Source organism: Lagenorhynchus albirostris, chromosome 5 (assembly GCF_949774975.1).
Source record: "Lagenorhynchus albirostris chromosome 5, mLagAlb1.1, whole genome shotgun sequence".
NCBI classification, from domain to species: domain Eukaryota; kingdom Metazoa; phylum Chordata; class Mammalia; order Artiodactyla; family Delphinidae; genus Lagenorhynchus; species Lagenorhynchus albirostris.
Genome location: NC_083099.1, coordinates 27,843,413 through 27,902,123, shown reverse-complemented (window position 1 = coordinate 27,902,123; position 58,711 = coordinate 27,843,413). Strand labels below are relative to the sequence as shown.

General features: G+C 48.5%; 1 protein-coding gene and 1 pseudogene across 6 annotated transcripts; both read left to right on the top strand.

Moving 5' to 3' along the window:
* The first annotated feature begins 322 nt into the window (after positions 1 to 322).
* On the top strand, positions 323 to 57,134 carry ESYT3 (extended synaptotagmin 3). Of its 6 annotated transcripts, none has more exons than XR_009540654.1 (23): positions 323 to 844; positions 20,196 to 20,237; positions 21,595 to 21,729; positions 31,148 to 31,224; positions 32,820 to 32,886; positions 33,508 to 33,597; positions 34,087 to 34,142; positions 35,561 to 35,681; positions 37,614 to 37,784; positions 38,476 to 38,558; positions 40,340 to 40,388; positions 40,635 to 40,724; positions 41,167 to 41,229; positions 41,330 to 41,392; positions 41,944 to 42,012; positions 42,554 to 42,640; positions 43,349 to 43,498; positions 45,263 to 45,753; positions 46,447 to 46,545; positions 47,062 to 47,193; positions 53,322 to 53,393; positions 54,229 to 54,278; positions 54,618 to 57,134. XR_009540654.1 is itself a non-coding variant. In XM_060149760.1 (23 exons), exons 1-23 carry the CDS (start codon positions 518 to 520, stop codon positions 54,652 to 54,654), a joined length of 2,655 nt encoding a protein of 884 aa, XP_060005743.1. In that variant the 5' UTR covers positions 323 to 517; the 3' UTR covers positions 54,655 to 57,134. The 6 variants fall into 6 exon arrangements, 4 of the variants coding, with proteins under 4 accessions (XP_060005743.1, XP_060005744.1, XP_060005746.1 ...); XR_009540653.1 differs by having other exon boundaries at positions 53,317 to 53,393; XM_060149760.1 differs by having other exon boundaries at positions 53,288 to 53,393.
* On the top strand, positions 8,357 to 10,452 carry LOC132520907 (elongation factor 1-alpha 1-like; annotated as a pseudogene).
* Positions 57,135 to 58,711: the final 1,577 nt, after the last annotated feature.

Sequence of the window (58,711 nt, the reverse complement as noted above, 5' to 3'; positions counted from 1 at the left end):
CCCACCCTGGGGCTGGGAATGCCCAGCCTACTACACTCGCCTGCACATTGCAGACTGGGTGTAGGAAACAGGTTTTAGGTGATGTTTATCCATGACAACCCATTTGTCCACATGCCTCGGTGAGTCATCAACTGCCTGGGGTACGATCTGGGTGTGGCAACTGCAACCTCTTCGGATGCCTGCGCGGGACATTGCGTCTGAAGGCTGCCTCAACACAAGGTTGCTTTTTTACACCTCCTTGGCGCCCGCTGAGCAGCCTGACCCCGCCCCCTTCCTCCTGGGCCCGCCCCCGGGGGCGGAGTCATCCGGAGCTGCGGGCTGGGCGAGGAAGGGAGCGCGGCGGCGGCTCAGCGCATTCCCAGTTTAGAACTCGGAGTTTGGGGCGCGGAAACTGCGCGGGCGAGTCAGCCAGGGAGTCAGCCAGCCTCCCCCTTGGAGGACAGATGTGACCGGGCGTCGCGGCTCGCGGACCTGACCTCAGGTGAAGCTCTCGGAAAGGGCAGACGGAGACGAAGAGATGCCAGCGGAGGAGCCCTGCGCCCCCGGCGCCCCTGGTGCCCGGGGGACCGAGCGCGCGCCGAGCCCCGAGCCGCGCCTGTCCAGCCAGCTGCTGCCCGAGCTCTGCACCTTCGCGGCGCGCCTGCTGTTCTACCTGGTGCCCGTCTATCTCGCCGGCTACCTGGGGATCAGCTTCACCTGGCTGCTGCTCGGCACCCTGGGGTGGATGTGGTGGCGCAGGAACCGCCTCGGGAAGCTCGGGCGCCTGGCGGCCGCCTTCGAATTCCTAAACAACGAACGCCAGTTCATCAGCCGCGAGCTGCGGGGCCAGCACCTACCCGCCTGGGTGAGCCGGGCCGAGCCGGGCGGGGGTCGGAGGTGGGGCGGATGCCCTTGAAGGTTCGGAAAGGAACCTGCGGTCTTCCGGGGAGCTGGGGCGCGCAGACCCAAGGGAGGGAGGGAGCCTGGAGACCCGCACACCTGGTCCCCCACGGATCGCGGCGCAGAGACCCTGGGGGCGGTGGCCGTGTCCCTCGCCGCGGCGCCCCTCGGCCTCATTGCCACTTCTGGTCCGGCTGTGCTGGCAGCAGGAACCTGGGTTTCACCTGAGGGCTCAGAACCTGGAAGAAAAATTACGGGCGGGCCACACCCAGGAGAAAAACAAGGGCGTCTGGGACTCTGCAAAGTTAACTCGTGAGGGAAGCAGTAGACACTTCTTCCACCCGCCTGTTGAGTGAAAGAAGAAACGCAGGACACAGCACTGACAAATACAGCTGTGACAGAAGCTGGCAGACTGGTTGGTTGCCTTTGGCAGAGGCCCGGTCAGAGGGAGGGGCTAGAGATGGGAGTGCCGGGATGGGGTTGCCAGGGGGGAGGGGAGAGGCCGGCGGCCGCCGCGCTGGCTCGCGGGCTTCTCTCGCTCCCTCGCCTGGTAGAGATGCTCAGACGCACCGAGACACACCCACACACACACTCACACTCTACAGCTACAAAACCATCTCCTGGTGTGGAATGGCCTGGACTATGGCTTCTCAAAGGCTTCTGGGTCCTGAGAATCACTTGGCCCACTTAATAAAAACAAGTTTTAGGCCTCACCTCACAACCCCCAGGTGGGACTGAGGAACCTCAGTGAGTCTTATGATCAGGTGAGTTTGGGCCACCAACTGCAAGAGGGGCATTCAGTCTAAGACTTGGTCTGCAGCAAACCCCCTTCTCTGGATGATGAACTGGTGTTGGTTGTCTCTGATTTCTTCCAGAAACATTCAGGCACACAGGGAGAGGTGTCCAGAGGCCACCAGACCCCTCATTTCCCCTGGCTTGAGGCCTGTACTCTAAAATCCAGCCAGGCTATAGGTTCCTCACACTTGCCCATGACAGTAACATCTGAAGTGGGTTGAGAAGATATTAGAAAGGCCTATGTATACTTATTTTATGTTAAAAGAGAAATTAAGCCTTATTGCATTAGTTTTCCAGGGTTGCCATAAAGTACTACGGAGTGGGTGGCTTAAACAACAGAAATGTATCAAGATCAAGGCGTCAGCAGGGTTGGTTTCTTCTGAGGCCTCTCGTTGGCTTGTAGTTGGCTATCTTCCCCTGTGTCTTCACATGGTCTTCCCTCTCTACTTACCTGTGTCTGAATTTCCTCTTCTTATAAGGTCATCAGTCAGGTTAGATTAGGGCCCACCCTAATGGCCTCATTTTAACTTAATCACCTCTATAAAGACCCTATTTCTAAATACAGTCACATTCTAAGGGACTGGGGGTTAGGACTTCAACATATAAATTTTGGGAAACAGAATTTAGCCCATAATACTAATATATGGATTGACAGTAAAGCTTTGTAAATAGGTTTACATATATATTGGGTAGCAGCCATGGAGACAGTGTTTGGGGCCTGTCTCACCCAGACCTTGGTTTTCTTGCATGAAAGGGGATTGATGGCTTGTGATCGTGGAAAATGTGGACACAGAGAGCAGGCTTGGACCTGTTCACACTCCTTGTTCACTGTTGAGGGAGCCCAGGCTGCCTGTCAGACCTCTGTCATGACCCCCATGGCAGCCTCAGCCCACGAGGGTGGGCCCGTGATACCTCACCAAATGACATCCCTTTCTTTCTGACCCTCCTGGTGTTAGGGAGGCCTCCAGACACTTAGCTGTATGCAAAGGCAACGGTTCTGAAATTGGGGTAAGAATCAGAATCTGTAGGGGCCTTGACATCCCCAATCCCCCAACACCCCCCACCCACAAATGCCATAGAAACTGTTCTGGCTCCTCTTGGGGGAGGGGTCCCCGGAACTACGTGGACATAGCCAACAGGGAGCTCAGCCTGATGGATGAGACAGAGCACAAGACAGTATCTCCTGGTTCTCACCCCATAAACCACACCCCAGGCCTGACCCAGCTGGGTGCAGGGACACACAGAGGAAGGCGATGGTGTCTCACCTCCCAAGAGGGCAGTCTGGGGCGGGAGGCAGATGCGTAACAGGTAGTTCCATAGAGGTCTCAGGGAAGCCAGAAACAGGAGTCTGAACAGGGTCCAGTCCAGGGTCAAAGGCCTGGAGGGAAGGGCACCCTACCTGGTTTCCACATCAGATTGTCCCCAGACCACAACCTCCTGCCTCCTTGGCAGGGTCCTGGGAAGGGCCTGGCCTCCGCCTATGTTCTCCAGACCCTTCTGGCAGGCTTGGCTGGCCAGTTTGCTGGGCCAGGGCCTGGATAACCTTTGAGATTGAGGCAGTGGTACCCCAAAGGGCAGTCCAAGCAGAAGGGGGCTTGCGGGCACAGCATGGAGGCGCCGTGCAGCTGGTATCTGAGGGCTACCGTGTGGTTCGGCCTGGCTGGCGTGTGCGGTGTAGGCTGAGGGACAGGGGCCAAACTGAGGCAGGTCTGATGGAGGTTGGGGCTGATTCTGAAGGCTGAAAGGAGTCTGGGCAAGGTTTAGGAAAGGCCTGGAACAAGCAGCATGCAGGGAGGAGTGAAGCTGGAGGAAAGAGACCAGTTGAGAAAGTGATTTGAGCCAAGATGGCCGTAGTGGAGACTAAGAGCTGAGGGTGAGAGCTGTGCAGAGGCGGACTCCAGGCGCTTGGCGGCCTCTAGAGTGCAGTGAGGGAGGGATCAGGGCCTTCTGCTTTCTGATTTGGGGAGCTGGGTGCCCATTACTGGGACTGGGAATCCAGAATGTGACGCAGGTCTGGGGAAGTTGGCTGTCTGTGTGAACACCTGTGAAGAGCACGCACATAGACGTAAATGTGGGCTTTTGGACCCGCCTCAGGAAGGTTTCCAAGCCCAAGGATGATGTGGAAAATCTGGAACCTACTTGGCTGAATATCCTTCTTCTGGCCTCTCCCTGCCTCCTGAGGATACACACTGTTTATGAAGACGGAGGGACGTGGCTCCCGTGTGGTAGGGACAGAGTGACCCTTGTCCACAATTTCAGAGCACGGTGTCTCTATCTTACACGTGGACCCTTCAGCACACCTTCTTCCTGTTTTAAGAACTGGTGTTCTTGCATGAATGGGGATTGATGGCTTCTGACCTCCTTTGAGAAGTATTTTTACTAATTAACCAGTAGTCAGGGGGTTGAAGAAAAGGTCTTGAGGGCCTCGCAGCCATGCAAGTCATCACCCAGCACCCAGCGCGTGAGGGTGGATCCCAGCCCCCCTGCTGCTCGCCCGGCTGTGTGTGCACCTTGCTCTAATTTGCACCAAGTCCCTGTGAGGGGATGGAGGCCAAGGCCAGGCTGAGCCAGAGCCCAGAGGCCATCGCTCTCCCCTGCCAGGCCACAGCGGTCCGCTGTCAATGGAGCTGTTCTTTCCAGCCCCATTAGACTCCTTCTCAACACTTCGCTCCAAGCTGCTGCCTCCGGGTGGTCAGAGAAGTTGCTTTCCCTCACTGGGTCTCATTGTCCCCACCTGTAAAAACCTGTTAAAGGGGGTTGTTTCTGGTCCAGCTTGAGAGACCTGCTCCTCCTCTGGTTCCCTTCCATGGAACATACAGCTCAAGGAAAGGATTCTTCTGCTTTAGAAGGGGTCACGAGTGAAGATGCTGGGGAGCCCCTTGGCTTGTGGACGTGGCCCGGCCACATGGAGAGAAGGCAGTTCGTCTTCTGAACAGGGGAGCGGCTGCTGCCTGCTGTTTACATGCGAATGTTCCTCTCACTCAGTTTTTAGACATATTTTTCAAGAAATAAGGAGCCTCGGGCTTCCTTGGTAGCGCAGTGGTTGAGAGTCCGCCTGCTGATGCAGGGGACGCGGGTTCGTGCCCCGGTCTGGGAAGATCCCACATGCCGCGGAGCGGCTGGGCCCGTGAGCCATGTCCGCTGAGCCTGCGCGTCCGGAGCCTGTGCTCCGCAACAGGAGAGGCCACAACAGTGAGAGGCCCGCGTACTGCAAAAAAAAAAAAAAAAGAAAGAAAGAAGGAGGCTCTTCGATCAGCCCACCTTGCCAGGGCTGGGGGCCGTGGACAGCATAGTGACCAAACTGGAGCCCTTGATCCCACAGAGCTAGTGACACCCCAGCTCCACCACTCACCTAGCTGTCGGCCTCGAAGGCTCAGTTTCTACACGCATTTGCGATGAGTTGAGTCTGAAAAGCTGCTTGTTCGAAGCCTGGCACGAGTACGTGCTCAGGGGGGCTGTCACTGTATCCTCCTCAATTTCCCAGCCCTCCTAACTCTCCCTTTTTCTAATACGAAACTCATTACCAAGTGGCCCAGCAGCAAACGTGGCTCCAGGGATGGACGGCTGCCGGGGGCAGCGCCTGTCGGAGACTCCAGCCTGGCCCTCAACCCTTCCTGGGGTTCCGTTCATGGAATTCCAGCTCTAGTGCTCCAGAAACTTCCCGTCTGGTCTTCAGAGTCAGTGCTTCATGCTCTGGGCTCTTCAAGACCCTTCCTGGGGTAACTTTTGCCGCTTGATGCCTCCCTGCCCCCGAGGCCTGGGCCCTGGCCGGAGTTCCAAGGCTGCCTCCCAGATCTGTGGACGATCTGCCCTTCCCTGCCCCATGTTTATGGGTTGCTCATTGAGCCCGAGACAGCAGGCAGAGCCGGCCCCTCTGTGGGAATGTCCCCAGTGACTTTGGGGGAGCCACTGGGAGGTGTGAGCTGCACCCCGATGACCCGTGAAGGCCGCCACCCAGCCACACAGAGGAGCAGGGGACTGGGGCCTTGCCTGCCCTTCTGCCTGCTCCCCCCACCCCGCCATTCAGAGTTACTTCTCCTGGCGGAGTCCCAAGGATTTTTAAATCTCAGGAAACCTAGAGCTCATAGCCCAGAAGTGTCCCCACGTGCTGGAGGAAAGTGCTTCCCCACTCCCCTTCCTCTATGGCAAATAGAGAAGAGACAGTTAAGATGTTTTTCTGCCCCAGTGGGAACTATTAAAGGGACAAAGCCCCGTTCTCTTTACACACCCTGTCACTTCAAGTCAAGGGGATGAGACTTGCGTCCCTTGGGCCACACTGGGAGTCAGGGCTCAACTCCGGTGTACCCTCTTTCTGTAGGATGCCAGCTGGGACTGAGAAGTCCCATCCCAGTGTGCCCGGGGTCACTGGTCCTTGAAATGCTCACAGTGAAAAACCAAGGAGCTCCTCCAGGACATGGGGTGTTTCAAGACCCCAGATTCACCCACTCCATTCTTTTGCCCATACTGTGTTTACTTTCTAAAGTAACTGGTTAAAAATCTCATTTTTCCGGTTATAAAAGTGCAAATATCCCCATGTTAGAAAATCTGGAAATGGTCTACAAGTAAATATTAGAGTAAGCATTTACATTCCTGCCACCCGGAGATACGCCCTATGTTTGGGTGCACTTCCTTTGTATAAAAGGTCTATGAAAAGTCTTTTGAAAACTTGTACCTTTGAAAAATTTTTTGCTTTTATGTCCTTAACATTGTCTTACAAACATTCTTCAAAAACATTCTTAAGGATTATGATATCCTTAATACGAATAGACCAGAAGTTACCTGACCATTTCTGTAACATCACTATTTTGGTTATGTCCCAGTTTGCCCTGTTTCTGTGGCAGGCCGAGGTGGGTGGTGTTTCCTCTATCTGTCTGGAATTTCTCCCTTGATCTGTCAGTCTGACTCCCTTGACTCCTCCTTCAAGTCCAAGCTCAGGCACGCGTACTGGAACCCTTCTCTCACACCCACTCCACTTCCCGTGTTGATTTGCACTTACCTATTTTTATGTCCAACTTTTCCTCCAGATCGAATGTTCTTTACAGGTGTGTTTCTTGTTCCTGTCTGTACACTCAGCTCCTCGCTCAGTGCCCAGTTCATATAGGCATTCAATAAAAATCTGTGGGGCTTCCCTGGTGGCGCAGTAGTTAAGCATCCGCCTGCCAATGCGAGGGACACGGGTTCGAGCCCTGGTCCGGGAAGATCCCACATGCCGCAGAGCAACTAAGCCCGTGCGCCACAACTACTGAGCCTGTGCTCTGGAGCCCACGAGCCACAACTACTGAGCCCACGTGCCACATCTACTGAAGCCCGTGTGCCTAGAGCCTGTGCTCTGCAACAAGGGAAGCCACTGCAATGAGAAGCCCATGCAGCGCAACGAAGAGTAGCCCCCGCTCGCCGCAACTAGAGGAAGCTCGCGCGCAGCAACGAAGACCCAACGCAGCCAAAAATAATAAATACAAATAAAATAAATTTATTTAAAAAAAAAACTGTGGCATGAATGCCACAGTGAACGTCTGCAATGTAAATCTCAGTCCCTGTCTCTCCAGTTCTTTACACAGATTACACATTAAACTGACCTATCAAAACTTAAGGACTTTAAAGATCCTCATTCCCACCTCACCTTGGCCTTATCAGCACAGAGGAGGAGGATGAAGCAGATGATGATGTTTGGCCTTTTACTAGTTTTATAAGTAAGAGGATAATTTTTTTTTTTTTTTTTTTTGCGGTACACGGGCCTCTCACTGTTGTGGCCTCTCCCGTTGCGGAGCACAGGCTCCAGACGCACAGGCTCAGCGGCCATGGCTCACGGGCCCAGCCACTCCACGGCATGTAGGATCCTCCCAGACCGGGGCACGAACCCGTATCCCCTGCATCGGCAGGTGGACTCCCAACCACGGCGCCACCAGGGAAGCCCAGAGGATAAATTTTTTACCCTCCAGGCTGTACCAGACCTAACTGGATCACTGAACTCTCTGACGACTTAGGATTCCACTCGGGTCTCCTCAAAACGACTCTGCAGCTAGCTCAGGGCAGTCCGTCTCTGCTCCGAGCCCTTATTCCTCAGCAAGGGTGACAGGCTCCTGGCACCCGCATTCTCCTCACTGATGACTCTCTTTGGAGTTTTATCTGCTCTGTCGTCCTGCTGGGTCCAGCCGACTTAGGCCAGTTCTCAGGCTGGGTGTGCTGTTAAGGAATCTATGGATTCTAGAACAGTGCTAGACAGAATTCCAAGCTGGCAAAGCAATTGTTTCCCTTAAGGCACTTTTAGCAGGGTGATGTTAAGCAGAAGAGTTGGGCAGATTTAAAAGCAGTTTTCATGGTTAAATGTTTACCTCGCAAGAACAGAGAAAAAAAGGGATGAAAGTCAGTGCTTCATCCGGAGAAAAGCGAGTGAAATGAGGGGCCATTTTCTGGTAGAGGAGAAACCACTGCAGAGGCAGCCACAGAGCAGGGCCTGTCTCAGGAGGACGACAGCCCAGCGCGGCCTCCTTGTGTCCCATCCCTGCAGGACACCGGAAAAGGGTCTTCTCTCTTCTTTGCGGGTGGGGAGGGGGTCGGCAACATCAGTTGAATCGGCAGGAGTGCGTGTATAAGAATGCCCTTTGGGCTTTTTTGCAACGGGTTTGCCGCCAGGACACAGGTGTCATGAAAGCCACCGCTAAACCAAAGCAAAAATGGGAAAGGAGAAGACCACATCCACATCGTTGTCATTGGACACGTAGGTTCAGAGAAGTCCACCACTACTGGCCATCTGATCTACAACTGTGGTGACATCGACAAGAGAACCACTGAAAAGTTCGAGAAGGAGGCTGCCGAGATGGGGAAGGGCTCCTTCAAGTATGCCTGGGTCTTGGACAAACTGAAAGCTGAACGCGAGCGTGGTATCACCATTGAAATCTCCCTGTGGAAATTCGAGACCAGCAAGTACTATGTGACCATGACGGATGCCCCAGGACACAGAGGCTTCATCAAAAACATGATTACAGGGCTTCCCTGGTGGCGCAGTGGTTGAGAGTCCGCCTGCCGATGCAGGGGACATGGGTTTGTGCCCCGGTCCGGGAGGATCCCACATGCCGCGGAGCGGCTGGGCCCGTGAGCCGTGGTCGCTGATCCTGCGCGTCCAGAGCCTGTGCTCCGCAACAGGAGAGGCCCGCGAACCGCTAAAAACAAACAAACAAACAAACAAAAAAAACCATGATTACAGGCACACCCCAGGCTGACTGTGCTGTCCTGATTGTTGCTGCTGGCGTTGGTGAATTTGAAGCAGGTATTTCCAAGAATGGGCAGACCTGTGAGCATGCCCTTGTGGCCTACACTCTGGGTGTGAAACAGCTAATTGTTGGAGCTAACAAAATGGATTCCACTGGTCCACCCTACAGCCAGAAGAGATACGAGGAAATTGTAAAGGAAGTCAGCACCTACATTAAGAAAGTTGGCTACAACCCCGACACAGAAGCATTTGTGCCAATTTCTGACTGGAACGGTGAAAACACACTGGAGCCAAGTGCTAACATGCTGTGGTTCAAGGGGTGGAGAGTCACCCGTAAGGATGGCAATGCCAGTGGAAGCACACTGCTTGAAGCTCTGGATTGCATCCTGCCACCAACTCGCCCAACTGACAAGCCCTTGCGTCTGCCCCTCCAGGACGTCTACAAAATTGGTGGTATTGGCACTGTCCCTGTGGGCCGAGTGGAGACTGGTGTTCTCAAACCTGGCCTGGTGGTCACCTTTGCTCCAGTCAACGGGACAACTGAAGTGCAGTCTGTTGAAATGCACCATGAAGCTTTGAGTGAAGCCCTTCCTGGGGACAGTGTGGGCTTCAATGTCAAGAACGTGTCTGTCAAAGATGTTCATCATGGCAGTGTGGCTGGTGAGAGCAAAAATGACCCACCGACGGAAGCAGCTGGCTTCACGGCTCAGGTGATTATCTTGAACCATCCAGGCCAAAGCAGTGCTGGCTATGCACCTGTCTGGATTGTCACACAGTTCACATTGCCTGCAAGTTTGCTGAGCTGAAAGAGAAGATTGATCGTCATTCTGGGAAAGAGCTGGAAGATGGCCCCAAATTCTTGAAATCTGGTGATGCTGCCATCGTTGATATGGTTCCTGGCAAACCCATGTGTGTTGAGAGCTTCTCTGACTCTCCTCCTCTGGGCCTTTTTGCTGTTCATGACATGAGACAGACGGCTGCAGTGGGTGTCATCAAAGCAGTGGACAAGAAGGTCGCTGGAGCTGGCAAGGTCACCAAGTCTGCCCAGAAAGCTCAGAAGGCTAAATGAATGTTATCCCCAATACCTGCCACCCCAGTCTTAATCAGTGGTGGAAGAACGGCCCCAGAACTGTTTGTCCAATTGGCCATTTAAGTTTAATAGCAAAAGACTGGTTAATGATAACAGTGCATCCTAAAACCTTCAGAAGGAAAGGAGAATGTTTTATGGACCGTTTGTTTTGTGTGTGGCAGTTTAAGTTATTAGTTTTTAAAATCAGTACTTTTTAATGGAAACAACTTGATCAAAAATCTGTCACAGAATTTGAGACCCATTAAAAAAGTTTAATGAGAAAAAAGAGCCCTTTGCGGGACTTCCCTGGTGGTCCAGTGGTTAAGACTCCGCGCTTCCAGTGCAGGAGGTGCAGGTTCGATCCCAGGTCTGGGAGCTAAGATCCCACATGCCTCATGATCATAAAACCAAAACATAAAACAGAAGCAATATTGTAACAAATTCAATAAATGGTCCACATCAAAAAAAAATCTTGAAAAAAAAAAAAAAAGCCAGGCTTCCCTGGTGGCGCAGTGGTTGAGGGTCCGCCTGCCGGTGCAGGGGACACGGGTTCGTGCCCCGGTCTGGGAGGATCCCACATGCCACGGAGCGGCTGGGCCCGTGAGCCATGGCGGCTGGGCCTGCGCGTCCGGAGCCTGTGCTCCGCAACGGGAGAGGCCACAACAGTGAGAGGCCCGCGTACCGCAAAAAAAAAAAAAAAGCCCTTTGGAACAGAGGTGTGAGGCTTTCTTTCTTTTTTTTTTTCCTAGCAAAAAGGGTGTGTACCTGGGTCTTTGTACATGTGTACATGTGATTCTGTGGATGGGTCTCTAGTTCTGCGTGTGTGTGCGTCTGTGTGTGTACATGTGTCTTTGTGTGTCTGTGTATATCTTGGTATGTATGTCTGCATGTGTGTGTCCACCCACCTCTGTCTGTCTGTGTGTCTCTCTGTGTCCATATACACCTGCTTCCACGGGAGGAGCCACCGTCCCTGTGTGAGGGAGCAAGCAGGGGTCACCTAGTGACAGGCAAGCTCTGTAAGTGAAGCTCTCCAATCCCCCTGCCTCCTGAGAGGGTCTGGTGGCCAGAAGCTCCTGTCCAGGCTTCTCAAACCCCAGCCCATCTGTGGACCCCACCCCCCAACGGGATGCAGCCATCACTCTGGCTCCATTTCCTCAACTGCTATGGAATCATTTTTCCTAAAGAGTTTAAGAAATAAAGCACGTGACCACCCAAAGGGAAGCACCAATGTGGGCCATGTTGGTGGCCTCTGCTAGTCTGGAATTCTTAGACTCAGTTTGATTTCCAATCTTTCTCTCCTCTCGAAGCTGTCATTACCACCACTCTCTTGACAATGTCTAAAAACGCCATCATTAAATTATTAGCCCACTTTGCCTGGAAGGCTTTGGCCCAAGTGCACTAAAGAAGCATGACTGTGTGAGTTTAGGGAGGCCTTCCATGCAGGCTGAGGCCCCTTCTTGCTGAAACTTCCCCGAGGGCTCCTGCAGGCGGAATAGCAAGCATCTGAGATCCTGGTGATTTGACCATGGCCCGACAACTTTCGAATTTTCCAGGCCTGCTGTGGGGAAATGCTCATACCTGTACTACGTCAGTCAGAAGAGTGTTCATGTTTCTATGGAGACGAACCTTCCAGAGCTCTGTCTCCATTTAGAAGTAGATTTTTGTCCATTATCTCCTTGATTGTAGATCCTATGGGCAGCACAGGAAGGAGAAGCTTCACTCCTCTCGGTCAGGAGAAACCTGAGGCTGCAGGAAGGGAGTGAGGACACCTTCTAGGGGCAAGGGCAGTGCCTCAGGCTAGGCAGAATTGTGATATTGTGTTTTTCACCTGTTAGCTTTTGCCTCCCTTTGCTCTTTGTGGTCCAAAAGATTTGTAAAAGAATTGAGGGCCATAGGCTGCTGGTAGGAATTTGATGTTCTCCTAGGAGTGACAGCTGGAAACACAGGCTGTGACTCTCTAGCCTTGGTCAGGAACCCCAGGGAGCAGAAAAGCCACCTAGTTCCAGGGCTGGAACAGGTCCTCTAGCCTGGGGGGCCCTGTGTGCTCATGCTTCCACATCCTCCACCGCCAGGATCAGGGCAAGCTGGCGAACTTGTTAAAGATGCAAGTTTCCAGGCCCCGACCAAGAATCCACATTTTTTTTTTTTTTTTTTTTTTTTGCGGTACACGGGCCTCTCACTGTTGTGGCCTCTCCCGTTGCGGAGCACAGGCTCCGGACGCGCAGGCTCAGCGGCCATGGCTCACGGGCCCAGCCGCTCCGCGGCATGTGGGATCTTCCCGGACCGGGGCACGAACCCGCGTCCCCCGCACAGGCAGGCGGACTCTCAACCACTGCACCACCAGGGAAGCCCAAGAATCCACATTTTCACCAGCTCTCCAGGTGGTGTTTTTATACAGAAAAGTTTGAGAATCGCTCAAACTCAAGAGTCTAGCCCTTTGCGTTGCCTGGTGGTTTGAGTGTCTCTCTTCCTAGCTGGTCCCAAGGACTCCCGGCTACCCCCAGCCTCATGGGAATTGGTACAAAAGTGACTTTAGGACTCAGTCTGACAGTGAGCCATGTGGCATCTTTTTCTGCCTTCCCTTTGTTTACCTGGCGAGGGAAAGTCACACAGAGGCTCTGACCGGGCTGCTTTGCCCCACCTCACTGTGGAGCTCCTGCATTGGGCAGAGTTTCCCGTGGAGCCTCGCAGGCATTGGGCCCAGGCTATCTGTGACTCATGATCTGGGGGCACAGATCTCTCAGCCAATCAGCGGAGGCCAGAGAAACAAGAATCTACGTGGTCCTTCCCCCTCCACCTCAACCACTTGCGCTGTGTTGTCCTCTTCTCATCTTCTGTTCCGCCTTCTCAGTGGTCTCCCAAAGTGCAGAGCAGCAGGCACTAGGAGACCCAGGGAATTTGCCAGGCTTTGGGTCAGACAGAACTGGACACACAGCCCATGTGATCTTGTTCTTGGCATGTACCTGAGGTCAGAAGTGTCAGTGTTCGTACCTCTGAGGTCTGTACGACTTCCATCAAGAATCACCATTTCTGGAGCATTTACTCTGAGTCAGGAAGGGTACTGAGCTCCTTACATGCATTGTTTTATTTAGTTTTCTCAGGAACTTTGTGAAGTTGGTAGTATTGTACCCATCTTGTGGTTGAGAAAACTGAGGTTTAAAGCGATGGAATTTTAAATGCAAAAGGGATAGGTTAGAAAAACACTGAGAAATGGACTTCAAATGTTGATATTTCAGATGGCTTAAGGGGAGGGGAAACAGATGAGAGAAAGATTTGAAGGCTGGGCTCAGGTGAGAAAATCTGAGTTCTGGTCACCTGACTGATCTTGGCAAGTACTAGTCTCTGAGCCTCTCCTCATATGTAAAACAGGGATAATTGCATCTTTGCTGTTCACTTTATACAGCATGAGGAGGATCAAATGAAAGTGTCTGTGGAACCCTTAGCTAGAAAGCATGGCCTACCGGTGAAGGCTCAGGTCCCATGAGGGCAGTCCTCTGTCCAATTAGACTTTCTGTAAGAGAGGAGAACAGTGGTATGTAATGTTTTCTTAAGAGGAGTGAGTGGTGGAGTGGAAAAGCACAGACAGACGTAGATCTGGGTCACAGCTGTAGCACTCCACAGCTGGTGATTCTAAGTAACCTCTCAGCCTCAGTTTCCTTATCTGGAAAATGGGTCTAATAAAGGATTAAGATGAGTATTAAATAACATGAACTCAAAAAGGCTGAAAATAGGATGAAAAAAATACAACTGGGTAACTTTGAAGCAAAAGAAAGCTGTAGTAGCAATTTTCATCTTAGACAAGATAGACTGTAACTCGGATATATCTTTAAGACAAAGAAAGATGTTATATGCTCATAAAGGGAGCCATAATTAAGATATAATCATCATAGCCATATATGTACTGCATAATATAAACCTGAAATATAAACCAACAGCTAACAGAACTGCATAGAGAAGTAGATAAATCAGCATTTTGGCTTGAAAATTTTCATATATTCCTCTTTGAACATGGAAAATCAAGTAGACAAAAAGTAAGCAAGGAGAAAGACTATTAAAAGGAAATGATTAATAACTTGATCATACATGGAACAACCCTAGAAATTAATCATGTACCAGGCCACCAAGGAATTATCACTATATTCCAGTGAATTGCCACCCTACAGACTGTTCAGATCATAAAGAAGTTAACTTAGGAAACAAAAATAGGTATAGATATCTCGTGCATCTAGATATTTTAAAATATTACTATTTTAAAAAATTATTGTTTAAGAGGAAGTCATAATGGAAATTACAAAAACTGAGAGCTGAATAATGATGAATAATGATGAAAAAACTGTTAAAAATTGTAAGGGAAATGATAAATATAGGGATGAAAATGAACAAAAATTTTTTAAAATAAAGGTAAAGGGGAAAGAAAATTATTAACAACTGAAGTTCATTCTCTCAAAAGATTAATATAATAGACAAAACTTTGTCAAGCTTGATCATGAAAAAAATAGAAAATAAAATATAGAATGAAAAAAGGCAGAAATAACTACAGATATAACAGATTAAAAGAGTAAAATATTGTAAATGACTATATATCAAGACACATGAAAACCTGGATGAACTAGACACATTTCTAGAAAAATATAAATGCCAAGATTACCAGACTAAGATCAGTAGACCTTGAATACACCGTTAACCTCTACAGAGAGACATGGTAATTTACCACCCACAAAAGTCTCAGGCTAAGATGGTTTCAGAGGTAAGATATGCTAAATTCCATCGATCAGATAATTCCTATATTTACAAGTTGTTTCAGAAAATAGGAGGATAAGGACAGCTGTCCCACAATTTATCATAAAATCTTTATACCAAAACCAGATAGGAATTGTACAAGAGCAAAAGCTGTAGGTATCACTCTGGATCATTAGTGTATAAAGCCTAAATGAAATATCAGGCCAGCTAAATATTTCAAGTAGGGTTTATCCCAGGAACTAGTGATGGTCCTGTTTTAGAAAGAAATATCAGTTAAGTTGACCACATTAATGGATGAAAGGAAAAAAAATAACATGATTATCTCAATAGATATGAGAAACTATTGAATATAGTTCAATACCCATTTATAATGAGAGCTCTTGGAAATTTAGGAATTGAAAAGAACTTCCTCAGTCTGATAGAGGCTGTCCTCCAAAATCTATAGCAAAAATTGTGCTTAATGGAGAAACTTTTTTTTTTTTTTTTTTTTTGCGGTACGCGGGCCTCTCACTGTTGTGGCCTCTCCCGTTGCGGAGCACAGGCTCCGGACACGCAGACTCAGCGGCCACGGCTCACGGGCCCAGCCACTCCGCAGCATGTGGGATCTTCCAGACCGGGGCATGAACCCGTGTCCCCTGCATTGGCAGGCGGACTCTCAACCACTGCGCCACCAGGGAAGCCCTGGAGAAACTTTCTTTTGTGATCAGGAACCAGACAGAGCTGCTTGCTATCACCAGTGTGCCTGTGTAGTACCAGAGGACTGGCCAAGAGAAGCAAGTAAGGATAAGGATGGGGAGCGGAAAGAAAAAAATTGTTATTATTTGGAGATTATAAATGTTTGTAAGTTACCTATGAGAATTAACAAACAATTAGAACTAGTAACAACTTTCAACAAAAGTTGCCCAGAAAATGAAATACCATTTTTAATAACTATAAAACCCACAAAGTAACAAAAAATGTACAGGACTTTGGTAGAAAAAAAGTTATGATCCTAAATGTGAATACAATCAAATGTGAATAAATAAAGGGAAATATTCTGTTCATGGATGCAAAATGTAGTAAAGAGATCAGTCCTCCCACAAATTAATCTATATATTCAGGAATACAACAATCAAAATCTCAGGAGGATTTTGGCAGGGAGACTGACAAGATGATTCTAAAATTCACATGGAAGTATAAATACCTACTATTATCTAAATCAGTTTGAAAAAGAAAAGCAAAAGGAGGGGAATCACCCTACCCAGATCATATTGTGAAGCCATAGAGATTAAAAGAGTGTGGTACTGATGCAGAAACAGGCAAACAGACCATGGAGGTCAATGCCAAGTCCTGAAACACACCAAAGTACACATGGGAAGCTGATGTGTGAGGGAAGTAGCTTCACTAGTTCGGAGGAAACATGGGCTTCTTTCTTTTCCTCCCTCCCTCCCTCCCTTCCTTCCTTTTTTGTATGTTATTATAAAATTGTCTTAGTGAAAATAAAACTACCATACGACCCAGAATCCCACTACTGGGCATATACCCTGAGAAAACCATAATTCAAAAAGAGTCATGTACCACAATGTTCATTGCAGCTCTATTTACAATAGCCAGGACATGGAAGCAACCTAAGTGTCCATCAACAGATGAATGGATAAAGAAGATGTGGCACATATATACAGTGGAATATTACTCAGCCATAAAAAGAAACGAAATTGAGTTATTTGTAGTGAGGTAGATGGACCTGGAGTCTGTCATACAAAGTGAAGTAAGTCAGAAAGAGAAAAACAAATACTGTATGCTAACACATATATATGGAATCTAAAAAAAAAAAAAAAAAGGTTCTGAAGAACCTAGGGGCAGGACAGGAATAAAGACGCAGACATAGAGAATGGACTTGAGGACACAGGGAGGGGGAAGGGTAAGCTGGGACGAAGTGAGAGAGTGGCATGGACATATATACACTACCAAATGTAAAATAGAGAGCTTGTGGGAAGCAGCCACATAGCACAGGGAGATCAGCTCGGTGCTTTGTGACCACGTAGAGGGGTGGGATAGGGTGGGTGGGAGGGAGATGCAACAGGGAGGAGATATGGGGATATATGTATATATATAGCTGATTCACTTTGTTATACAGCAGAAACTAACACAAAATTGTAAAGCAATTATACTCAAATAAAGATGTTAAAAAAATTGCCTTAGTGAGAGTGTGGCGAGAAATTATACGCCTATCTCATCTGCTATAAAAAAAATTCCAGACAGATTTTAAATGCGAAAGCTAAAACACAAAACCAGTAGATAAAAACATAGAATACGGGCTTCCCTGGTGGCGCAGTGGTTGAGAGTCCGCCTGCCGATGCAGGGGACACGGGTTCGTGGCCGGGTCTGGGAAGATCCCACATGCCGCGGAGCGGCTGGTCCCGTGAGCCATGGCCGCTGAGCCTGCGCGTCCGGAGCCTGTGCTCCGCAGCGGGAGAGGCCACAACAGTGAGAGGCCCGTGTACCACAAAAAAAAAAAAAAAAAAAGTAGAATAACTTTGAGAATTTGGAGTAGGGAAAGGTCCAGATTATAATGGGAGAACAGACTCATTTGTCTTCATGGAACTGAGGAAGCATGGTGTAAGCAGCTGCCCCATGTCAGCCTGTCTCATTTCCATCCCTGGTCCAGAACTTACTCAGGGGCAGCCACGAAGAAGGTGGCCCGGCCCTTGTGTTGGCTCCCTGGGGAGGGATGACATGGCTGAGATTCGGACCTAGGGAGGCCCTACAGGTGCCTAAGGCAGAATAAGCTGTCTTGATGGTCTCTTATTTTCTTTGTCTGAATCGCTGGTCTGGTCAGGGGTTCAGACTCACTCTCTGGGGGAATCTTTTAGACAGGAGCCTCAAATACAGGCATGGGTGGCCAGGAGAGACCATGACAACGTCCTCGGAGTGGGCCCTGGGCTTTCCATTGCTGTCCTCAGTGTCAGGGTGAGTGTGGGTCACTCTGATGCAGGGTTGGGCAGGTCATCGGTGCCTCCCATCAACCCTGACTGAACTTCTGGATCACGCCAGGAACTTGTTAAAAATAAATTGGAAGGCCCACGCCTACTGATTCAGTAGGCGTGAGGCAGTGCAGGAATCTTCGTCTGACTAGATCCCAAGTGTGGGCAAAAGCTGGATCACCTTTCCAGGGTTCAGCAGATCAGAGCTTCTCAGCTTCCCGGGGTGAGAATCACATGCACAGGGGTGCAGGATGTTGGAAGGGGTACGCACATAGGGTGTATGGGGACGGGATGGGAAGTGCAGTGTTGGGACAGCAGGAAGGGTGTGAGGGGTCCAGCCAGTAGGCTTGGGCACAAGAGGAGCAGAGGCACCAGTGACAGCCCCACTGTAGGCAAACTCTCCCCTTTGTGGCGGTGCCCCTCCCCCTGCCTTGGTGCTGATCCTGTACTGGAATAGCCTGTTAATTGCATGCTTCCTTCACCAACCTGAGCACTCCTTGAGGACAAGACCTTGCATTCATTCATTCATACATTCATTCATTCCACAAATAGTTATTAAGACATTCATACACCAGGGACAGGTGCTAACAGGAAGCACGGCTGAGTCAGCCCACCAGAGCCTGTGGTCTGGTAAGGAGGCAGGCGGAAGATCAAGCGGCTCTCATAAGGTGTGTTGAAAGCTGTGATGAAGAAGCAGCAACACATACTAGGGACACCTAGCCCCAGCTTGAGCGACCTGGAAAGGCTGCCTGGAAGAAGGGAAGTCTAAGAGGGTGGTGAATGGAGCAATCACCATGGAGAAAGAGGTCTGTTTCAGACCCACGTGCAGGAGTTTTTACTTCAGTGCTGGGCAGTGAGTGTAATAGGGAGAAATGGAAGGGTCTCACCCTACACTTGGCTGGAACCCAGCTTGGGACCTGACCCAGGGCAGCTGCAGTGCATGTGTGGTGAACTGGCCCCCTGCTCCCCCGATGCTTCCCTTCTGTTCCTGGGCTGGGCTGGCTCCCCTTCTGGGAACCAGGCAGTATTTTTCTGGCAGCACCTGGGAATATTAGACACTTCTCCAAGTTGGTATGGGCCACACTGCCCAGAGGTGGGGAAACTGAGGCTGGGCGAATGGCGTGATGTCCCAGGAGTCTCAGAAGCACTGAGCTCCCCTGAACTGTCAAGGCTGTTAAAAACTGCTCCTGAGAGAATGAAATCTCTCTCCGTCTCCTCCTGGGCGAGTGGCCTAGGCCTAGGTCTGCGTTTGGGCCCTCGGGGCATCGCCGGAACTAGCTCAGGGCCTGGCACTTGGCAGGACTGCACCAGGTGTGTGAACTGCATGGACGCATTTACTCAGTCCCTGGACAGTGCGCGTTCCGAGCCCCCAGGTGGGAAGGGCAGGCCCTTTCTCCACCTTCGGAGGTCCCAGGCCCACCGTGGATCTGATCCGGAGTTGGCCTCGTCCTCCGGGGACTTGCGGCACGGTGATAGTGATGGCCGTCCCTTCCGTTTTACTGATCCGTGTTCTGTGCCAGGCACCCATACACTCTTACGCTGTCCATCCCAGAAAACCCTGGTGGTGGTGCAGGGGCGGCCCTCGTGAGGGGTGGGTAGTGCATTCAGCAGACATATTCCGAGACTGAGACTTGTGGGGAGGGGGTTCAGCACCCTCAGAATCAGGTTACGCGATGGTTAGGCGACAGGATTGTCAATTCCCCTCAGAGACCCCCCCCCCCACCCAAGGGATGTGGCGGGACTCACCCAGCAGGCCCTGGAGGGAGCTGTGCTGTGACCATAGGATCTGGCCCAGGGGCCTCCCTGCCGGGGACAGGGGGGCTTGGGGGGGGCCGAGAGCCAAGGAGGGGCACGTCCACTCCCCAGTTGCCCCTGGAAACAACACGGTGCCCTTTTTGGCCTTTTATATTGGCACCAGTTACCTCTGGAGTCAGCACAATCACAATATATTAAGTGAAAAAAGCAGCCTGCAAAAAAGCACTGTGACCTCAATTTCTGTGAAAACTGCACATACTTGTTTCTGGAAAAGACTGGAAGGAAACGCATCAACCTGGTAATGACAGCTATCACCGGGCGGCGTTCTCTCATAAAAGCTTTTCCCTTTCGTTTAGCTGTATTTGCTAATTTTTTCTACAGGGGCTATGATTACTTGTGTCATTAAAGGGAATAAGGGGGACAGAATCTGCAAGAAGCAAACTCGGGTGTCACCCTGGGGAAGGCCCGGGTTGGGGTTCTGCGCTTCCACTGGGAAGGTGGGCTAGGGACGAGGGGAGGGCGGAGGGTCGCGGCAGAACTGCCCCTCTGTGCCTCCTGAGCCAGGAGCTGGCGGCCAAGGTCAGGTCAGTGTCAGGCTGCACGTGGGCGCCTTCGGGCTGGTTGTCCCCCCGCCTGGCCGCCTGCTGCACTCCTTGAGGGCAGGCCAGCTTCCAGTTTCCAGGGTAGGTCAGTGCAGCTCTGTGCTTGGGAGTGGGAACCCGCCTGGTTCCGCAGGGCGGGCAGGTCTCAAGTCTAACTTCCCCTCGGGGCTTCTGTTCCCTAGATCCACTTCCCGGACGTGGAGCGGGTCGAGTGGGCCAACAAGGTAAGGCCAGGGTGGGCCTGGGGGCACCAGCCTCACTCCAGGCTTCGTCCTCCCTTGCAGCCCTGGCTGAGTCACCCGAAGCCTGGACGGGGCGGCAGTGCGTGGACAAGGCGGTCCTGGTGGGAGCCCTGCCCGGGGAGGAGTAGAGATGGCCCTTAGTCGCTGGGGTGGGAGCCTTCTGCCTGTCGCTTGCTCTTCCCACCCTCCGGGTTCTTCTCATCACCAATGACTTTCTTTTCTAAAAAGAAACTATTTTTTATTGTGAAATTAATGCATGGCCACAGCAGAAAACTTAAAAGTACAGAGAAGCACAGAGCAAAATGCAGGCCCACCAGGCCGAGATCAGCGCATCCTGGGGAGAGGAAGGCAGTGATTCGGGAGTTGACAGCAGCTCCTGATCACTGAAGCATCCTGGTGATCAGGGAACCAGGGTTTCGCCTGGTTCCCAGCCCGGATCTGGCGGCACTGGCTGTGCAACCTCGAGCATGTTGCCTAACGTCTCAGAGTTGGTCCCCTCCTTTGTGCGATGGGAATAATGATGGTCCCTGCCTCGTGGGGTTGTTGTGAGTATTAATGAGGTAATTAAAACACCACAATGCCTGGCTCATCGAGGCCTGAGAGGGATAGGGGTGTTAAACCCAGAAACCGCACTTCCTTTAGGCTCCTCTGATTAGGGTTTGTAAAGGAGGAGCTGCATCTTTAAACTAAGGCCCAAGTCCCAGAGATGGAAGAGGCCTTTGCCCCAAACAGAACATATGGGCTGCTCTCCCCCGCCACCAACTCCCTGTCCCCGCTCCTTACCCCTCTCTGCTCACCATCTTCTGCCACCAGGTTCCATCTCTCCACCACCTTCCCTCTCCCCAGGTCCTACACTTGGTTCCCAGCACCATGAGTCGTCCTGCTGCAGAACTCAGCTACAGGCAGCCTTCCCCAATTGCTAGAAAAAAATTTAAATCCACAGGAAACAACTTAAATTTCTCTTCTGTGGCTTTTTTTTTCTTTTCTTTTCTTCTTAAACCTCTGGCACGTGCTACTTCTTGTTTACACCACAGTGTTGTTCAGGTAGCTTATGTTTTAGCACAGAACTAAAGGGCCTCATCATATTAAGTTTAGTGGGTGACTATTTCATGGTGGGCTGCGAAATGACAGCAAATCTTGGGATCTAACTGTAAGAGTGAGAACCACAGCTGTAGTTATCCGATGTCTGATGGACAGATGGACGGATAGGTGGGTAGATGGGATAGGGGGGTCAGGCAGGCAGATGGGTGCTGCAGCATAAGGGCCACCCCTGAGCAGCCATGGGTCTGGGGCAGGGGGCACAGACCTGACCACCAAAGGCCCCTTCCTGTCCTCCCAGGTCATCTCCCACATCTGGCCCTACCTAAGCATGATCATAGAAAACAAGTTCCGGGAGAAACTCGAGCCCAAGATCCGGGAGAAGAACGTGCACCTGAGGACCTTCACCTTCTCCAAGCTCTACTTTGGACAGAAGGTCAGTGCTGTCTCGGGCAGGGCAGCCGGACCTACGGTGCAGGCTTTTCTCCAGCCCCTGCCAGGGGTCACTCACAGGGGGCCCATTCCCCACCTGCACTTCCCAGCCTCTCGGCCTCAGGCTAAACCCCTCAGTCCCTAGTCCCATCACCACCATCTCTACAGGTTCCGGGGAAGCCTGGCTCAGAGAAAAGGTACAGGAGAGGTGGGAAATAATTCCACCCTTCTTAAGCAAAATTTAGAGAACATGCCATGTGGTGGTGGAAGCCAGCCTGACACAAAGACGTACAAGTCACGCTTCCTAGCCTCAGCATCAGCTGGGGAGAACTCACCACGGTGGAGTGGGGTAGTCAGTGCCTCAAAGCAGTGACTAATTCTCTACCTATTTGTTGATGCTGGCTATCCGTGTTATAAGCCTAGGCTAGTTCTGTGAAGATACTTGGTGACCCAGGATAAAAGTGTGTGTGTTGAACACACCTAATGTCATGTCCCTATTCTAGGCTGCATTTCCTATTCCAGCCTCTTGCCCCACTCTTTCTGCCCCTCAGTGCCCCACTGATGTAAAAGTGTTATTTTGATCATCAGAAAATGCATACCCCGGGCAGAGCCGCTGTGAGCTCCATCACCCCGCAAATCAGAGGCACTGGTATCTGGTCAGCTCCAGAAGAAGCAGATGCAGAGGGCAGGCCAGCCTGATGAGAGCTGTTGGCCAGCCCCGGGGTGTGTGCCCCGCTGGCCTCCCGAGTGGCGGCAGATCAGGCTTACCTGAGCCCTGAAGGTTCTGGCTGAAGCCACTCAGGCTCTGCCAGGACTCGCTCGTCCCAGCATCTGTTGGCTCATTTGTTCTTTCCCTGTTTCACTCACGTATGGCTTCCTGAGCACGGCCGTGTGCAAGGCACTGTAGACAGAGATGGTGTGGCTGTGCCCCTGCCTTCAGGAAGGTCCCTGTCCTGTCGTGGAGACAGACGTACAAATTGGTGGGTGACGGACACCCCCATGGCAGTGCATGCACGACATGGAGGAACCCGTGGCTTCAGCAGTGGCGGGGTGTGGGAGTGTGGTAGTCAGGGAGGATTTCTGGGAGGGGTGATGTCTGAGTTGGCGTTTGAAGAACTCAGCAGGCAAAGAGGTAGGAAGCTTGCGGACCGCTGTGTTCATAGCAGAGCCTGCCCGGCCAGGCTGCTTGTTGGGTGGTGATGCCGGTGGGACAGCGGGCCCTTGCTGGTGGCGGAAGCAGGCAGGCCTAGTGATGTCAGAGAGACCGCAGTGAGCGGTCCTGAAGCGAGATCTTAGTTCCCTACCCAGGAATTGGACCTGGGGAGCCTGGATGAAAACCAGGAATCCTAACCGCTAGACCACCGGGGGCTATAGGCTAGAAGCAAAGTGGCCCTGACACTTGCCCCCATTTGAAAGCAAGAATGTTTCAAGGAGGCAAAAGCTGTAAAAACAGGTACAAAGTTTATTATCAGAGACACAGCATAACATGTGAGAGAACACGCAGAGAAATTGTTTAAGGCAGAATCGAGGCAGAAATACACACCCAGAGAGAAAGGCGGTGGGCATCCTCCCTAATGAGGAGGAGGGCCGTAGAGGCCGTTAAATCGTCTTATGTAGGGCAGTTCTTCCGGGTCTTCGTTTACATTTGGCCAATGGTCTCATTTCTTTTCCCACATCTGACTGGTCCTAGGACCCTCCCCAAGATGCGTGCGCAACTTTTTGCTAAGATGGATCCCACTGCAGAGGACTGTGGGTGCATGTCCACACTTATTATAGGGGGGCGCCCCCTCCCTTTTTGACCCCCAAGGACCCTTCCTGCGCATGTGAAGACAGAGACGTTTTCCTTGACCTCAGGACTGGTCATCTTATCTCTTTACTTCAGCAGAGCTCAGCTCTTGCCACCAACTTTGTCCTTGGAGCATCTGGGGAAAAACAAAGCTTCAAATTGACTCCTCTTGACAAACACCAGCTGTCCAGCCAGGGACCCATCCATCTCCCATCTCACTAGGAGTGGCTAATCCTGAGAGATGATTTTCACCCTGTCACGAAAACCTGGCGGGGGTGGGGGGGCGGTGGGGGGGGGGGCACCTGCAAGTTGACCAGATGCCCCAGCCCCACAGGAGAAATAGCTGGCTTCTGGCCCTGCATTCAAAGCCCTTCGTGTTCTGGCTCCTCCCACACCTCTTAGCTCTCCCATCCCTCTCCTCTCCACTGCGGGGGAAGGCGGGGGCATCACAGAGGCCTTCCTCACGTGAGCTTCCTGGGCTTGGCCAGGCTCAGTGCGCTCACTACACCCACTCCCTTCACGCCCATGAGTGTTTCCTGCTTCCTCTGATTCCCACGTCCATGCCCAGCTCTGCTCACTGCTGTGATGACCTTGGGCCAGTGACTTAACCTCTCTGAGCTCCAGTTTCCTCATCTGTAAAAAGAAAGGAATCACTTCTAAGGGTGGTTGTGAAGCATGACTAACAGGCCTGGCGTCAGGGCCACTCTGCGTGGGTGGGTGAGCAGTGCTCCACGTGGGGCACCTGACCAGCCTGACGCCCCACGCTCACTGTGAGCCCTGAGCCAGGGCCGCCCTGCCTGGCACAGAGGAAACGCTCACAGTGGTAACTCCTCCTCTCTGTGGCGAGGCCTCCAGGTAGGCAGCCTTCTCCAGGGCTGGTCTCTGCAGATGGGGGTCTTGGGGCTGGCTGAGCTTCCACAGGTGCCTGCAAACCAGCCCCCAGCCCAGGAGCAGACTTCAGGCTGGGGCAGGTCGGTGACAGGCCCCTTCCTCCTCCCGAGGCTTCTGCTGGTTTTTCTGGGTCTTCTACATCAAGCCAGGTGCTGTGTGGCCTAAAGCTTCTACAATTCTGGGGGCCCTCTTAAAGGAAAAGAATTTTTTTTACATCTTTATTGGAGTATAATTGCTTTACAATGGTGTGTTAGTTTCTGCTTTATAACGAAGTGAATCAGTTATACATATACATATGTTCTCATATCTCTTCCCTCTTGTGTCTCCCTCCCTCCCACCCGCCCTATCCCAACCCTCTAGGCGGTCACAAAGCACCGAGCTGATCTCCCTGTGCTATGCGGCTGCTTCCCACTAGCTATCTATTTAACGTTTGGTAGTGTATATGTGTCCATGCCTCTCTCTAGCTTTGTCACAGCTTACCCTTGCCCCTCCCCATATCCTCAAGTCCATTCTCAAGTAGGTCTGTGTCTTTATTCCCGTCTTACCCCTAGGTACTTCATGACATTTTTTTTTCTTAGATTCCATATATATGTGTTAGCATACGGTATTTGTCTTTCTCTTTCTGACTTACTTCACTCTGTATGACAGACTCTAGGTCCATCCACCTCATTGCAAATAGCTCAATTTCGTTTCTTTTTATGGCTGAGTAATATTCCATTGTATATATGTGCCACATCTTTATCCATTCATCTGATGATGGACACTTAGGTTGTTTCCATCTCCTGGCTATTGTAAATAGAGCTGCAATGAACATTTTGGTACATGACTCTTTTTGAATTATGGTTTTCTCAGGGTATATGCCCAGTAGTGGGATTGCTGGGTCATATGGTAGTTCTATTTGTAGTTTTCTAAGGAACCTCCATACTGTTCTCCATAGTGGCTGTACCAATTCACATTCCCATCAGCAGTGCAAGAGTGTTCCCTTTTCTCCACACCCTCTCCAGCATTTATTGTTTGTAGATTTTTTGATGATGGCCATTCTGACTGGTGTGAGATGATATCTCAGTGTAGTTTTGATTTGCATTTCTCTAATGATTAATGATGTTGAGCATTCTTTCATGTGTTTGCTGGCAATCTGTATATCTTCTTTGGAGAAATGTCTATTTAGGTCTTCTGCCCATTTTTGGATTGGGTTGTTTGTTTTTTTGTTATTGAGCTGCATGAGCTGCTTGTAAATTTTGGAGATTAATCCTTTGTCAGTTGCTTCATTTGCAAATATTTTCTCCCATTCTGAGGGTTGTCTTTTCGTCTTGTTTATGGTTTCCTTTGCTGTGCAAAAGCTTTGAAGTTTCATTAGGTCCCATTTGTTTATTTTTGTTTTTATTTCCATTTCTCTAGGAGGTGGGTCAAAAAGGATCTTGCTGTGATTTATGTCATAGAGTGTTCTGCCTATGTTTTCCTCTAAGAGTTTGATAGTTTCTGGCCTTACATTTAGGTCTTTAATCCATTTTGATCTTATTTTTGTGTATGGTGTTAGGGAGTGATCTAATCTCATACTTTTACATGTACCTGTCCAGTTTTCCCAGCACCATTTATTGAAGAGGCTGTCCTTTCTCCACTGTACATTCCTGCCTCCTTTATCAAAGATAAGGTGACCATATGTACGTGGGTTTATCTCTGGGCTTTCTATCCTGTTCCATTGATCTATATGTCTGTTTTTGTGCCAGTACCATACTGTCTTGATTACTGTAGCTTTGTAGTATAATCTGAAGTCAGGGAGCCTGATTCCTCCAGCTCCGTTTTTCGTTCTCAAGATTGCTTTGGCTATTCGGTGTCTTTTGTGTTTCCATACAAATTATGAAATTTTTTGTTCTAGTTCTGTGAAAAATGCCAGTGGTAGTTTGATAGGGATTGCATTGAATCTGTAGATTGCTTTGGGTAGTAGAGTCATTTTCACAATGTCGATTCTTCCAATCCAAGAACATGGTATATCTCTCCATCTGTTTGTATCATCTTTAATTTCTTTCATCAGTGTCTTATAATTTTCTGTATACAGGTCTTTTGTCTCCTTAGGTAGGTTTATTCCTAGATATTTTATTCTTTTTGTTGCAATGGTAAATGGGAGTGTTTTCTTGATTTCACTTTCAGATTTTTCATCATTAGTGTATAGGAATGCCAGAGATTTCTGTGCATTAATTTTGTATCCTGCTACTTTACCAGATTCATTGATTAGCTCCAGTAATTTTCTGGTAGCATCTTTAGGATTCTCTATGTATAGTATCATGTCATCTGCAAACAGTGACAGCTTTACTTCTTCTTTTCCAATTTGGATTCCTTTTATTTCCTCTTCTTCTCTGATTGCTGTGGCTAAAACTTCCAAAACTATGTTGAATAACAGTGGTGAGAGCGGGCAACCTTGTCTTGTTCCTGATCTTAGTGGAAATGCTTTGTTTTTCACCATTGAGGACGATGTTGGCAGTGGGTTTTTCATATATGGCCTTTATTATATTGTCGAAAATTCCCTCTATGCCTACTTCCTGGAGGATTTTTATCATAAATGGGTGTTGAATTTTGTCGAAAGCTTTCTCTGCATTTATTGAGATGACCATATGGTTTTTCTCCTTCGGTTTGTTAATATGGTGTATCACTTTGATTGATTTGCATATATTGAAGAATCCTTGCATTCCTGGAATAAACCCCACTTGATCATGGTGTATGATCTTTTTAATGTGCTGTTGGATTCTGTTTGCTAGTATTTTGTTGAGGATTTTTGCATCTATGTTCATCAGTGATATTGGCCTATAGTTTTCTTTCTTTGTGACATCCTTGTCTGGTTTTGGTATCAGGGTGATGGTGGTCTTGTAGAATGAGTTTGGGAGTGTTCCTCCCTCTGCTATATTTTGGAAGAGTTTGAGAAAGATAGGTGTTAGCTCTTCTCTAAATTTTTGAAAGAATTCGCCTGTGAAGCCATCTGGTCCTGGGCTTTTGTTTGTTGGAAGATTTTTTTTTTCTAAAGTTACTTTTTTTTTTTTTTTAATTTATTTTTGGCTGTGTTGGGTCTTCGTTTCTGTGCGAGGGCTTTCTCTAGTTGTGGCAAGCAGGGGCCACTCTTCATTGCGGTGCATGGGCCTCTCACTATCGCGGCCTCTCTTGTTGCAGAGCACAGGCTCCAGACGCGCAGTCTCAGTAATTGTGGCTCACGGGGCTAGTTGCTCTGTGGCATGTGGGATCTTCCCAGGCCAGGGCTCAAACCCATGTCCCCTGCATTAGCAGGCAGATTCTCAACCACTGCACCACCAGAGAAGCCCTGTTGGAAGATTTTTAATCATAGTTTCAATTTCAGTGCTTGTGATTGGTCTGTTCATATTTTCTGTTTCTTCCTGATTCAGTCTTGGCAGGTTGTTCATTTCTATGATTTTGTCCATTTCTTCCAGGTTGTCCATTTTATTGGCATAGAGTTGCTTGTAGTAATCTCTCATGATCCTTTGTATTTCTGCAGTGTCAGTTGTTAATTTTCCTTTTTCATTTCTAATTCTATTGATTTGAGCCCTCTCCCTTTATTTCTTGATGAGTCTGGCAAATGGTTTATCAATTTTGTTTATCTTCTCAAAGAACCAGCTTTTAGTTTTATTGATCTTTGCTATTGTTTCCTTCATTTCTTTTTCATTTATTTCTGATCTGATCTTTATGATTTCTTTCCTTCAGCTAACTTTGGGGTTTTTTTGTTCTTCTTTCTCTAATTGCTTGAGGTGCAAGGTTAGGTTGTTTATTCGAGATGTTTCCTGTTTCTTAAGGTAGGATTATATTGATATAAACTTCCCTCTTAGAACTGCTTTTGCTGAATCCCATAGGTTTTGGGTAATAGTGTCTCCATTGTCATTTGTTTCTAGGTTTTGTTTTTTACTTCCTCTTTGATTTCTTCAGTGATCACTTCGTTATTAAGTAGTGTATTGTTTAGCCTCCATGTGTTTGTATTTTTTACAGATTTCTTCCTGTAATTGATACCTAGCCTCATAGTGTTGTGGTCGGAAAAGATACTTGATACAATTTCAATATTCTTAAATTTACCAAGGCTTGATTTGTGACCCAAGATATGATCTATGCTGGAGAATGTTCCATGAGCACTTGAGAAGAATGTGTATTCTGTTGTTTTTGGATGGAATGTCCTATAAATATCAATTAAGTGCATCTTGTTTAATGTATCATTTAAAGCTTGTGTTTCCTTATTTATTTTCATTTTGGATGATCTGTCCATTGGTGAAAGTGGGGTGTTAAAGTCCCCTACTATGATTGTGTTACTGTCGATTTCCCCTTTTATGGCTGTTAGTATTTGCCTTATGTATTGTGGTACTCCTATGTTGGGTCATAGATATTTACAATTGTGATATCTTCTTCTTGGATTGATCCCTTGATCATTATGTAGTGTCCTTCTTTGTCTCTTCTAATAGTCTTTATTTTAAAGTCTATTTTATCTGATATGAGAATAGCTATTCCAGCTTTCTTTTGGTTTCCATTTGCATGGAATATCTTTTTCCATCCCCTCACTTTCAGTCTGTATGTGTCCCTAGGTCTGAAGTGGGTCTCTTGTAGACAGCATATATATGGGTCTTGTTTTTGTATCCATTCAGCCAGTCTGTGTCTTTTGGTGGGAGCATTTAATCCATTTACATTTAAGGTAATTATCGATATGTATGTTCCTATTCCCATTTTCTTAATTGTTTTTGGTTTGTTATTATAGGTCTTTTCCTTCTCTTGTGTTTCTTGCCTAGAGAAGATCCTTTAGCATTTGTTGTAAAGGTGGTTTGGTGGTGCTGAACTCTCTCAGCTTTTGCTTGTCTGTAAAGGTTTTAATTTCTCCATCAAATCTGAATGAGATCCTTGCTGGGTAGGGTAATCTTGGTTATAGGTTCTTCTCCTTCATCACTTTCAGTATGTCCTGCCAGTCCCTTCTGGCTTGCAGAGTTTCTGCTGAAAGATCAGCTGTTAACCTTATGGGGATTCCCTTGTGTGTTATTTGTTGTTTTTCCCTTGCTGCTTTTAATATGTTTTCTCTGTATTTAATTTTTGACAGTTTGATTATTATGTGTCTTGGCGTGTTTCTCCTTGGATTTATCCTGTATGGGATTCTCTGTGCTTCCTGGACTTGATTAACTATTTGCTTTCCCATATTAGGGAAGTTTTCAACTATAATCTCTTCAAATATTTTCTCAGTCCCTTTCTTTTTCTCTTCTTCTTCTGGAACCCCTATAATCCGAATGTTGGTGCGTTTAATGTTGTCCCAGAGGTCTCTGAGACTGTCCTCAGTTCTTTTCATTCTTTTTTCTTTATTCTGCTCTGCAGTAGTTATTTCCACTGTTTTATCTTCCAGGTCACTTATCCGTTCTTCTGCCTCTCTTATTCTGCTATTGATCCCTTCTAGAGTATTTTTAATTTCATTTATTGTGTTGTTCATCATTGCTTGTTTCATCTTTAGTTCTTCTAGGTCCTTGTTAAATGTTTCTTGCATTTTCTCTATTCTATTTCCAAGATTTTGGATCATCTTTACTATCATTATTCTGAATTCTCTTTCAGGTAGACTGCCTATTTCCTCTTCATTTGTTAGGTCTGGTGGGTTTTTATCTTGCTCCTTCATCTGCTGTGTGTTTTTCTGTCTTCTCATTTTGCTTATCTTACTGTGTTTGGGGTCTCCTTTTTGCAGGCTGCAGGTTCGTAGTTCCCGTTGTTTTCGGTGTCTGTCCCCAGTGGCTAAAGTTGGTTCAATGGGTTGTGTAGGCTTCCTGGTGGAGGGGACTAGTGCCTGTGTTCTGGTGGATGAGGCTGGATCTTGTCTTTCTGCTGGGCAGGTCCACGTCTGGTGGTGTGTTTTGGGGTGTCTGTGGACTTATTATAATTTTAGGCAGCCTCTCTGCTAATGGGTGGGGTTGTGTTCCTGTCTTGCTAGTTGTTTGGCATAGGGTGTCCAGCACTGTAGCTTGCTGGCCGTTGAGTGAAGCTGGGTGTTGGTGTTGAGATGGAGATCTCTGGGAGATTTTCGCCATTTGATATTACGTGGAGCTGGGAGGTCTCTTGTGGACCAGTGTCCTGAAGTTGGTTCTCCCACCTCAGAGGCATAGCACTGACTCCTGGCTGCAGCACCAAGAGCCTTTCATCCACACGGCTTGGGGAGGAGGCAGCCAGGGCAAAGAAAAAGAATTTTAAACTTAAAGTGTAAAACCAGGTCAAAAATGAATGTTGGATAAATATGAGAACGTATGAGAAAATAAATCACAACAAGTTGTACTTTTACAAAAGCTGACATATCACACATATCACAAACTCTGGGAAAAGTTACATAATCATTTAAATGAACTGTTCAAGATATCCCTGTAATACTTTTGTTCCTGCATTTTTGGCTCCATACTCTTTGATAACCTTTGCATGTGACAGTGCATTTGTAAGCATCACTTTCCATGGAGAGAATAGAAGGATAATAGAATCTTTCCTCTAGTGTGGTCGATTGAACTTTTTTCTCCAACATTTTATTATGAAAAATTTTTGTTTGTTTGGAGAGGGAGGTGTCAGGGTGCCGAGGATGGGCAGGGACTGCAGGGTGGATTTCTGCTTTCATGCCTCATCCCGGGAGTGCAGTGGTCACGCTGGTTGTTGTGGACAAAGCCCAGCTCTGGGCAGGGAGCCAGCAGCACCCCAACCCCTGCCCCCTGCCTGCAAGACCCCTGCTGACCCAGTCCTCTGGCATCTCTTCCAGTGCCCCAGGATCAACGGCATCAAGGTGCACACTAACAAGTGCAACCGGAGACAGGTGGTCCTGGACCTGAAGATCTGGTGAGCCCTCGTGCCCCTGGGGCCAGGTGTGGAGGGCGGGAGAACACTGTGGGAAGAGCCAGGTTGAAGATGGAGTCGCAGGGAAACACTCATTTGGGGTGTGAAAGCCCCTCACAGCACATATGCCCCTTCATCCCCCTGGGCTGGAGCACAAGGTCCCTGCTGGGACGGGGAGGAGTGGCAAGAGAACGGATGGTCCCAGGGGAGCCACTACTGTCTGAGCCCTCAGCCCAGGCCTGGCTTCTCCCATAGACCAGGCACCAGGCGTGTTTTGGGTACCAAGGCCTGGGCAACAGAGCTTTCTTAGAGGCCAGGTCACCTGGAGGGTCAGACCAGCTGTCTCAGAGAGGATGTAGCAAGAGAAAGCAAGTGTGATGAGAAAATGTAGGGACTTGTGGTGCAACCCAGGGAGCTCCGAGCACAGGCTGTGAAAGGCCAGCAGGAGAACTGGGCTCTGTGGTACCTCAGAAAAACTAAAGGATGCAAAGACACAGAAGTGACTTGTTCAGTGTGTCGGGCAGGGGCATCCCTTTTGAATGAGGTTTGTAATAGGCTTGAGTTAGAGAGAATGGAGATTCAATCCAGGAAGTCTTCCTGGAGGTGGTGGGATTTGAACTGTGCTTAAAGGACCAAGGATAAACTCCTGAGGTTCCAGAAGGTTGCCATTCACTTCCAGTGCCTCTGTATTTCCTGTCCTTAGCCCAGAGGCTGGCGCTGAGAACATGTTGGGAAGACAGGAGGCAACTCCAGAACACCCATCACTGTATGGGGGCTGGTCTCAAGTGTGTTGAGATGGTAATGGCAATTGGGCCCTCCCGGCCCCAAGGCTCTGCCACAAGATCCTGTGTGAATAGTGGGGGCACGTCAAGGTCATCTAGCCCACGCGCCCAGCTTTCCAGTCATCTCAGGGAGCCCCTGGGGTCCCTGAGTTCCCCCTGCCCTTCCAGGGGACACTCAGCATTTCTGTGACGTCTAGCTCCTCTGCCTGTGCCATGCAGATATTTGATGGCCACCCTGTCCCTCTGCATCTCCTTCAGTCTTTTGATGGGGTCTCTGCTCTCTACTTTCAAGGGCACCCATTCTGGGCTTCCTGTGCCCATCGCATGGCAGGAGTTGCCAGCTGAACTCAGGCTTCTGAGAACTTGTTACTGTGCCCACCTCACCACCACCCCCAGCAACAGCCTGCATGAATGGTGGATGGAGGCTGCGGGGCTGCTCTGTGTCCCTGGGGAAGAGGCCTGGGTAGAGATGGGGCAGAGGCATAGCAGTGTGCACACCCAGACCCCCTCCTTCGCATCTGCGGGGTGTCGTGGGGCGAAGTGGTGCCCAGAGGTCTCTGCCCTCGTGGGCAGAGGGGGGGATGCACGTGGGACCTCTGGGTGCGGGGACCCCGGGGGCTGCCTTGGGGGGTCTGGGCAGTGTCTGCGCAGAGCTGAGAAAAGCCGAGGCTGTCAGGGAGTCCACATCCAGGTGATGCAGGGCTCAGGCTTGGCCATCTGGGCTTGGGCTGGGCTGCACTGGGCAAGTCTCCCAACCTCTCCTGAGTCGTGGACCTGCCCCTCCTCTCTACCTTCCTTCTCCCTCCCCACTTTCAGCTACATCGGGGACTGTGAGATCAGCGTGGAGCTGCAGAAGCTACAGGCTGGTGTGAAAGGGATCCAGGTGGGTGGAGCCCGGCGTGACTGCCTCCAGGTTGTGGGTCAAGGCAGGGGAAGCGTGCTTATGCTGGAGGAGGCTGCAGCTGGGGTGTTGACACCAAGCACAGAGGCTAGTACCAATCAAGGGACTCCAGGTCCGAGATCATAGGGCCAGGAAGTGGTGGCTTGGTTTCACCACCCCGCCGCTCAGGACAGCCCCACACCTGCCTCTGTTCATCAAACCCCCCTGCCAGAGAGGCTTCGACTGCCCTGGGAAGTGAGAGGCTCTCTTTATTAAACGGTGCAGAGCCGATGCTGAGAAACTGAGGTGGAAGGAGGAGATAGAGCTATTTTATGGTAGGAGTAGAGGAGCTGAGCTGGAGCTGGAAAGCACTCCTGGGTCCCGGCCATGGTCAAGGCTGCAGCCCCCAGGCAGCAAGGCAGTGGGGGGCAGTGGGGGCCAGCTTGTGGCCCTTGGAAACCGGCAAAGGGGTGGAAACTGCATGCTGGCTTCTTTTCCCCGAGTGTGGTCCCTGCTGTGGCGGCAGGTGGCCCTGACATCTGGGGATGGCTTGGGCATGAAGGAGCAGAGCAGGTGTGGGAGGAAGGGCGGCTGAGGTCCCTCCCGGCCCTCTGTGCCATCCAGCTGCAGGGCACGTTGCGGCTCATCCTGGAGCCCCTCCTGGTGGACAAGCCCTTCGTGGGAGCTGTGACCATGTTCTTCCTTCAAAAGCCGGTGAGTCCCCAGGACGAGGCGGGCTTGCCGCTCCCTGTGGGCCGGCGCTCGCCCACTGGGCCCAGGTACTGGGTTTGAGCCCAAGAACGCTGCCGAAGCCCACCTGGACCCCCCATCTCACGTGCTCCCTAAGGGGGCCTGAGGTGCTCGACTCTGCTCTCCCCGAGCCCAGGAAACAGCCTGGAGAAGTGGCTGAGGTCACAGAGAGGAGGCTGTAACTCAGAGCCCTCGGATGCCAGGCTGGCCTGTGGCCGTGCCCTCGGGCCGCTCCTGTGGTCCCGGCAGAAGCAGCCCTCCTGACAGCCCTGGTCCTGAGCAGGACTGGGAGGCGCCGTCACCCGCCTCGCCCCCCGCAGAGGGCACCGCCCCCCAGTCAGCTGAATTCTCCATGGGGGCGGGGGCGGGGGCAGGGCCCGGGCCCTTGGCAGAGGGTTCTCAGCCTGGGCTTCTGGTTCCTTCCAGCCTAACAGCCTCCCTCTGCCCCTGCAGCACCTGCAGATCAACTGGACAGGCCTGACCAACCTGCTGGATGTGCCAGGAATCAGGTAAGTGCCTGTGCAAACCGCCAGGCAGGCCCAAGGTGGGGCCCTCCGGGCCGTGCAGCCAGTGATGGGAACCACACCATGGCTGTGCCCTCCCTCTCCCTCTCTGCACGAGGAGAGGGGTGGGCAGCTGCCCCCTCCAGGGGGATAGCATTGGTGTGTTTGGAGCGACACCATCAGGTGAGGTGTCCTAGAGGAGGCCCCGTGGGCTAATGAGGGGCGAGTGCAGGCTCTGGAACCAGGCCAGCCAGACCAGCCTCCTGGCCCCCCCTCAGCCACTGTGTGCCTGTGGACAAGTGACTTCGCCTCTCTGGGCTCTTCCTCAGTAGATAGGGAGCCTGGCTCCTCTGTCTTGAGGCCGCTGGGAGAACAGTCAGGTGCGTGTGGTGCCGGCACAGTGCGTGTGGGTACACACGCGTGTCCTCCTTGTCCACATCCACTCTCTCCCCGACCCAAGTGTGTGTGAGAAGCCCAAGTGGCTCCCGCCCAGAGACAGACACTGGCATGGGAGGGGGCAGCTGTCACAGCAGAGGCCAGTGAGGAGGAGCTGGTCTGGGCAACCCACCTTCCTGGGGCCAGTGTGGTGCTGCGCTCAGAGCCTCAGGCCCCTGAGAGGAGCAGAGAAGGGCTCCAGCCCCGTGTGGACACACCTCCCAGGAGGGAGGGACAGTGGACCATCCAGGGTAGCCCCTGGCTGGCTCGCGAGGCCCAGCAGCTGTCCCCACCTGCAGGGACGACCACTCACTCCCTCACTGGGGACATTCCCACTGATCTTCGCCCCCTGGGCGCAGAGAATCCAGTCATGCATTCTTTCACTTAGAAGATATTTCCTGAGCACCTACTGCGTGCCGGCCCACCGCCCCTGTCTCCCTCTACTGGCGAGATAGAGTCAGGCAATAAAGAAGGAGGATTTCAAGGTGATGTCAGGGAGTAGAAGGGCTACAACAGTGAACACGTACCTGGCATTTACTGGGCACTAAGCACTGTTCTCAGCACTTCACACGTATTAACTCATCCTCATAACAACCCCAGGAAGTAGGCATAATTATCCCCATTTTACAGATGAGGAAACTAAGGTCTGGAGAGATCAGCAGCTTTCCAAGGTCACGCAGCTTGTGGGTGACAGAGCCAAGATTCTAACCCAGGATCCATGTCCTCGTTCTTGGCTACCATGCTGTGATGCCTCAGAGAACAAAGCAGGATTGGGGTGTGGGGGCTGAGGGGCGGTCAAAATGTCCACCCTACATCCTCCCCCTGACCCCCCATCCAGGCAGGCTGGGGTCAGGGCTGCTCTGTCCCGAGATGGGCCCACCTGGCCCCAAGCTCTGCTCCTGGTTCCAGCTCCAGGGATGGGCGGACAGGCAGGCGGCCTGGGGGAGGTGGTGCCGCCCTCCACAGCTTTGCGTGCCCACTGTCCCCAGTGAGGTGTCAGACAGCCTGCTGGAGGACCTCATCGCTGCCCACCTGGTGCTGCCCAACCGTGTGACTGTGCCCGTGAAGAAGGGGCTGGACCTGACCAACCTGCGCTTCCCTCTGCCCTGCGTGAGTACCCGCACGGGCCGCAGAGCACTGGGCCCAGAGCTGAGGGACAGACGGGCCAGGGAGATGCACCCTCAGATGGCGATGCTCACTTCCGCCCTATGAGGGCCTGGCATCCTATTTTATGGGGCAAAGACTGAGTCTCAGGAAGGTTGAATGACTTGCCCAAAGTCACCCGTCTTGGGAGGGAAAAAGCCCAGGGAGCATTCCTTCCTGGATCCTGGTCCCCCCGTGCGGCCTGTGTTGGGGACTGTGGGCAGTCACACTCGCTCCCGGGAAACTCCAGGAGCCTCCCATTCTCCCTTCAGGGACAGGAGGCTCCCATTCCATCCTTCGGTGGCAGGAAGAACGCTTACGTCTTCTGGGAAGGAGCCAGGACGTGGGGCTTCCTTGGGTGCTCAGCCCCACTGCCCCCGCCCGTCCTGGGAGCTCGGAAGTCCCCTGAGGAGGGGGCCAGCCCTCAGCGCTGTCCTCAGGAGGACAGCCGCATGGCCTCCCTGCAGAAGGTGCCCTGGCCATGGGGCTGGGAGTCAGGGCCTCAGGAGAGGGGAAAGTGCCTATTTTTACCATCAGAGCCAGGTGTGAGGCATCAGGCCACACAGGGGTGACGCATGGCCCTTACCCCACACTGTGCATCTAGCAGTCTCAGTACAGCACCGTCACCTACATCATAGCTACTGCAGACATTCTGTCCTTAGGGCATATCCCACTAGGGATGTACTGTCAAGTGGCTACAATTTAAACTCACTTGGAATAGTTCCTCTCTGTGTGTCTGTGACAACTGGCCGTGAATATTTACATTGATTTGTTTCCTTCCACTTTCTGTTTCTAGAGTTTAATTTTTACCTTAACTTCCTTTTACAATCATGTAAAATATTTGCACACTTCTAAAGGCCAGTGTGAAAAACAAACTGTACTTTAAGGAGTCTAGCTTCGACCACCTAGTCCCTCCTCCTCCAGTATTTTTCATTATTTGTTTCCTAATATGAGCACATACACGTATGATCGCTGTGGGTACGCATCTGATTACACGCATAGTCCCCCTTTCTTGGATGGACGGCAGCAGGCCACAGCTCTCCTCACCTTGCTGTCATCATGCATGTGTCATAAGGGTCACCCCATGACAGTGTGGTACGTGGTACTCCACCACGTGAATGTACCGCATCTATTCAACCAGTTCTCTACTGATGGATGGCTGAGCTGTGTCTGGTCTTCTGTTATTTCCAATTATGCTGTCATGAAGAGCCTTGTCCATATCTTTTCATGTTTGCCAGTATGTCTTTAGGATAGATTTCTAGACGTGGGATTGCTGGGTCAAAGGGCAAATGCACATGTATTTACTGATATTTAAAAGAAATAGTTCTAGGCCAGAGGCCTACTGGCCCCCTGAACTGTGTTTTTCCTGGTTCTTGTGCTCTGTTCTGACTTGAGACATAGCCTAGGGTGTTGGGAGTGGGGTGACTCAGTGCTGGGGCCTTTACGAGCCCAGGGACCGACTGCCGCAGCAGGCAGCGGCCACAGGGGTGTGTACACCTGGGTAGTGGGAAGAAATGACACCGGGCCTCAGTCTACGTGTAAGCTAGAGAGGGGCTGGAACGCAGGAGGAAAGCCGCTCGGGTGGCGTGGCAGTTGGCACAGGACGAGGAAGTGGCCGCGGTGGAATGGGCCCTTCACGGGGCCGGCTGGAGGCACGGAGGGGTGGGAGGGCCGGGAATGTGGCCGGGCATCGTGGTGCAGTGGACAGAGCCCTGGGCCCTGCCGTCCCTTGCTGCGTGGCCCTGGCCAAGAGGCTGTCGTCTCTGGCTTCTGTCTCCCTGTCCAGAGATGGGGAGGGTAAGGTGGGGCTGGGGTGATAGCTGATGGCTTGGGCTCTGATGTCGGGGGCTTTGAGGGCCCTAGAAACAGCTGTGAGGCCCGGGCTGGGGCATTTTCCAGGGAGTGATCAGAGCCCACTTGCTGGAGGGAGAAAAGCTGGCCCAGAAGGACAACTTCCTAGGACTCCGAGGCAAGTCAGACCCCTACGCCAAGGTGAGCATCGGCCTGCAGCATTTCCGGAGCAGGACCATCTATAAGAACCTGAACCCCACCTGGAACGAGGTGTTTGAGGTGAGGCTCTCCTTAGCGGCTCCCAGCTGCTCTCCATGCCCTCCAGGGCTCCACTCTGGGTGGTTCTGTCCCAAAAAAGGGAGGGCCCTACCTTCACGGTCCTCACACACCCACGGGCAACACGGCCACAGGCGTGGCCCTCGGGAACAGGCTTCCAGAGATGGGCTGCTCTGGCCCCTGATGGAGGGCCAGCCTATTGACAGATTCCTACGTCCCTTCCCAACCAGAGCCGACTTTGTTGGAAGTTTTCAAATCAAATCAAAGAACATCAGGGGCAGTCCTGCCCCAGTCCTCTCAGCCTTCCCTCCCAGAGCCAGACACCGGGAGCCTGAAGTTCTGCCTTAAGTCCAGCCACAACCCTTACCATGGGAAGGGCAGGCCCGCAGCCTGTTTGAGTGCTGCAGTCTGGAAGCGGCAAGCCCCGGGCAGAAAACACAGCAGCCAGCATCCCGAGCACCCACCCTGCCCACGGGCTTGCACAAGCTGCCTCTAGTCCTCCGCACCCCGCGGGAGAGGGCATCACTCCCTTCTTACAGGTGCGGTTCTCCAGGCACTGAGAAGGGCAGGACCTGCCCGGGGCTCCGAGCTGGCAGGTGGCAGAGCTGGAACCTGGCTCCCCTGGGGTCGTGCTTGAGGTCTGCTTCATCAGCCGTTGTGGCCTGCAGGTCAAGTCACCTCTCTTTCCTTCCAGTTCATAGTGTATGAAGTCCCTGGGCAGGACCTGGTGGTGGACCTGTACGATGAGGACCCTGACAAGGATGACTTCTTGGGCAGGTGAGGAGGAAGGCCATGCTGGGCCTGGGGGCGCAGGGCTCTAGGCCTTGAGGCACAGGTACCCCTGCTTCCACCGCCCTCGCTGCACTCTGACGTGGTGACTGTACCAGGCAACCAGTCCCATCGTTCCGCACCACTGCCACAAACCTCCCCCCAGACGCCTCCCGGGTGCCCAGCCCTGAGCGCCAGCCCTCTGGGGGTACATGGAGGGCCCCAACGTTTGTGTCCCGTGGGCTCTGCTTTCTGTGCTCCTCATAATGCACCCAGAGTCCCCGTTTGGAGCAGTGGGCAGGGCCAAGGCTGGCACGGATGGCCAGGCCCCCGGTACCCAGGAGCAGTCTGCTCACTCTGAGCTGGCACTTGGCTCCCCTGGGGTCATGCCTGAGGTCTGCTGCATCAGCCGCTGTGGCCTGCAGGTCAAGTCACCTGTCTCTCCTTCCAGTTCAGAGGAACACAGAGCCTCAGGGCTGAGAGAGGATTGAAATGACCGGCGTGGGGCTGGCTATCAAATCTCTAAATTTACATGTGTTTTGGTCCAGCCACCCCAATTCCAGGCATCTCCTATAAAAGCATTATACCTGAAATGTTTATCTGTGGTGACAAACCAAAAAAGCTGGAAATGTGATTGTCCAGAGTCAGAGGACGCCTGAATGTGTCAACAAATTTGTCACTGCCAAACTACAGAATATCCCACAGCTTTTAAAAATGATGAGTAGGATCTATGTATGTTGACCTCGAGGATATTCAGTTCTATCTAGGGAAGTAGGGGAAGCAGTTGGGAGTGACCTGAGCAGTTGATACATCTTTCCAGGGAGGATGGACATGTACGTGTGTTTGCATGTGCTCGTGTGGACACTACACCACTGCTCATCTCAGAGGCTGGGGTTAGGAGGCAGCAGAAAAGAGAATTTTACCCAAATCTTCTTACTCCTAAAATTTTTAGCTTGTTTCTGTGAACAGGTGATTTAAAAAAATAGAAACAAAACAAAATGGGAGGGGAACAATCTGACCACCCGAGAAATAGCTCACCACCACGTTAGTTATTTTTAATTTCTCATCTTAAGGAAAGGAGTTGTGAGAAAGGAGTTGTGATTTTTGTAATGTTGCAGATTAGAAGTGTGTCTTGTGGTTCGTGGTTTAGGTAACTGATTTCAAGTGTGTTTTGAGCTCAAGCACATTTCTAACAGTTACATGGAATTAATTTCCCCTCTGGCTCTCAGGACGCTCCAGTTGGGCTTGGGTCGGGCGAGGCGGAAGGCATGCCATGAATGTGTTACCGCCTCTCACACACATGCCAACTATACGTAGCCCCCGGAGGGCATCTGGGCCAGTTTTGGAAAGGGAGGGGCATTTCTGGTTATTACAGTGACTGCGGGAGGTGGTGCCACTGGCATTTAGAGGACACACGGCAGAGAGGCTAAATTCCTGCAATGCATGGGCAGTTCTGCACAGTGAAGACTCATCCCAGCCCAAATACCAATAGCACCCTCATTGAGCAATCCCGAGCCAGTGTGTCCAGCAGTGTCTGCTTGTCCCCCTCTGGGATCAGAGCCACCTGTCTGCCCGGGCAGCATGCCCAGTGGGAGCAGCCCCGATGGTTAGACAGTCCTTCCTTTGCTTGAGCTCAAAGTGGTCTCCCATCCATTCTTGGGATGAATAAGGTCCTCCGTCTTGAGAGTCCCACTCAGATATTTCAAAATAGATTTCAGGGTGGGCCTCCACGCCCGCTGCTTGTTGCTGCCTCTGGGCTGAGCTGACTTTCCGCTCCCTGTGTATTCCAGCCTGCAGATCTGCCTCGGAGACGTCATGACCAACAGAGTGGTGGATGAGGTAGAGTTGGTGCCTGCAAACCCCTCCTTGTGGACAGCATCATTTCCATCCCAAAGTGTAGTACTTCTGTCCTTCCATAACCACCTCTCCTAGTCTAGAGCCTACCCTGTCTGGGCTGGTTCACCTCTTCCCTGAAGCCCCTATTAGGGCCCTACTGGGTCCCAGAACGGAGCTGCCTGGAGAGAGTCAGTAGCATCCCACTGGCCCTTTCCCCAAGCTCTCCTCCCCCTCCCCCTCCCCCTGCAGTGGTTTGTCCTGAAAGACACAACGAGCGGGCAGCTGCACCTGAGGCTGGAGTGGCTTTCACTGATCACAGACCCAGAAGCTGTGATAGAGGTGAGTGCGGGCTGTCGTGCTCCCTGGCAGAAGTGGGGAGGGGGGAGCTTGTGGCAGGTCTGGTCCATGTGAGATCTGTGCGGGGAGGCAGGGAGGGAGCTAGAGAGCTGAAGCCACAGATCTTGCCCACAGAGTCCTCCAGCCAGCCCCACCTTCTGGGGAGCATGTCCCTCAGCCCTCATCTCCACAAAGGGCGGATGGGATCCTTAAAAGCTCTGTTAGTGCCCATCAGCCCAGTTCATAGGGAAGTCCACTGGTTCTGACTTGAGTCTGTCATGCTGCAGTTGTATTTTCAGCCTCAGCAAGGAGCTAGGTTGTGAGGGAAGGTATGGCCAGTCTGGAGGGCAAGGGCTGGCTCTTCAGGCATGAAGAGGCTTCTCCTAAACCAGTCTGTGTCTCCTGATGCTGGGGGCACCTAGTGAGGGTTTGTGTCTGTTTGTAGGACCATGGTAGTTTTTCCACTGCCATTCTCGTAGTCTTCTTGGAGAGCGCCTGCAACCTGCCGGTGAGTGGTGACACAGCCAGAGTGTCACACACACCCTGCCTTGTGCCCATCACTTTCAAATGTCCACGTGTTGCTCATTCACCCTGTTCTCGTGCTGCAGAGAAACCCTTTTGACTACCTAAATGGTGAATATCAAGCCAAAAAGCTCTCCAAATGTGCCAGGGTAAGTGTGGGTGTGAAAGCAAGTCACACGGCTCCTTCTCCCCAGAGTAACCACAGCCCCGCGTCTGCTGGGCGGTGCCGTGCACACACAGCCCGGGGCCAGTGAGCGCCGCCGTTCACTGAGCCTGCAGCGAGCCAGGCTCCGGGCTTGGCAGTCATCCCCACACCTGCTATGCCTGAGTCCCATGGGGGCCGTGCATCCATTTTATTGCCATTTTAAAAACAGGACCCGGAAAGCCAAGTGCTTGTGCCACACAGCTAAGGGGGAGCCAGAGCTCAGCTGCACCCTGTCTCCACAGCTCTAGGGAACAAGGGCCCGTGCCCAGCCAGGCCTCCCATCTTTAACTTGGAAGCTTCCCCTGGGGTCAACCCCGTCTAGGTGCTGGCACAGTGATGGCAGCCGGGGCTCCTGGGAGCACCAGGGGAGCCTTCTCTCAAAGGGAAGTGGTTGGGTGGCCTCAGGTCCCACCGATGCTCCTGAGGGTTGAGAGGCAGGGTCTCAAGTTGGCACTGGGGGTGCCACCTCCATTTTGTGAATTTGTCCCCTCACAGAATAAGGTCAGCAGAGACCCTTCTTCCTATGTCAAGCTATCTGTAGGCAAGAAGACACACCTGAGCAAGGTAAGACAGCTTGGCGTGCAGCCGAGGACTAAGGAAATGGGCGGGTACCCCAACACTTCCGGGAGAGAAGCAAAAGGGAATTCGCTTACACTGAATGCCTAGTGGGCGCTGGCACGACAGGCACTCTGTATTACTCTGTCTTCAAAATAACCTCACGAGATAGTTTCACAGTTCAAGAATCTGGAGGCCAGGGATCAGTGACTCGCCTAAGGGCTAGAAAGCAGAAGAACTAGGGTTCAAGCTCAGGCATGGCTCTACGCCCATGTCCTTTCCCCCACCCCCAGCAGCAAAAGTCCCCCTGGAAGTGAGCTCTAATGCTGGTAGGATTTCAGCCCCTGTGAGATTTCCTGGCAAACTCTCCTTGCCTTCGAGTCTGACTGCCCTGCCCTAGTGCCTCCCACGAGCCGTAGCTTGTGCCATACCTGGGCGGACACAGAGAAGGCTCCCAATGGCACCAGGGGCCAGAATGAGAGCAGAGGGTGCCGGTATCCTGCTCTGCCCAACTTGACCCTTCAGTGATCTCTCCCTCTCCTGTCCCCAGACCTGTCGCCACAGCAAGGACCCTGTGTGGAGCCAGGTGTTCTCCTTCTTTGTACGCAACGTGGCCGCTGAACAGCTGCATCTGAAGGTTTGCTTGAAGTTGGGCTCTTGGAACACAGCCAAGAGGCGTCTAAGCTAGGAGGGGTAGGGGGCTTGAGCAGGCTCCCCGGCAGTAAAGCCAGGAGAGGATACTAAGGGCCCACATCTTCGTGAGCCTGGTGACCAAGGTCATTGGGTAGGAGGTTGCGGAAGGACAAACCCTCAAGTCCCTTGGTGCTCCCTGCCAGTCTCTCCAGTTATTACCTAGCACCCAGCATGGCCTGGGTTGGAATCTACTCAGGACATTAATGATGATGTACTTTTTTAAAAAAAGATCTGTGGGCGAGAGAGATCTTCTTTACACCTGAGCAAACAGAGGCTCAAACGATGACTTGTCCAAGATCTCATGACCAACAAGTAGTAGAACTGGGGTCTCTGGGGACCCTCAGACCTGTCTGGAAGTCCCATCATAGAGCAGCACAGCTCATCAGTCCCTAAAGCCCTGATGGTCCCAGGCATTTGACAGACTTGCCTCATACAGATCACAGTTGCCTCTACCCTGAGTCACTCTCTTGCCCTGACTGAAGGCAGGGACCAGGCCTGGTCCCATTTCCAGTTTTCAGGAAAGGACCAGAGGCCAAAAGAAACACAGAACATACTTACTGAAGTGAACTCAGTCTTGGCTGGAGCCCAGAGAGTAGTCTGGTGAGGGTGGGACTTCGTTATCCTCTTGTTTTGTGACTGGCCCACTGCCCAGGTGCTTGATGATGACCGAGAATGTGCTCTAGGAGTGCTGGAGGTCCCCCTGTGCCAGATTCTCCCCTATGCAGACCTTACCCTCGAGCAGCGCTTCCAGCTGGACCACTCAGGCCTGGACAGCCTTATCTCCATGAGGCTGGTGCTTCGGGTAAACCTCTCCCCTTTTCCCCCAGGGGAGGCAGGGGGTGGTCTGCCCCAGCACTAAGTATCTGCACTGTGTCGGGAAGAAGCTAGGAGATGGATTCATATTTTTTATCAATTTCAGAATATTGTCAGCCATTTTCTCTTCAACTATTGCCTCTCCTAATCTTTTAATCCCTCCTTCTACAATTCCTTCTATTATGTTGGACCTTCTCATCATCTCCATGGCTTACCCTGATCTCACCTTCATATTTTCCATCTCTTTATCTCTTGGTACTACATTCGAATTTCCTCAGACCTGTCTTCCAGACCACTAATTCTTTCTTTGGCTATGCCTAATCTGCTGTTTAACCTGTTCACAGTTTTTGTTTCAAAGGCTGTTCTTCATCTTTCACTTTATCTTTTCCAAATCTACAATGTCTTTTCTTTGTTGTGTTTTATTATCTTCTCATGATTCTATCCCATCTTTAATCATTTGAAAATACTTAAAATGTATGTTAATTCTATTATCTGAAGATCTTGGTAGATAAATTTTGATGTCTGTTGTGTCTGCTGATGCTTTTTCATGGTGACTCATTTCTACATTTGGTAACTTGGGTTGCAGGCATATGTTCAGTGTTGCCTTTGTGACCTGGATTGAGGTTGTTCACATCCAAGGAAGTTCTGCTTTGGCTGCAACCAAGCACCTCAGGAACATTACACACCTGAGTCCACTTTTATGTTAATTTTCAAACTTTGGGTTTCAAAACCCCACGGTAGTATAAATATAAACCCAAAATTTATAGGAGACAGGCTATAAGGTGCCATATTCTCATGAAAGACTTTATTTCCCCCAACCAGAGTACAGGCTGAGATAGATATATTTCTTGTCGTCAGTCTTTGCTGGTGGGTGAAATGTTTATTTATCCTAGACTACTTTTTCACTAAAGATATCCCACCTTCATGGGTCCTACTCTGACCCTAGATCTCTTCTCCAAACCCCTTGGATTCCATGGTTGATAAATGACCCTGGGAAAATTAACCTTTATTTTTCAGTTTTCTCTCTCTCTCTCTTCTTTAACCTAGGGATTTTCCTTACTTTCTTGTGAGTTTGACTATGCATTTAGAAGTATGTTTGTTTCATTTTTATTGAGCATTCCTAACAGGAGGTTTTTCAGAATATTTTGATCGCCTTATTGCTGGAAATGGAAGTTCCTAGGAAGAGTCTTAATGACTGATGGGAAAAGGGGAAGGAGAGACACAATGGCTGAGGTTTGAAACTTTGGTGCTACAAGCACAGGGGTGTGTCTGGATAGGAAACACATTTTAGGGAAAGCAATGGTAAATAAGGTGACAGCTAGAAATGACCATATCCAGAAGGCAGCTGGTGATCTATATGAAGGTTAAGGTGAGGGAGTCCTCTGCCTCGAGGGGAAGTGCATGCTGTGAGAATTGGCCAGGTCTCCAGCATCCAGTACCAGTGGATAGAGAAAAGGGATCAGAACTGAGTCTTCATGAAGACTGGTGAGGCAGGAGAAAGGGAAAAGACAGAAGGTCTGGTCAGAGTGAGTCAGAGGCAGAGAGGTTAAGGAAGATATGGTCTAGGGGTAAAAAGATATGGTCTGGGGGTAAAAATCCATTGGCTTGGGGAGTCAGAAAGGATCTGAGTTTTGAGAAAACTGTTCCTTCCAGAAAAGAGAAGGAACCATTTCCCAGAGGTAGGTAAGAGCAGAGGGGGAGAGAGTGGTAGTGGTGTGCCCAGCCCATAAACCACCCTGTCATCTGCTTACAGTTCCTGCACTTGGAAGAACGAGAGCTGGGAAGCCCATACACAGGACCTGAAGCCCTAAAGAAAGGCCCTCTGCTCATTAAGAAGGCTGCCACCAACCAGGGCTCCAGAGCCCCACCGCAGGGAGAGGGCCCTGCAGATTTGCCATGCCCTCCAGACCCTGCTTCTGATATCAAGCAAGCCTCCAAAAGTACCACAGCCACCACCAGTGCCACCATTGCTGCCACCAAGCCCTCACTTCAAGAGATGGGCCCAGAGCCCAAAGGCAAGGACAGAGCCAGAGGGTTCTGTGCACCCAAGGGGGAGAAGACGAGTGTGTCCACCATCTTCCTGGCTGTCCCAGGCCCCCACTCTCCAGGGCCCATCAAGTCACCCATGAAATGCCCTTCCTCCCTATTCGCACAGCCGCCCAAGAGGCTGGCTCCCAGCATGTCCTCGCTCAACTCCCTGGCCTCTTCCTGCTTTGACCTGACAGATGTCAGCCTCAACACTGAGTACGCACCTCTCTGCTTAATCTTTTCTAAAATGACCTGCATGAAAAATACCTCCCCGGATGGAAAAGTAGATATGAACTTACTTTTCTGTGCAAGTTCTGGTTTTTCACAAAATGGCTTCATAAGAGGCAGCATGGTGAGATAGAAAGAACACAGGCTGGGGGGAGAGAAAGCACGTGTGCATGTGCCAAAAAGTCTCATGTGGCTCTAGCTACACACCAACTATAAAATAGATGTTGGACTTCAGTTGTTAAGGTTCCTTACAGCAGAAGCATACCCTGAATTCTAAAGAGTTATTTATACTGGGATGATATGGAAAGCTTAGAATGTGGAATTATATAAGCAGTGGCTGCCATTTATTAACTGTTGACTCTGGGCTTAGCATGTTATTTAATTTGATCTTCACAATAACCCTACAAGATAGAACTTACTATCATAAAGGTCGAATAACTCACCCAAGGTTCCACAAGAAATCATAGTATAAAGGCAGATTCTGCTCCAGGGTTCTTCCTACTGTGCCATGCTTTTCCTACTGTGAAATAGGATAATTTTACATGAATGCTGGATAGAACTGACTTCCAACTAAAAGGAACCTTACTGAGAATTATTTTATTAACTTACATACTTCTTGGGGGTGCGGGGAGAGGTCAGCACTTGTAATGGCAAGAGAAATGACAAAGCCTTTCTTTACAGAGACGGGGATCTCAGGCATCAGGGGCTGGGTGAGATTCAGCTCACGGTGCGCTATGTGTGTCTGCAGCACTGTCTCAGCGTGCTAATCAACGGCTGCAGGTAAAGGGATGCTAGGGCCAGGAAAGGTTCTTTGAGAGCATCAGGTGACCAAAATCAGAGTGGGGGCACTTGGAGCAGTGGCAGGGGCAGGCAGCCCCAAGGCAGACATTTGGAAGGAACGAGGTCTGAAGGCCTGCATGCTGTGCATGCTGTAACAGATCCTCAGTGGTGCTGAGGGGCTCCAGAGCCAAGGGCTTTGCTCAGACACAACCACCGCAAAATTGTCTGGGGTGGTTTGGAGCCAGGACATTTTCTCAAGTGAGAATCTTCAACTTCCTTTAGATGGAATGGTACTTGGCTCTACACCCAACTTTACAAAATGCATGTTTACAAAACCATGCACCTGATATCCTCTGAATTCTGCAGACTTTTGCTTTTTTTGGTCTAGACTGCAGGGCATTTTTATCCTCAGGGCCATCTAAAGCTGTATGGATAGTACAGCTTTCTCTAAATGAGTACTTTCAGTATTTCAAAACCAGAGGCCTTTTTTCTTTAATGTCTTTGAAACCAAATCAGAAACCTGATGCCCTGTACCAGCAGTGGAGCTGATCCCTACGTCCGTGTCTACTTGTTGCCAGAAAGGAGGTGGGCAAGTCGTAAGAAGACCTCAGTGAAGCGGAAGACCCTGGATCCCCTGTTTGATGAGAGGTAAGTGGCCCAGGTGGCCTAGCTAGAGTGCCTCAGCCGCTCGAGTATTTGCTGAGGACCTCCCGTGTACCTGGCAGCTGCCAGCTTCTGGGAAGGGCTGGGGTTGAACAGGACTACACAGTCCATGCTTTCATAAAGCTTCTATACTTCAGTGAGAGAAAAGGACTGCCAGGGAAGTTTAGCAAAACAGCTACCCACTTTCTTGTCCACAGGGACTAAAGTGCTCCTGATTATGAAATGTTCCATACTCTTTCTCTTTAAATGAAGCCGCTTTGGCAGTAAAAGGATTTGAATCTGGTCAAATATATTTTCTTTCGATCAAAAATAAACGTACCTTGAACCTAAGGACCTAAAATTTCCTCCAAAGCTCCAGGCTCTTTGGCCTGTCTTCCCACCCGCAACAAAGCACAGGTGGCAGGTAGAACAGATACCCTCCCCTCGCGTGTCCACCCATGTCCTTGGGGACAAACCAGTAGACAGAGTCTAATCACATTTCTTGCTTTTGATGGGTCTGTGGTGGCAAGTCTTAACCTTAATATTCTAATTCTTGATTTCAAGTTGATCACAAGGTATGGAAGTCAGAATCTCATCATTGCTTCCTTTTGCTGTGGGATCCTAAGAGAAGACATTGCTAGCCAGCCTAGGAAGATACATCTAATAATGTTGGTTTCCTCTTATCTTGGTCAATAACTACTCACTTTAAAAAGAGTTGTACTGAGTCCTTTATGGGCCATGTCTAACGACTAATATATTCCTTCAAAAGCTACCTTTTGAGTTCACCGATACCATGAAAGAGTGGGGGAGAGAGAATATATTCATTCAGTATTTATTGAACACTCTACATACCAGGCACCATCCTATATTCTACAGCCACACAGGTGAAAGGTGTTGCCTTCAGAGAGCTCTGACACAATTATAAAAGGATGTCAAAATTGTTATGTGGGAACACAGGAGATTGACTTTTGTGACAAACCTAATCTGTTAGTAATTCTCTCTCAAAATTGTAACAGCAAGATATGCCTGGATTATCTACGAGGCAGACTTGGCAACCTCCATCTTAAACGTAAACCTAGAAGTAAGGAGTTCAGAGGTCTCTTGTTGAGTACATGATTCATACCATATACATTATAATTAAAATCTCTAAAGTTAACGACAAGGAGAGAATCTTAAAAACAGCAAAAGAAAAACAAGTAGTTACATTACAGGGAGCCCCGCTATAAGACCATCAGCAGAAACTTTGCAGGCCAGAATGGAGTGGCACAATAGTCAAAGTGCTCAAAGGAAAACACTTCCAACCAAAAATACTCTACCAGGGAAAGTTATCATTCAGAATTGAAGGAGAGTTTTCCAGACAAGCAAAAGCTAAAGGAGTTCACCATCGCTAAACCAGCTTACAAGAGATTTCTTTAAGCTTCTCTTGTTGTTGAGCACAGGCTCTAGGTGCGCGGGCTTAGTAATTGTGGCGCACGGGCTTTTAGTTGCTCTGCGGCATGTGGGATCTTCCCGGACCAGGGCTCAAACCTGTGTCCCCTGCATTGGCAGGTGGATTCTTAACCACTGTGCCACCAGGGAAGCCCCTAAAATGCATTCACACTTAAGTTACCAACTTAAAATAGACTGTTGGAAGTTGTCATATGTAAGCATAATGGCAAGCACAAAGCAAAAACCTATAGTAGGTACACAAATGATAAAGAAGAAGGAACCTAAGCATACCACTAGTCATCAAACCACAAAGGGAGCAAGAGAAGAAAAAAGGAACAGAGAGGATCTACAAAACAGCCAGTAAAAAATTAATAAAATAGCAATAAGTACATACCTGTCAATAATTACTTTAAATGTAAATGGACTAATTCTCCAATCAAAATAGAGTGGCTAAGTGGATTAAAAAAAAAAAAAACAAGACCCATCTACATGCTGCCTACAAGAGACTCACTTCAGATTGAAAGATGCACACAGACAGAAAGTGAAGGATGGAAAAAGATATTCCACGCAAATAAAAACTGAAAGAAAGCCAGGGTGTTGCTATACTTATATTAGACAAAACAGACTTTAAAACAAAGACTGTAATAAAAGACAAGGGCATTACATAATGATAAAGGGGTCAATCCAACAAGAGGATATAGTATTTGTAAATATTTATGTACCCAACATAAGAGCACCTAAATACATAAAGCAAATATTCACAGACCTAAAGGGAGACATAGACAGCAATAAAATAATAATAGTAGGGTACTTTAATACCCTACTTTCATCAAAGGATAGATCATCCAGACAAATTCAATAAGGAAGCATTAGCTGTATATGACATGTTAGACCAGATGAACTTAACAGATATACAAAGAACAGTCCATCCCAAAGCAGCAGAATACACATTCTTCTCAAGTGCACATAGAACATTCTCCAGGATAGATCATATACTAGGCTGCCACAAACAAGTCTTAATAAATTTAAGAAGACTGAAATCATATCAAGAAATCAAGAGAAATCAAAAAATACCTTCAGACAAAGAAAATGGAAATGTAACATAACAAAATTTATGGGATGCAGCAAAAGCAGTTCTAAGAAGGAATTTCATAGCAATAAATGCATATATCATAAACAAGAAAAGTAAGTAAGAAATAAGAAAAATCTCAAATAAACAACCTAACTTTATGCCTCAAGGAATAAGAAAAAGAAGAATAAAGTCCAAAGTCAGCAGAAGGAAGGAAATAAAGTTCAGAATGGAAATAGAGACTAAAAAGACAATAGAAAAAAAATCAATGAAACTTAGAGCTGGTTCTTTGAAAAGATAAACAAAATTGATAAACCTTTAGCTAGACTCACCAAGAAAAAAAGAGGACATAAAAGAGGAAAGAGGAACTGTAAAACTGATACCACAGAAATACAAAGGATAAGAGACTACTATGGATAGTTATATGCCAACAAATTAGATAACCTAGAAGAAAAGGATATATTCCTAGAAAGATACAACCTACCAAGACTGTATAATGAAGAAAAAGAAAATCTGAACAGACTGATTACTAGTAAGAAGTTTGAATCAATAATCAAAAATCTCCCAACAAACAGGTCCAGGACCACACAACTTCACTAGTGAATTCTACCAAATATTCAAAGAAGAATTAACACCAGCCATCCCCAGACTCTTCCAAAATATAGAAAAGGGAACAGTTGCAAAACTCATTTTACAAGACAAGCACTACCCTCAGACAAGGATGCCCACTCTTACCAGGTTTAAACATAGTATTGGAAGTCCTAGCCACAGCAATCAGACAAGGGAAAAAAAAAAAAGGAATCCAAAGAGAGAAGTAAAACTGTCACTGTTTAAAGATGACATGATGCTTTATAAAGAAAATGCTAAAGATGTCACCAAAAACCTATTAGAACTAATAAATGAATTCAGTAACATTGCAGGATACAAAATTAATATACAGAAATCTGTTGCATTTCTATACACTAACAACAAACTATCAGAGAAATTAAGAAAATCCATTTATAATTGCATCAAAAATAAAATATCTAGGAGTAAATCTAACTGAGGAGGTAAGAGACCTGTGCTCTGAAAACTATAAGATGCTGATGAAAGAAATCGAAGACAACACAAACAGATGGAAAGGTATATCATGCTCATGAACTGGAAGAATTAATAATGTTAAACATTATTATTTCTGAGCTGTCTATTCGGTCCCATTGATCTGTCTCTTTTTATGCCAGAACCATACTGTTTTGATTATTATAACTTTGTAATATAGTTTGATGCCTGGAGGCATCAGGGAGCATGATGCCTCAGCTTTGTTCATCTTTCTCAAGATTACTTTGGCTCTTTGGTGGTGCCATGCAAATTTTAGGATTGTTTGTTCTATTTCTGTGACAAATACCATTGGAATTTTGATTGCATTGAATCTGTAGATTGCTTTTGTCCACACATGTATAGCTGATTAACTTATGGCAAAGGAGCCAAGAATGTATAATGGGGGAAAGCACAGTCTCTTCAATAAGTGGTGTTAGGAAAATTGGACAGCCACATGCAACAGAATAAAATTCAACCACTATCTTATACTAAACACAAAAATTAACTCAAAATGGACTAAAGACTTGAAAGTAAGAGCTGAAACTCTGAAACTCTCAGAAGTGAACATAGGTGGGTTAAGCTCATTGACATCAGTCTTGGCAATGGTTTTTTGGATTTGACACCAAAACCAAAGGTGACTAAAGCAAAAATAAACAAGTGAGACTACATGAGACTACATTAAACTAAAAGGCTTCTGAACAGCAAAGGAAACCATCAACAAAATGAAAAGACAACCTACCGAATGGAAGAACATACTTTCAGATAATATATTGGAAAAGTAGTTAATATCCAAAATCTATAAAGAACTCATAGAACTCAATAGCAAAAAAATCAAACAATCTGATTAAAAAATGGGCAGAGGCTCTGAATAGACATTGTTCCAAAGAAGACAGTACAATTGGTCAGTAGGTATATGAAAAGATGCTCAACATCATTAATCATCAGGGAAATGCAAATCAAAACCACAATGAAATATCACCTCACACCTGTCAGAATGGCTATTATCAAAAAGAAATAACAAGTGTTGGTGAGGATGTGGAGAAAAGGGAACCCTTAGGCATAGCTGGTGGGAACGTAAATTGGGGCAGCTGCTATGGAAAACAGCATGGACGTTCCTCAAAAAATCAAAAATAGAACTACCATACAATGCAGCAATTCCATTTCTGGGTATTTATCCAAATAAAACAACACTAATTCAAAATGATATATGTACCCCCATGTTCACTGTGGCATTATTTACAATAGCCAAGACATGGAAACAACCTAAATGTCCACTGATGGATGGATTTTTTAAAATGTGGTGTGTATGTGTATGTGTGTGTGTGTGTGTGTGTATGTGTATATATACATACATATATACATATATATATATATATATATATATACACACCATAGAATATTATTTACTCATGAAAAAGAATGAAATCTTGCCATTTGAAACAACATGGATAGACCTTGAGGGCATTATGCTAAGTTAAATAAGGCAGAAAAAGATAATTACTTATGATCTCACTTATATGTGGAATCTAAAAATGCCAAAAACCAACCAAACAACAAAACCCAAGCTTATGGATATAGAGAACATATTGGTGGTTGCCAGAGTTGGCGGTTGGGGTGTGTGTAAAATAGATGACTGGTCAAAAGGTACAAATTTCCAGTTATAAAATGAATATTCATGGAGTTATAATGTACAGCACGGTGACTATAGTTAATAATACTGTATTACATACTTGAAAGTAGCTAGGAGAGTGGATCTTGAAAGTTCTCATCACAAGAAAAAAATTTTTTTGTAACTATGTATGGTGATAGATGTTAATTAGACTGATCATTTCACAACATATCCAAATCACATCATTATGGTAAACATGAAACCAATAATGCTATGTCACTTATATCTCAATTTAAAAAATTAAAAGCTATTATGGGATTATATTGAATCATGTGTGTCAAACTTTTCAAAAGTGTGAAGCACTATAGAATTTAAAGAATCTTTCACTCAATTAAAAAATTTTGAAGATTTTTTTTTTTTAAACCAGAAATGTAAGGAGTCCAGAGGCATCTTATGAGTACACGACAAAGCTTGTATACTAAGATTCCTCTGCCTTACTCCACAGGCGTAAGTGGGAAAAGACCACTGTTTTCCATGCAATTCCAGCAAACCTAATTATTCAGCATCCTAGCCCTTAGCTGGCACTGTTCAGAGAAGGGGCAGCCGAAAGAGTGACAACCAGAGTAGAGTCAGAGAAGGAAAGAAGCAAACCCCAAAGCACAATAGTTCAAGGAACTTCTCAGAGAAGCAAACAGCCTCTTGACACTTCCAAGGTTTGTGACTATAACACAGGACAGTGATTATCTATAATAATGATGCACTGAGTATCTGCTGTAAGCCAGTACTGTTCTAGATGCCCTTCTCTATAGTCTATATCTTCTGTTTTAAAGGTAGGCAAATGGATGAAACACTTGAGATTTTCAGTGAAAATGATTAAAATATATAAATCGCATTTCCTGACTTTTTGCTCCTTAAAGATTTGAATTTTTTGTTCCCTTGGATGAAGTAAAGAAGAGGTCACTAGACATCGCAGTGAAAAACAGTAGGCCACTTGGCTCACACAGAAGGAAGGAGCTAGGAAAAGTAAGTACAAAAGGGACTTTTGTCATTCTTTCCCTCCTGGTGGCTAACTGGAGTTCACTGGTGGAACACGCCCTTGCAGAAATTCTGATGGGATCATCTGGCTATTACCAGAACTGACTTCAAGGAAGGTATAGCCTCATTGGGAGGCTTTTTGTTTTGTGTCTTTTTAAAAAATACTCTTGAAACTGAAGTATATAAAGTAATATAATAAACCCTATTTTAACAAACTTGAATATCCAAGTTCATCGCTACACAAGTATTTGAACTTCTACTATGGTATTAAGTATTGTTTTGATAAATACAGCATTGTGTGAAGCTTGGATCTCATTATGTCAAGATTTTTGTGATGAATGGGATTTTACTTAAAGTTAGAAGTAAAGGAAATATAATCCTCAGGAAGATGCCAAGGAGAGACAAAAAAGAATATTTGTACACTCTGTAGTTGTTGTATTTTAATAAACACCTCTTATACTCATTTTTAAAAGCCCACTTCTGTGAAGTAGGTGATGATATCCCCATTTTTATTACTGAGGAAACTATGGTGTCTTGCTTAAAATTCTGGATCAGTTCATGAGTAAAGGCAAGCTGTTCTCTCTAAAACATTCATAAATAAATTCCTGAGGTACAACTGCAAACAGCAATTCACCTCTTCCCAGGACACTGAGGTCAGTGTCAGTACTGTCCTTCTGGAGAGGTTCCGTATTGAAATCCAAAGGAAAAAGAGCTCCTGCTCAGAACTCAAGGAGGCCCTTTTTATGATCAATTTCATTTATCCCAATATGTTTCCATTTAATGCAGTTTTGGGGAAGGGAACTGATTATTTGTGTTTGTTTAGGTACTGATTGACTTATCAAAAGAAGATCTGAATAAGGGCTTCTCACAGTGGTAAGTGAGCCCTTTCATTTGATCAAATTAAATTTGCTACTCAAGACATTGTCTCAGACAGTTGCCCATATTCTCGCTCCAAAGTTCTTCCCTTTTCAGTACATATCAGCTCCTTTGTTTATAAAGGAGACATTATCACCTTAAGGCTTTACTGCCTACAGATTTCACTTACCTAAAGGACCTCTGTAAGCCCTAGTCTTAACCCTGGCCAGCCAACTTACAGAGGTGAGTTCTGCTGGTCCCACAGAGGCCCAGGTAGCGTAGATTAGGCCACCTGTCCTGATGTTGCCACAGCACACTCTCAATACTAACACAAGTCCAAACTCAACTATCTTACAGGTATGAGCTGACTCCAGATGGCCAGCCCAGAAGTTGATGATGAACAACAACATCTTTATTTTTTAAATGTGTACATATGTATATTTTGTAACTTAAATCAGAACAGCCATTTGAAAAAAATACATACATACACACACACACACACACACACACACATTCTTGTGTGCAGTATAACTGCATGACTGGATAGTATTAGGAAGAGGTAAACACATGTAAAAGCAAGAACTACTCTTTCTTGATTGGATTTAATTGTTTAAATCCATAAACAAGCAGCGTATCTGTGCCTAACAAATTATCAGAACCTCAGTGGTGAATTTTCACTGACATAGGACTCGCGTGAATGTATGCACCAAAAGGGTCCTGTCTCAGACACAGAGGGTGAGGGAGGTCTGCTTGTGAAGCAGCTATCAGTATTCCTGGGCAGTGACTGACCAAGGGAGGAGGCTTCTTTTATGGGACTAAAAAGTGATCCACCAAAAAGTGCCAAGAGCTAACTCTATCTAAACCCTGCTGGCTGCCACCTCTGGTACTTCTCTGCCTGGAGGTTCGTTCATGTATCTGATTTGGAACTAAAATGTACTTTCCTGATGGCAACAATGTTAGTGATAGTACTCCAGTGTGGGATGGCCTGGGACCAAACTCTAGCATTTGGCATTATTTCCATAGGAAAATGCAAGAAAAGTTTCAAACCCAGGTCTACGTCTGCACTCCCATAGAGCACTGGAGGTTGCTGCCGAGTGTCAGTGCCAGAGAACAAGGGGCTTTCTGTATCTCTCTCAGATAGGTTTGGGAATTCTGCTCCACTCTTCTAAGAGAGGGCTGGTTCACCTAAACAACATGTTAAAAGCAAAATACGTAAATTGTATATTTAAACAAGTGCCTCTTCTGCATTTCAGACTTTATAAAACCACATATTCTTGTCCTTTCTCACGCTCCTAGAGCTGTTGTCGAGTCACATCCTCTTCACTTATCTACGCAGGCAGTACCCCCTGCCATCAGTTTCCTCTCCCTACCACTGCCTTCACTGCCACTTTTCTGAAGAATGGTAACATCTTAAAACAAAGTTTTTGTCATTTTACTCTCACTTATAAATTATTTCCTGCTTTCTACAAAATTCAAGCCCACTCCTTGTGTTTCAGACCTAACATAATCAGGTCTCCAGTTTTCTGCTACCTTATTCATGTGCAGATGCTCTGTTCCAGAACAGTCCATATATATCCTGTCTACTAATCCTACTTACCTCTTAGAGGCCTATGTCAAACCCACCTCCTCCATTAAGCCACCCCACACCGACAGGGCGTCTCCCCCCCACCTAGGGCAGCGGTCCCCAACTTTTTTGGCACCAGGGACCGGTTTCGTAGAAGATAATTTTTCCACAGACTGGGGCGGGGAAGGGAATGGTTTGGGGATGATTCAAGCACATTATATTTATTGTGCACTTTATTTCTATTATTATTACACTGTAATATATAATGAAATAATTATACAACTCACCATAATGCAGAATCAGTGGGGCCCTGAGCTTGTTTTCACTTGCCACTCACTGATAGGGTTTTTTGTTGTTGTTGTTGCAAATGTCAGGTTTATTGTATTCATATTTCTAAATGGATGTTTTTAGACCTTGACCAAAATAGAAAGGGCTGGTTTACATTTAATGCTTCATTTTAAAAAGAAATAGTTAGCAGAAGCACAAATCAGATTGCAGTGGAGTGGAGAATGCATCATAGCTTTACAAAAATAAGAGAGACTACTCTTATCCTGGCCAAGTATTTAAAAACTCAGTCATTGGTTAGCAGCAGTCCTTAACATTTTTATACCCTCCTCATTATAATTTCCTCACGTTGTAGAAGCAGCTAAGGGTCACTCTGAAGATATTTTTCACAACAGGCAATTCATAGAAGAGAAATCTGAATGCAGGCTACACATGAAAAGATGCCTTGACTGCACTATGTAATCAGAGAAATGTACATCTAAACAATAGTGAATTACCATTTTATACCCAACTGACAGGGTTTTGATATGAGTCTGAAAGCAACTGATTTATTATGGTCTCTGTGCAGTCAAACCTCTCTCTAATGATAGTCTGTATTTGCAGCCGCTCCCCAGCACTAGCATCACCGCCTCAGCTCCACTCAGATCATCAGGCATTAGATTCTCATACGGAGCGCGCAACCTACATCCTTCGCAGTTCACAGTAGGGTTCGCGCTCCTATGAGAATCTAATGCTGCCGCTGATCTGACAGGAGGCGGAGCTCATGTGGTAATGCGAGCGATGGGGAGCAGCTGTAAATACAGATGAAGCTTCGCTTGCTCACCTGCCGCTTACCTCCTGCTGTGCAGCCCGGTTTCTCACATGCCACGGACCAGTATCGGTCCATGGCCCGGGGGTTGGGGACCCCTGATCTAGGGCATCTACTATCAACACTGTACATTTTTCATTTTAGCAAATCCCTGCCATGTAACATTTAATTTTTAAAAATGTTTATTAAATATCTACTAAGGTCATATGCTAATCAACTACCTGTACTGTGACTGGTATTTAATGTTTCTGTTTACTCTCCAATTGACCTAGAGGCTACTTGAATTGATTTTCACCCCCATCATCCAAGGCTATGCTAAGTACGTGGCCGACGTGTAATAAAATTGGTTTCTGCTGTTTTGAGTGACAAATTCTCATAATAAAATGGGACAAGTGATGCCTGTCCTATCTACCTCACAGTGGCATTGTAATGTTCACTAAACAGACAAGTTGCTTGAAAATGATAAAGTGCCAGAGGAGTAGAGGGAATGTATCATATGTCACGTCCTGAATATCAGCAACCCTAAAACAACTACTGAGCAAGATGGTAGACAAAGCAGACAAGTGAAAACCTATCCGTCCTCTTCCAAACACATAGAAAACCTCGTTAAACCATGAACGACATTTATTTTAAACATGGTTGATTAAAAAGTAACACAGGTAGGGCTTCCCTGGTGGTGCAGTGGTTGGGGGTCCGCCTGCCGATGCAGGGGATGCGGGTTCGTGCCCCAGTCCGGGAAGATCCCACATGCTGCAGAGCGGCTGGGCCCGTGAGCCATGGCCGCTGAGCCTGCGTGTCCGGAGACCGTGCTCCGCAACAGGAGAGGCCACAACAGTGAGAGGCCCGCGTACCGCAAAAAAAATAAGTAACACAGGTAAAGTTCTGGTGATGATCCAAAGAGAAAATCTACAGCAGGGTATAGGAGTTGAAGGGGGTGTTTTGAAGAGAACCAGAATTTTAGCACACACCAGAGAGAAGGCAAAGCTACTATGTAAGGCACAGGAGCCTGAAAAGTTTTGTCATCAGAAAATGCCTTTGCTGCCAATGAGGACAAGCAGTTGGTTGTCAGCAGTGGGTGGAAACAATCACCTACTCTCTCCTACAGGACCACGGGGTCTGAAGTTACACACAGTTGACTTGGTGTGGAAACCTCCACACCTGGAAACTAATGTGAAAATTGGTTTAGAACCTGCAACCATGTGAAGCCCTGACAGAGGCAACCACAAAACTAGCCCTTAGGGTTGTCATGCCCACCTAGGGCACACGTTGGACCACTGTAGCAGATAATTCCCACTAAAGGGAAGCTCACAGGCAAAAATTATAAAAACAAAAACAATTTTAAAAATATGAAGCACGGACTTCTGGTGGCGCAGTGGTTGAGAGTCCGCCTGCCGATGCAGGGGACACGGGTTCGTGCCCCGGTCCGGGAAGATCCCACATGCCGCGGAGCGGCTGGGCCCGTGAGCCATGGCCGCTGAGCCTGTGCATCTGGAGCCTGTGCTCTGCAACGGGAAAGGCCACAACAGTGAGAGGCCCACGTACCGCAAAAAAAAAAAAAAAAAAAAAATATGAAGCACATGGGAATACCAACTGAAAAATGGCCACTAGATGTATTTCAGCAAGAAGGAAAATGTAACATTAAGGCAGAAGTGGCATGTGGGAAACAATGGAGAGCAAAGAAATCTGTAAAATGTGTTGGTAAACCTACGTAAGTCTTGATTGTTTAAGAAATATAAAGTAAGCAAGCAACCAAAAATGTTTGCAAAAACTGGGTTCAAAAAGCCTGTGGCACTG

Coding starts and splice junctions, on each gene's coding strand:
- ESYT3 (XM_060149760.1), top strand. CDS start 518: ATGCCAGCGGAGGAGCCCTGCGCCCCCGGCGCCCCTGGTGCCCGGGGG. Junction 43,499..45,262: donor CCATGAGGCTGGTGCTTCGG/GTAAACCTCTCC, acceptor ATCTGCTTACAG/TTCCTGCACTTGGAAGAACG. Junction 46,546..47,061: donor GTGCTAATCAACGGCTGCAG/GTAAAGGGATGC, acceptor AAACCAAATCAG/AAACCTGATGCCCTGTACCA.